This window comes from Triplophysa rosa, linkage group LG1 (assembly GCF_024868665.1).
Source record: "Triplophysa rosa linkage group LG1, Trosa_1v2, whole genome shotgun sequence".
Lineage (NCBI taxonomy): Eukaryota > Metazoa > Chordata > Actinopteri > Cypriniformes > Nemacheilidae > Triplophysa > Triplophysa rosa.
The window spans coordinates 6,639,314-6,707,487 of record NC_079890.1 but is presented as its reverse complement, the minus strand read 5'-3'; the positions used below and the strand labels follow the sequence as shown (position 1 = coordinate 6,707,487).

At 40.7% G+C, this 68,174-nt stretch overlaps 2 protein-coding genes across 4 annotated transcripts; both read left to right on the top strand.

Moving 5' to 3' along the window:
• Nucleotides 1-16,492: 16,492 nt before the first annotated feature.
• On the top strand, nucleotides 16,493-52,775 carry LOC130551410 (protein NLRC3-like). Of its 3 annotated transcripts, none has more exons than XM_057329002.1 (7): nucleotides 16,493-16,646; nucleotides 24,625-24,718; nucleotides 26,133-26,246; nucleotides 27,511-27,624; nucleotides 28,024-28,122; nucleotides 30,655-32,421; nucleotides 34,427-35,016. In XM_057329002.1, the coding sequence occupies exons 2-7, from the start codon at nucleotides 24,669-24,671 to the stop codon at nucleotides 34,575-34,577; spliced, it is 2,295 nt and encodes a 764-aa protein (XP_057184985.1). In that variant the 5' UTR covers nucleotides 16,493-16,646; nucleotides 24,625-24,668; the 3' UTR covers nucleotides 34,578-35,016. The 3 variants fall into 3 exon arrangements, with proteins under 3 accessions (XP_057184985.1, XP_057185001.1, XP_057184993.1); XM_057329010.1 differs by lacking the exon at nucleotides 34,427-35,016 and adding an exon at nucleotides 51,371-52,775 and having other exon boundaries at nucleotides 16,499-16,646; XM_057329018.1 differs by lacking the exon at nucleotides 26,133-26,246 and having other exon boundaries at nucleotides 34,427-35,017.
• Nucleotides 20,059-21,892, top strand: LOC130565724 (uncharacterized). The gene is made up of 2 exons (XM_057353153.1): nucleotides 20,059-20,145; nucleotides 20,438-21,892. Exon 2 carries the CDS (start codon nucleotides 21,017-21,019, stop codon nucleotides 21,890-21,892), a length of 876 nt encoding a protein of 291 aa, XP_057209136.1. The 5' UTR covers nucleotides 20,059-20,145; nucleotides 20,438-21,016.
• Nucleotides 52,776-68,174: the final 15,399 nt, after the last annotated feature.

Below are 68,174 nucleotides of genomic sequence, written 5' to 3'. Positions count from 1 at the left end.
ATAAGTTGTTTTGTATTAGGCTATATAACAGGCCATTCTGGGTTATGAAAACAACACTTGCCCAGAAGCATTTACTATTTCTGTTCAGTTCTAAATATTCTATGCAATGTATTTTGTTCTAAGCTTTGTGTAGTGTTGAAAAATGAAACAAGTGCTTCAATTATTTGACAGATAGCAGTTATGCTTACTATAGATCTTTAGTTGGTGGCCTCATAAACATTGAGTTTTAGTTTGAATAGAATGAGTTTATGGGGGAGTAAAACAACTGTTAAAAATGTACTCCCCCCTTTATCTCAGATTAGTATTTGGCTGTAGCTTCAATACGGCGGGTTTACTGAAGGGAATATAATATTCAAACATACCTGGTTAAAATGTACTCCCCCCTTTATCTCAGATTAATATGGTCACAGGTACATCACATATAGGATAATGACATATCTTAATATAGAGGTTGTGCCCTTAAAAGCATTTGGCTGTAGCTTCAATACGGTGGGTTTACTGAGGGGAGTATAATATTCACAATGACAACAAACATACCTGTTAAAAATGTACTCCAGCCTTTATCTCAGATTAATATGGTCACAGGTACATCACATATAGGATAATGACATATCTTAATATAGAGGTTGTGCCCTTAAAATCATTTGGCTGTAGCTTCAATACGGTGGGTTTACTGAGAGGAGTATAATATTCACAATGACAACAAACATCCCTGTTAAAAATGTACTCCCCCTTTATCTCAGATTAATATGGTCGCAGGTACATCACATATAGGATAATGACGTATCTTAATATAGAGGTTGTGCTCTTAAAAGCATTTGGCTGTAGCTTCAATACGGTGGGTTTACTGAGAGGAGTATAATATTCACAATGACAACAAACATACCTGTTAAAAATGTACTCCCCCTTTATCTCAGATTAATATGGTCACAGGTACATCACATATAGGATAATGACATAGATTAATGATTCCTCCTACTCACAGAAAATGGTGTCCATCACTATTAGGACATTTTATGGAATGAAGAAAAGTAAGTGCTTAATCTTTTTAATTGAGCAAATTTGGTCTTGAAATGTTGTTGTTATATTTTATATGAATCTCTGAGAAATACGTGAATACTTTAAATAATACACTTTTTTACATAATGTATCAATGTTTTACCATGAGGTATTACCTCCATTTTTTCAAAAGAATCTTTTTAACTTTTTTTTTTCTCACATGATAGTGAAAGCTAATTTTCTCTCGTCTTCCCATATGCGTTTCTTAAAATTAAACCCCCAACTGGATAATCCTCCCATTGAGAGCAATTATGTCCCCCCCCCACACCAAAACTGGACCCAAATGAATTATTTTTAACAGTACATCTGTGATAGATATGGCCAGAGAATGAGCAGGGGCAACAGGATTTGCAAATGTGTCATCAATTTAATCATGGTAAGCTCAGGGTCAAACAGTTTCCGCGAAAAACTGAGCCAAACAATAAAAAATTAATTGTACACCATAATAAATGATGAAGAAAAACAATTCAAAAACTTAACAAAATCCAGATACAGACTTGAACCCCCAGCACACTACATGACTCTCCCACACATTTATCCAAGCACACTTATATACTGGCGAGCCAGCACCAATAAATAATCATAGGGAAACACAATAAACACATAATGGCCATTACGCAAAGACAACACAAAATACCCCACACATACTCATCTACTACTTATTTTAGACATAATATTTAAATCCATACTACCACCAATAAATCCCAAATTATTCATAATAAAAAAGGAAAACAAAACTCTTTAAACATCCCCCATGACAGGAACAATAATGGAGCTGGCTGCTTCTTCGGCGGTGTTGTGTAATATTCAGTTTCCGTGAAATACTGTTGCAGTGGGCGGGGCTATTGTGAATATTCATAGTTCGTTCTGCGGTGGGCGTGGCCTTTTGAACTGAGCGCAAGCGACTGGAAAGGAGTGTCCTGTCTGCTCTTCCCTAGTTTGGTGAATTATTTCGTTAAGGTAATAAAGGCGAATGCTCATATGCCCCGTTTATATGTACAACTGTTTATGTTATTCACATAATAGGCTAAAATGCTTATTGTTTTGCATGTGCTTTTATAAAAACGCTTTCTCGTGGCCATGTGGCAATGTTTTTGCTGTGTAGCTTACGTGGATGGTACTAAACAATACTAAATCAAATCGAACACATTTCTCTTTTTTTGACGTTTATTTTCAAGCAAAACTGGGTCCTAGTTGCTGTTGTGTTTTTTCTTTTCATAACTTATATTTACTGCAATTAATCTCAGCTGTGGTTCGATGAATGTTCAAATAAAGATTTTTTAAAATGTTCTCCGGTGTTGTTTTGTGTTGACTCTTGTCGGTTTTTTTGTCAAGAGCCTTACAACAATTCAAAAGAACAATGAGCAGGCGATAGGTGTTTATGGGTGTTTTCCTGTGAACTATAAGGCCATTTAGGAGAAGGGAGAACTAACAACAAAATTGACATTTTAAACATATTGCCCATAAAAGGCTTTGCTTCTAGTACTTATACACACACACAGAGCCAACTTTTCCCATTTTATTCATGTATAAACACATGCAACAATACATTCCACATTGTAGCCTATGCGTTAACAAAATGCTTGTTCTCTCTGGATACACAATCACAAGAAATTACAAAGGTAAATAAATAATTATAAATAACACAAATAAAAACTCTGATATCTATCTTTTGTTTAAATACAGATTTTGCAAGAAACAGCTGACACATATCCTCAGTTTATGTTTTATGTGTGTTTAGGAATATGTTTGCACAAATATATAATGTACACAAGTATGTTTAAAGCAAGCATGTTTAAAAAAATGTCAATGGTGGTTATAATAGTGATTAGAACAACAACTGTCCAACAACAAAAAAATATTATAATTTTGTGTTTGGCAATCTGTTCCTTGCCCATCATCCCATCACACTGAAGGAAACATAACATATAAATACATAATTAGGTATTAATTTTCATTGATTAAACGCATGCATCCAACATCCAATGAGCTATGGAATTGAGTTAATTAATTAAATTAAATACTTATAAATATCCGCCTCTGTTTAACAACCCTTCCCATCAACCAAACATTTTGGTAACTGGATTCCAAAAAAATGGAGATATAAAGATACTTTCCACTTGCTGTGTGAATTCAAACAGTCTGGGACATTACCTGATGACTTATCAAGAAACAAAAAATATGTGCTTTTGAGAAAGGCAAAGAAGTACACAGTGAAGGGTGAGTGTGACTATGTGGCATATTTGGTGATAGTATTATGTAGAGTAGACCATGGATGAGTCTTCTGGTGTTAAGATTTTGTATCCTAATAAACAAAATTTACTGCCTATAGACGAAGTTTTGTATTATATAAGAAGACGGGGAGAGGGTGGATTAGCCTAGGTGTTATGCTCCAAAGAAGGGGCCAAACAGGTTTTCCTAGAATTCCACTGCAGTCCAATTGATGCCCACTGTGGCATTATAAAAACAACAGATGCTATCAGTCATCGATTTTACTGGCCCTCCATGACTGTGGATATTAAAATAAAATAAAAAATAATAATAGAAATAGAAAATAACTGTTTCATGTGTATATATACACTAGTACTACTAAATGACTCTCTGTTTAGGTCAGGCACTGTGCTGCCTGCCAGTCAAAGCAAGCTCAAATTAAGAACCAAGCTGATTATACACCCATTGAAGTAAGTTTCTGTGAATGAGATAGTTGTATTATTTTGTACTTCTGATAGCAACCACATTGAACATGTAACGTTATCCTCATGTGGTAGAGCCATGGGACATTGTTGGAATGGATTTAGTGGGAAAGCTCACACCAACTGAGGATGGTTATCAATACATCTGTTTAATGGTTGATTACTTTACAAAGTGGTGTGAGGCTTTCCCACTGAAAACTAAAAGTGCAGAGGAGGTCAAAGGCTGTATTATTAAGCTATTTTACAAATTTGGTGCCCCAAAAAGGTTGTTGACGGACCAAGGCTCAGAATTTGTGAACAAGGTAAGGGTTAGACCTGATGTTATTTTTATTAGTTTCAGGAATTAGAAAAATATAATAATTGTCTATACCTATGTAAATAGATCAATATGGGTGTCTGTCAATTACTTGGGATCAAAAGGAGTCTGTGTGCATCATACCATCCTCAAACAAACGGACTGGTTGAAAAACTCAATGGTTCAATTCAGAGGTATGAAATTGACATTTTGTTATTACAGTAGAATAAAAATTTTGGCTATTGCATAGATGGTTGATGAGCAAGATGTCTCGTTTCTTGTCTCCCACATTCACAGTTAGCATGTGGTTTGTCTAAAATGCCACGTAAATACAGATTGTTTTACTATGACTCCTCTCCTATTCAAAGGTCATTGAGGAAGTTGGTGGGAAAGCAGCCACACAAGTGGGCAGATTATTTGGAGGCCACCATGTTTGGCCTCCGTACAAAAAAGCAAATTACAACTCAGTATTCACCATACTTTCTAATGTTTGGCCGGGAAGCAAGGTATCCATGTGAAGTACCTGAGAAATATGAGGTTAGTATGTTATTTTTAAATGTTACACTATCTTCTGAAGAAGAACATACGGCGCAGGCAGAGAAAGGGAGGCAAACTGGACCCAGATTACATTGGTCCATACACTGTAGTAAATGTTGTGGACAAATCGGTTGACTTGAAGGATGACAAAGGACACTTATTTCCCAAGATTAACAAAGACCATTTAGTTCACTTCATGGAATATCCCCAAAAACCTGACACCTCCCAGCCTCCTGCCTGTGCTGCTCCCACCCAGCCTCCTGCCTGTGCTGCTCCCACCCAGCCTCCTGCCTGTGCTGCTCCCACCCATCCTCCTGCCTGTGCTGCTCCCACCCAGCCTCCTGCCTGTGCTGCTCCCACCCAGCCTCCTGCCTGTGCTGCTCCCACCCATCCTCCTGCCTGTGCTGCTCCCACCCAGCCTCCTGCCTGTGCTTCTCCCACCCAGCCTCCTGCCTGTGCTGCTCCCACCCAGACTCCTGCCTGTGCTTCTCCAACCAAGCACCAGACAAACTGTATGCATCGTTCTGCCTACATATTTTCAAATGAATAACTGTAAAGTTACAATGAAAGAGAACTAGGCCTATCTCACTCACCTACAGTGTTAGAAGAAATATGGGCCAAGAAAAAAGGCGGTATACTTTGCAGCAAAGTCTTCACATGGGATATTGAACGCCTCAGACCTGGAGAAATGCTTGAAAGTGAGGCAGTTGATATAATTCATCAATGTTTATAAATCTCCAAATAGTTTGTGTAATTGCTCTTTTAAAATATTTCAGTTTTATCAACAGTCAACTGTTCTCTAGTTATGAAGAAATGCGCTGAAATGGGTACAGTTGTGTTAACTAATTAATTTTGTTTTAGGTTATCAATGCATACTTGACCTTGCTCATTAAAAACTATGCAGGCAGGGGGTATATTCTTGATTCCTTTCAGGCATCGAACCTCTGGAAGGGAAGTGGCAGATCAATGAAAAGGGTCAAATCAAAAATCCTGATTTGTTTAAATGGATCTTTTGTTATAAGAGAACGAGTGAAATCACCTTGTTATAATATTCCATGAATCTCCACTGTAGGTGGACACAGGGGAATATCATGTTCTGATTGGTTCAATTAATGAGAACAACCACTGGACACTCATGGTCTGTTTCTTTCCATTCTCGTCATTCTATAAATTATATAAAATCAGAGCAAGATTCATTAATAATCATTTAATTTTTAAAGGTTATATATCATCAAGAATTGAGGATTCTGTACTTTAATTCTTTTGGTGAAAATCGAAGAAAAAAAATGGCTTGATGTAAAAAGGCTCTAAAGTCAGAATAAAAACATTCCCTTCATATCTTAATCTATTAATTGTTTTTGATTATTTTGTATGATTATTTTTAACATTTTAAATTCTCTTGAACCCAACAAAGCGAATTTATGGCCACAAAAGGAATTGTTGGGAATTGGAAATGTGGTACTTTACTACACAACTTCCAACATAATGGCAATTCATGTGGGGTTTTTGTATGTAAAGTAAGTGTTTTTAATGGACATTCACAAATTAAGTGTTAAAGTATGTAAGGTGTCATGAGTACAATTTGTAGTTTGCAGAAGCAATTCTAACAGGTGACACTTTGATGTTTGGAAGCACAGCAGCCAATATTGATATGTATCGCAAAGAAATGGGCCTGTGTCTGCTACAAGAGAGTGGTATGTGGGCTACACACACACATAACATAATATGAAAAAAGTTCAACAAACACATTTGTTTCATCAATATTAATTACATAATGTTGATACTTTTATTTCCATAGATGACCTGTCAGACTTATGCTTGACATGTGGAGACCAATATCCTACTACACAAGATTCAAAAGACTCTTGGGTCTGTTAATCAGCAATTGCTCTTTGAATGTTCTTTGAGTGTTGCTTTAAAACATGGTGTAATGTCATTGTCTTGTTTAGATTCAGTGCGACTGCTGTAATGGTTGGTTTCACTGGGAATGTGTCTCACAGAATCAGTGGAGAGATGATGCCATCCCTTTGACTGATGGATGCACTCGTTCTGGCTGTGCTGCGAATGTACTCCATCTAAATTCTTTCATAGTTTTTTTTTATGTAAAGCTGCTTTAAAACTTAAAAAATAGAATAAAATTGATTTTTGTAATGAATGGATTCTGGTAACGCCTAATGTGTTTATGCATGAATAAAATGGGAAAAGTTGACTCTGTGTGTGTGTATAAGTACTAGAAGCAAAGCCTTTTATGGGCAATATGTTTAAAATGTCAATTTTGTTGTTAGTTCTCCCTTCTCCTAAATGGCCTTTTAGTTCACAGGAAAACACACATAAACACCTATCGCCTGCACATTGTTCTTTTGAATTGTTGTAAGGCTCTTGACAAAAAAAAAAATGACAAGAGTCAACACAAAACCACACTGGAGAACATTTATATTCATCGAACCACATCTGAGATTAATTGCAGTAAATAGAAGTTATGAAAAGAAAAAACACAACAGCAATAGGACCCAGTTTTGCTTGAAAATAAACGCCAAAAAAAGAGAAATGTGTTCGATTTGATTTAGTCCCAGCCAACATTGGTATGTGGGCCCCATGTGGGTTATATCTGGGCGACATGGGCTCCACATGGGCATGGGATAAAAATATATGGGCCCCATGTGGGATACCAATATGGGTCCCACACAGGGCTCTAGAGTGTGACTAATTTGGTCGCATATGCGACCTAATTTCTCAATGGTGCGACTAAAAAAAATCTGAGGTCGCACCGGTGCGACCAGCCGTTGGAGGGAAAAAAAAGTCTCTGCGACAGTCTCCCTGTGGTTCAACAACAGACACATTAGGCCCATATCGTGGTCTAAACCAATCAGAGATAGTGAAGGGCGGACCCCCCTCTGATTGGCCGTGGTCCAGATATTCCTGTACATGTGTGTACGTTTGAAAATGCTGTTCAAATTATTTTATTAATTATTTAAAAAAAATCCCATTCATATATTTTTGCTGTTAAAATACCTAATACCTCAAATATAATATACCTAAAATACATTGCTAAACTTTCCCTTTGATAAACATGAAACTGTTGATTAGTTCTTTGTGATAACTGGGGTAATATGAGGCTGACATTCTGGCTAATATAAAGTAATACGGATAAATTACGACAGAAATAATCTAAACATGAACTAAAATCTGGGACATCATGTATCTCTTTCCATGCCAATGTTTGTTGTTACGTATTTTTGGGGTTGGTTTTGCTGCAGCCAGGTGTACGTATACCTATCAGTTTTTCTACTGGCATAAAGTTGACGTTGGACGTTCGATATTCGTGAATTTACAGACCGTCTCTAAAGTTACATACACATTAAAAATGACTTACAGTCAGAAAACTAACTGTCTAGTGTTCATGTGTGTGTGTCAGCTATAATGCACACCCTTTACTGTACAGTACAGTTCGTTTTGTGGCTGTATGTCATTCCCTCTTAATGACATTGAGCTTTAAAAAATATTTTTGTATATGACCCTATACAGAAGTGAAGCACATAGGAATATTTGCATTTGATTTGACAGTTTATTATAAATATAAAAAATCTAAAAGGTGTGCATTATAGTTGACTTTTTGTATTTGTATAAAGTTTGTATTTTAATGTGTGTGTAACTTTAGAGACGGTCCCTAAATTCACGAATATCGAACGTCCAACGTCAATCCAACTTTATTCTATTGCTTCAAGTCAGTAATTAATCAATAGTCAATAATTAGTGTCAGTGGAGGATGAGTTAAACCCTATGCCTCTCATGTGTGTACCCTAATCACTGAAACAAATACATACATAATATATGGGTGTAATATAACCATTTAGTTTGTGCATTAATTGTGCATTCACACTGCCAGCAACTTTGATTTGTGTCGTTTCTTTCTTTGATGTTGTTAGAAGGTGATAGTTCTGGTTGTCTTAGTAAGAACTAAGTTAAGAACATCACTGTAGTTTCATGTCATTTCATATTGACCTTGAATCAGTTTTATATCATTTAAATGTCTTATACAAATTACACTAGTTCATAATAAGCTATGACAAATATGTATGGATGACATGAGCTCCACTGACTTTACTGTTACGGTCTCTGTTGGTTGTGTAATTGCAGGACCACTCTCTTGTATATGCCACTCTTAATTACAAAATTTTTTCATTAAACATAGGCAATATGAATGTACTAGTATTAAATTATTACTATTTTATCTAGCAAGTTTAGCCTCCAATCTAAGAATGTTTTGCTTTCACACTTTCGGGTTTAGAGAGGGATTACTTAAAATTGGGTCTCTTATTTTTGGGCATTTGAGTGTGTATTAACTTTACCTAATATTTACAGGGGACATAATAGTGTTTTCTATATTGTATATTAAACAATTTAAAGCCAAAAACAGTTTGTTTTGGTGATTGTCAAGAAAATATAAAATACTGTAAGGATTTTTTTTTCTCACAATTTTTTTTAGAGACGAGGAATCACCTTTACTGAGTTCTGGAGTCAGACGGAGGGTTTGCATTGCCCTTGGAAAACAACTACATGAAATTTCAAAAGACTCAGAACCAACTAAAGCCCACAAAGTTTACACATTTTCCATCACCAATGACACACAAAGCAGCAATGATGGTTTACGTAAGCACTTTGAGTGTTTTGGAACTGAGGAGGCCAACAGCTGTATTAACATCCATTCTTCAAACTAGTAAATCCATCAGGGTCATAGTATTGACAGGGACAGTAGAGATGCCCAGACCTCTAGCTGCAGTTTTCTGTATAGGATTTTAGCTGCCCAACAGTTTGTGGCCTTGTTGGTCATTCTTTGTTTCATAATTCTTTTAAATATACAGTACTGGTTCAAATTTTGCAAACGCTCATGTTTTTTCACCCTTTATAGTAATAGTAAACTCATTAAAACCATGGAATTACACATTTGTAACTATGTTGTGACTAAAAGCATCTAAAATAAATCAACACTACCTTATATTTTAGCATCTTCAGTGTGGCCACCCTTTGATTAAAATCTATGTGTGTATATAAATACAATTTTTGTTTTCTAATGAAAGAAATTGACATGTTTGCACAATTATATTTTTATCTGGAAAAGTTATTTCAAACATTTTTTAAGATTTTTAAAATCATTTCAGTCATGTGTTTCAAAACTTTCGACTGGTACTTTATATTGAAAGTTCTGATTGTTAAAAGATTGTTCTGAGAACTGTTTTTGAAGTACACAAGAGTTTTTTTGTCTCTGTCCCATATTTTTTAATTAAGTTCATTAAGTTTAAAATCCTATATACTGTAGAGTTGTGGTCAAAAGTTTACACACCCCTTGCAGAGAAAATGTTGAAAATTTAAGAAAAATAAGAAAAGTAAGTTCGTTTTTGAATTATTACTGCCCTGAACAAGTTATTTCACGTAACAGACATTTTCATAACGTTTTTAACACATAATTATCTACATTTATAAAAGTAAGCCAGTTCAAGACTTAACATACCTGCACGACTGGTTCCTAATACTGTACGACATTACCTGAACAATCAGTGACATTTTTTATGTTTTGTAATAGTTGTTGATCAAACTGTTGTCTGAAGGATGTTTATGAAGACCTGTGGACAGTTTAATGGTGTCAATCCTTCACAATCTTTGCTTTTTCAGCATCTTCTGCATTATTGACCCTTGTTCATCAGTGACTGAATGATGAGATTCATCTTTTTATGCTAAGGAGAATTGAGAGACTCATAACAACTATTACAAAATATACAAACATTCCATGATACTCAAGAAGTCAACACTACATTCAAAAGTCAAGTGCGTGTAAACCTTTAGGTTGGGTGACCAGTTTCAATAGTTATTATTTGTTGAAATAATACAAATATATATATATATTTAGTAACGCCTTCCAAAAGCTAAAAAAATATATATACATGTTTCCGCAAGGACAAAATTCATTTCACAAAAAAAGTTTGACACAAATTATAATTTTCAGAGATTTACACCCACCTAACTTTAAATATATTGTGTTGACTTCGTGAGCGTCAGGGAATGGGATTTGAATAGTTTGCAAGTCATTGCATTTGTTTTTTATTTACAGTTTGAACGGCAAGATTTTTGTAAATGGTACTGTAAATATTGTTTTATTAGAATGAAATATACTGACAATTAACATTGAAACATTGACAAAACAGTTTCCAAATTTTCTCATTGTAAGCTTAGTAAATAGTAAGACATGAGTGTTAAACTTATTTGACTTTTTGTGCAGAAACTGTCCAAATGAAAGATAAGATGGACAATGCCACTGTTTTCTGTATTGTTTTGTGTATTAATGTAATTGTTTAAATATGCTAAATAAATGAAAGAAGGGTCAACAGACATAGCCCTTGAATAAATCAATTTACTGTAATGTGCAATTTTATTATGAATGTACGTTTACATTGAAGTAGTGGATAACACTGAATTATGATGTGGTGTTATACTGTGAATATTTTTAAGTACAATAATTTTCTAAACAATTCATAAGTTCTGGGGCAGTTGTGTAAAACGGACATGGGCCGGTGTCTTTTGACACAACGGGCCAATAGCGGACCGGATCTGTTTTTCTCATCTGAACCAGCACTGGGCCAGCTCCAGACCACCTCTGTAACTGTTCCACATCTGGACCAGATCTGTCCCCCAATTGGACCGAAATACTATAGAAAAATCAGAGCTGTTCCAGAGTTGGCCCAGTGCTGGCCCAGATGAGGAAAACTGATCTGTGCCGCTATTGGCCCGTTGTGCTAAAAGACACCGGCCCAGGTCCGTTTTACACAACTGGCCCAGAACTTATGAAGGGTCTGGGCCAGATGATATTTGCTATCTGGGAAGCTACTATTAATTAAATTCATGTACTGTATTGAAGTATTGCACGCAGTGTGGTAACTTTGGTTTGAAAAGTGGTGGGGACCAGGGTAGGGTTGCACCAGCCATTCGTAAGTTCTTTCTTAAATGAGAACGTAAAGTCCACACTAGAGGCTTAGAACTACTAGCTAGTTTGTAACTAACTCTGTACGTTATTTGGTTGCACCATTTGGTCGCAGGACGTAGCTAGTTCGTAAGCTCTCCGTAAAGTAATGCGTAGTCGCATAATATGACGTTTACCTTCAGTAGTTCAATAGCAGCCATAGAATGAGGAAAATTTGTGTTGAAATGTTGTGAATTTCAAAACGTTTTTGATTTAAACTTATTTTACATAACATAATAACGGTGAAAATAAGTTTTGATTAAATGGAATACTACCTAATCATAAATAACATAATAGGTATTAAATATTTCAAATTAAACAAGATTAATAAACAAATGCTAATTAAAATCAATACAGCGTCATAAAATCATAATAAATTACATGTTATACGTGATTTCATTTTACTGCCAACGGTAAATGCAGACGGATTTTATTTTGACATGCACAACACAGGCAGATGGATACACACACGGAGGCGCCATTTTATTCCCACGGTTACTCCTGACGGGAGGCTTCCGTAAATATTTAGTTTATACGGAACGTTACGCTTCAAGTAAGTTGAATGGTGCAACTCAAAATTATTTAGTAGTGCGTAAATTGTAACTTAGTGCCCGTTTAAGTCAAAACTAGGCTAAGTTGTAACTTACGTTGAGAGAGTCGCGACAACGGAAGTAAAAAAAACCGGGCTCTCCTGTTTTTGCCAAGTGGTTGATATCCTTACGACAACATCATGTTGATCCTGGGACAACATTTAAATCAACCAATCAGATTTCAGAAATAAGTTTACAGTTTATTTTAAATTTAATCTCCAACCAGGATTAGGTGCTTAAAAGACCATTGTTTTTCACTATCATTTCCCAGAAATCACGTGTCACGTAATTCATGGAGCCTTCAGATATAGTTCCAAGTTATGTTCTCTCTTTAACTGCTTTTATTTCTAAAAAAAATAATTAAATGACGTCTTTAAATGAGTTAAAAGTTTACCTAATTTGGTCTGTTCAGCCGCAGCTCAATACGTTACTAGTAACTTCCGGGAACTATTGGCTCCATGAAATTGCTGTGAAAAAACTGTTCCATTGGAGTCAACGGAGTTGGCGCAACTCTCTCGCTCTCAATGGCTCTGGTAGGGATAAAGTCCGACTCCTCCCCCGGGGTCTGTCAAATCAATGGAAAACAAAACATTAATAACGTAAATATTTATATAATAACTCTGTGGTAATATAGCATGGAGCGAGCACATGCCCTTACTTACTAACATCTTGTTAAACAGATGAATTCAATAATAACTGTACAAAAACTTTTATCTTATTTTTAATCTACTGTAGCCTGCGTGTGTCATGTCTTCAGTGTTTGGCCCTTTCCTGCTTCATTTTATTCTGATATGGATCTTGTGAACAGGTGTGAGAATGTTTTTTGTGTTACAGCTGAATGTCAGTCTGATCTTCTTCTGTTGAATAAACGGATGTATACAGAGACGGCAGTCAACACAATCAACAGACTTGAAGATACTTTGATCACACAAAAGACAACAGATATAAGATATAATCATACTATGACAGTGATGTATACATCATTTAAGAATAAATCAGATGTGACATTAAATCTGTGTATCATCTGTTGTTTAGGACAGGATCCTTATATTTTGAGGGAACTGCATAGTGTTTGTGAGGTTATTTTAAAGAAAGTGACAATGCTTTTTAATGATTTTTAGAAGAATATGTAAATACAATACTTTTAAATGTATATTATCTTCTATTAAAGTGTAGGGTTGACAAAAAAAAACAGGAATTTATTGCTGTGCTACAACCTCATCTTTCTTCTCAAAAGGACCATTTGCTCTTCTGAAGATCACAGGGGTGCTGAGATAGTGATCAACCACTATTGCCGAGATGTTTGTTTATTGTGGGTCCATTACAGTGGGGGTTAAAGGTGGCCCTGATCGGTCAATTTGAATGTATCTGTTAGTTTAGTCACATGGTCAAGGAAAGGATAAAAAGGACATGTAAGATGGCTTTCTCTCTTTTCTCCTCGCTGGAAGCTTCTCTACGGGAGCTCTGGCTCTTCTTCTATACTTTCTCTTTCTATCCAATCTCTCAGGTAATATCACATACATTTGGAAACTGTTAGTTTTATACCATCTTGCTGTTAACATTTAGTCATTTCCGTATCCATATAGCCTGAACCACTATAGCGGAACCACCCTTACAAAAGTTTTTAAGATTTTAGTTATTTTACGGATTTATTGTTTTTGCCATCTACAAATGTGACGGGGAACTTCAAAATGGGCGAGAGCTTAAAATCAGGATGATGCCGAACGTGTTTAAAATGAGTCCGCTCATAAGTTTAGCTCCAGAAATTTTCATTTTTAGGTGGCAGAAATATTAACGAAAAATTAATATCATATAACATTAAAACATATTCTGCAGATATTGCAGAATATAGGCCTACTGTTACCAAACTACAGTTTTCAATGCTTATTTGAAAAAAATATTTAGTTTTCACTGGCATGCAGTTAATCTTGGGTTCGGATAAATTGTGATCTGATCTAGGAAATAAAATAAACGACAAGGAATTACAGTAAAGACATTTGGGGTTTTATTTGTGAATGGTGTGCTTTTATTAGGTCTCGCTTTTTTGACCCGTTTGATTTTATTTCAGAAAAAATACAGAATATAAAGTAACTAAAAACATTGAATGGTCAAGATCCTCATTGTTTAGAAGATTTCATCCTTAACGTTATAGATCCATCTGTCATATACATGTGTTTTCTGCATCTATTATGCATATAGTCTAACATTTTTTTTTACAATTTTGTCTATCTTAACTTAAGGAGTAGACAATATACCAGGCCTATATACTATTTAACTTAATTCTAAGAGTAAGAGTGATGCTTCAACAGAGTGAGGATCCCTCTGCAGTTTATTAAAGAACAATAGTCAGACAGCCAAGGACATACAAGGCAAAGGCAAACTCAGAGTGATCACACAGGCACAATCGATGATAAAGGCAGTCCCAGATCAAACACTAAATGAAAATAAACAGGGTAAACGCTCAGAAATGATACCCAGGGCAAATCAAGACTTCGCAATGACTGTTCTGTGAAGTGGGTATAGAGTGGGAAACGACAACCAGGTGGTAGCGTAATCAGTGCCAGGTATAAGGGCTCATGGGAAATGGAGTCCGAATCATAAAGTCAATATTCCGGGGGTGCTCCCTCTGGTGGCGATTAGGGAGATGAGCGGGAGCCTCACTCGTGACAAAGAGTAAATATGCCACGTTTGTGTCTGTCTATATATTTCATATATTTTTTATATTTATCTATATATAATATATATCTTATATTATATAGTATATTGTCTGCGACTTCAAATTCAAAACACAGGTGTGTGATAATCCACCAGTGTTTCAGATTTTTAATTTTCACTCAGGACTGTCAAGTACAAATATTTATTGTTACCTACAAGTTCTCAGATTCTAAATTACAAGCCCTCAGTTTTTCTTCTCTTCATGTTTTCATGATCCTTTACTCATCTGTCTTATGAGGAAATGTGGGGAAAATAGACTTAATGTATTTTTAAGTGTACTTCACATTGGAATTAATTTATTGGGCGTTTAAAGGTCCAGTCAGTGAAGTGTGACCAACCGCTCACTCCCCCTGCCCCTCCCTTTCAAAACATTACACAGCTGACAGAACATGGCGAATTATATGCAAGGGGACATGTAGATAGAAATAGCTTATTCTAAGGTGATAAAAACATAACGCTTCAATGTGTGAGCTCTTTATACACCTCTGAAGGCATGGCTATGTATATTATATTGCATTTCTATTAATAGATCGTCCCAAAAATTACACACTGGACCTTTAAGGTTGTGCGATCTGGGTACTGATGTAAACGTTTGCAGTGTTTCACCAGCAGAGAGCGACATAGACCGTGTATTGATTTTGCGAGTCCGTAGTGTGACGTCATCAAACCGCGGTCTTCCTCTCGCCTCAGTGTTTACAGTTAAATTTGCAACAGATCAGAATGTTGTAAGTGTGTATTTGTGTTTGTACTGTGAATTTTAATTTAAGGGAGTAAATATGACACGTTTGTGTCTGTCTATGTATTTTTGTGAGTGGCAAGATTGTCAGATTATTTGACCGAGACTTTAAATTCAGAACACAGGTTTGTGATTATTGTCCACGAGTGTTTTCACAAGTTTACGCAGGGGTTGTAAATGTGAACAGTACAATGTTTTGTACAATTCTCAAATTATACTCATACTTTTTCTAATTTATTTATTTTCATAAGAACATCCAACATGTCTTTGCTCCTATGTTTTATAATTTAATGTAACGTTAGGGGTTTGGTTTGTTTTAGTTTAGTTTATAGCATAATACTTCACTCAGACTTGAGCGTTTAAACTTTGAGGTTGTGTGTGATGTGATCCGTCTTTGTAAACTCGTGTAAACGTTTGCGGTATTTCACCAGAGGGCGACATATAGACCGTGTAATAATGTGAGAGTGTTTACTTAAAGCATTTATTTACAGAAAATTATGTTTTGAAGTATTGCACTGTATGAGTTTTAAACTGAAAATGTAAACATACGTCTTGTTGATAAAATCCATTCACTCGGAATGCAGAAACTATCAGCTATTACTGTTTTAATAGTCGATATGTATGTTTTATGTTATAACCTACAGGATATTACTTCAGTATTTACGGTCGCTTCAATTGCTTCATCGATGAATCTCACCATGTGAGTTTCTGATGCTTTTTCATGTTTCAGAACATATATATAATAGATATAGATATATAATAATGTAAAAATCGGCCAACTACGAGAGTTTCACAAAATAATTGTTTTGTCTCATCACATTGTGTTTTTGCTTTTAGAGTTTGCAGGGTTATTATTCAGACTTTACACTCTTGCTGGAGACACCCCGCTGGAAATAGGAAATGGTTTGTTCCAAATTCGTCAGTTGAACTCGAAACTGAAAGCATATTTAAGGAGTCAGCCATCTGCTATTACAGTCCGAAAGTGCGTCACATTTTACAAAGAGACGAAGTAAGTATAAAAAGTCACCATTTATTATCTTAAACAACATGCGCAAAGTTTTTATTTAATAAACAAACAGCATTCGTCTTGAAAGTCTTTTTTAGCTGCTTTCACGTTTGTTTATCGACATATAACGTCAGCCTTGTTAGTAAGTAAGATAGGCCACTCGTCAAAAAAAACGGCCTCTGCGTATATATTTTTTATAGTTTCAATATGTTTGTTTTACTTTTAGCATATTTAATGTGTTGTTGATAGATTCTAAATGCTTTTGCGCCTTTCTAATGCTATTTTTGGTTTTATCAGTTATCACTTTATGTTGTAGTTATTTTGACACCGCGCCCTGTTTACATGAGAAATTGGCACTGGGTTCATTTCTATTCAAGACCACAACCCTGAAATGACATTACTAGGGCTGCAGCTATCGATTATTTTAGTAATCGAGTATTCTACTGATTTTCCATCGATTAATCGGGTATTCGGATAATAAGTACATTAAGAGCATAAAGAGCAATACTAAATATACAAGAGAAAATAAGACAGGTCTCTTAAAATGAACAACTAATTTGTTTACTTTTTAGAAAAATTAACATATTTATTGCTGAAATTGCATACATTCATATCTGTGAAAACTAAACCCATTTAGTACATTCCATTGCCATATTACATTCAAAATGCAATATAGGCCTAATACAAATGTATACATATGAAACATTAATAAAATAGAAAGAATAATTTCAAAGCTAAACAACTAACTTCAGCTTATGCATGATGCATTTAGTTTATCTAAATTAGTTTTAGTTTCTTTTTTTAATATTAAATAGTAATATATTTGTCCACATAAAAATACCGAGTTACCCGGACTTTTATTTTGGCAGGTCGTCGGAAGACGCTTATTTTTTAGTGCGTTAGCTTCACTCAGTAAAATTTTCTGAAATAAACTCTCAGAGCAACTCTGGAGATGAAGTTCATGTCCTCATAAAGTGCAGACGCAGACAAATTCACGAGCATCACGCGTGTAGCACGTTAAACTGTGCAGTTCATTCACTCAGACACGCAGAACAGACAGATGACATGTGTAAATAACAGGATTCGGCGTCCACAAGTCCGCATCTAGTTTGATGGACTCAATGCAGCCGGAAAACAAGTTTAACTCGCAAACTAGACTAAAACCAAGTAAAATAGCAGTTCACCATTTCAATAAGCTATCAGTTATTTATCAGCATGAGAAATAAGTGTGAGCGTGTGAACAGACTAAAATGCGTGTGTCTCACGGTGAATGCGTGAGACTTGAGAGCCCTGTAACATGAATAGAGTTTAGCGGGCTGTGCGTCAGTAATAACGGTCCGTGGGGAAACGCAGTGCTACATGTGTACTGTAGTTAAATGGATTAAACGAGGCTTCGAGGCAACAAAAATTGCCTCGATGATTTTTTGTATTCGAATAACTCGAGTTACTCGAGGAATCGTTTCAGCCCTAGACATTACCAAAGATTTTTTATGTAATGATGTTTCTGAGTGTTTTTATTTGTACCTATTTCTTTTACTATATACATTTTGCTACTTTTAAATATATGTTTATGTTTTTTTTCTATTTTATTGTTGTGTCTATTTTTTTCTTTTTCAGGAAGTTACTTTAAAGGGATAGTTCACGTAAAAATTATTTTATCGTTGTTTATTCTCCCTTGTCTTTCTAAACATGTATGACTTTTCAGTAAGCAAGCAGTAATTATTTTTAGTGTTCACTTACTGTGAAAAAAATGATGTGGTATTGAAGTGCGCATACCCAGTTGCCATAGCTGTATCCCTTCTAGCCATAACCAACTCGCCCTCTCAGACAAAAATACTGTAGTGACCTATTGTATTTGCTATTGAAAAATGTAGTGCCCTTGTAGTAAATTGATAAACACTGTATACTATAATGAAGTTCAAAAACACTAGTCAATACTGTAGTATACTACAGTAATTCATATGGACAAATATACCACTATTGTATAGTAAAAAAAAAGAAAAACAGGACTTACCTATCCTAAACAAATTTAGGTAAACTAAAAATATGGCCCTAATTTATCCATCTGTATGTAACATTAATGTAAATTGTTAGTTACCTGCCTATTCATGATAAACTGCACTTGCATATTTTTTTGAATGATGACAACAGACGATTAATACTTGTGCTCCTACTGTTTGGCCTGTGCTACCAAACTTTAAACCTCTGTAGCAGCAGTGCTATGTGCAAAAAAAGTTAACTTACGCCTTAACACTAAAAATAATTACTGCTTGCTTACTGTTTTATAGCAGTCGTGGAGATTAGGCCTATAACCAAATTCAGGCGGCTAAAGCGGACATTAGTTAAAATGCTTAGAAGTGGGGGTGGGCGATATAGAAAAAATTTCAAATCACGATTTTTTCTGGATACATCACGATTCACGATTTTATCCCGGTTCTTTTTCAAGTTGGTTTTAAGACTATTTTGCAAATTGCAGAGCTACAATACAGCCAAACTAATTTCCCCATATAAAAACATACTCTTTACCATTTATATTTTCAAGAATATTTTAATCAAGTTAAGATTTAATGCAAAGTGCAATTCTGAAAGTATGAACATTCAACAAGACTTGCATTACAATTAACATCACAAAATGAACAGTTGTATCAGTCAGATAGCTTATTAGACATAGATCCCAGCAAACAGGTTCAAAAATGTAAATAGCTTATTTTTACAAAGTTAAAAAATGTTTAAATAAAAAAAATGTACTCGGTCTAGTTAAATAAATGCAAGTGCACAGACTTTAGCATAACTCCCAAAAAATAAACATTGGCTTCCAAAGGTAAAAACAAAAACACACATACAAAATGTAAAAATGTAAACTACCTTTCGTAATCTGTTTAGTATATTTTTCAAAGTGCAACGCGTTTCAGAACCAAAACAATAAAGGTACAAAAATATTTCCTGACCTGAGTCCTGAGTCTTGTAAACTTAGCAGCTTTGGAACATATCAATTTCTAAAAGAACACACAGTATAACTAATCACAGTCACAAATTTTTAGAAAGGAAAACCAGCTGATTCACTTTATCTGGCTTGAGAGTTGCCCTTTGGCAGGTGACAATATTGCCACCAGTACTGAAGGCTCTTTCTGAGGGAGCACTTGTGGCTGGAATGCATAAATACTTTCTAGCAAGTTGACTAACTCTTGGAAAGTTTGCCTCATGGACTTTCCACCATCCCAGTGGATCCACCTCACTTTCTGCATTTGGTGTGGACAAGTATCCCTTCAATTCTCCTTCTATTGCCTCTTTTAGAGATGAGGAAGCTGATGTTGTGGCTGCAGATGCACTTACAACACCTGAGGCTTTTAAAAAGCTGGCAAGTGATTGTTTTGCTTTCTTGGGTGGTGTCTGACCCTCATCAGGGCTCTGTGATGTGGAGGTTGAGGTACTAGATGTAGGCTGCTGATCTGATGTTGGATACTGTATGGTCAGCAAAGACTCCAGCTCAGACAAAGCTCTGGTTTGTATTCCCTCTATCTTGTCTTTTTCTATGTATTGTGTTTTGAACCTGGGATCGACAAGCGAAGCCATGTCCAGCAGGTCATCAGTGGTGGGGTCCTGATATTTGTCAGTGAGGTATGCGAGAATGCTTGTCTTCATTGTTTTTGTTAGTTCAGTGTCTTCATCATTCAGGCTCAACATGTTGACTTTCAACAGGTGAAGCACTGGCTTTACATAAGATATACTCACATAGTCCTCACCTGAGAGTGCATCAGTAAAGTCTTTCAGTGGACTCAATGCCTTTTTCACAGACTCCATTACGTCAACATCTTGCCATGACAGGACCAAATGCCTAGTCTTCTCGTCTGCCTTCAGGACCTGAGAAATGGCCTTTTCCTGGTCAAGCACTCTCTCGATCATGTTGAGTCTCGAACCCCATCGTGTTGGGGACTCGGTGATGAGCTTCTGTTGAGGTAGCTTTAGCTCAGTTTGAGCATTACTTAAGTCCCACTTTTTGTTCCAGCTGAAGGAGAATGTACTGACGACTTTCTTGCAGACCGATGTTACGCGTTCAACACGAGGGTCTTTGTGTCACAATCCACCGTCTGCCCTCACTTACAACTGGACTACACTTCCCATAATCCTTTTCACCATCTCACCTGATCCCCATCATTGAACATTATTAGTTTATCCACGTCACCTGTTTATGTCTCATTATCTGTGTTATATAAGTTCTCTTCTTTGGTTGTTTCAGTGTCCAGTATTGTATGTTTTGGTGTTGTGCTTCCCCTGTGTTCGTTTTGGATTAAAGAAATCTTTCTGATTACCTGCTCGTTTGGTCTGTTCCCTGTGCAAACCGTGACAGAATACTTGACCTAAATAAATTCAAGATGCCAACACTTCCACCAGGACTAGCCGATGTCCTCAAGGCAGACATGGCAATACGGGAGATGCAACAGGCTGGACGATCTCTTGAAAGGTACTCGGAGGAATTTGTGGAGTTGAGCTATCGGGTGAGTTGGAGCGATCCTTTTTTGAATAATATATTTCTGACTGGTCTGGATGATGATCTGCTCGCCCTTCTCGTGATCCCCTTCGCGGAAGATTCCTCGCTGGAGGACATCATTAACCAGGTCCTCCAAGTGATGGGCTCAAACTTCCGCGTTGGGGATGCCGAGCAGGACTTGAGCGGTCGTCATCCAGAACCAGTGGAGAGAGGGGGATCAGCTCCGACTCGCTCGAAATCCGCTCCGCACTCCGCCGCAAAACCTCATCGTCGTAGAAAACGGCGAGGACGCCACCACGCCTCTCCAGCCAGTTCCGAGCCGATCCAGCCCGACTTCGAAGCCTGTTCCGAGCCGTTCCCGCTCAGCTTCCAAGCCCGTTCCGAGCTGGACCCGTCGGGACTGCCAGAGATCCGCGAGCCGGTCCCGCCCGGACTTCCAGAGATCCTCGAACCAGCCCCTTCCGGTCTTCCAGAGATCCGCGAGCCGGTCCTGTCCGGCCTGCCAGAGATCCTTGAGCCGGTCCCGCCCAGCCTTCAAGAGCCGCCAGAGCCCGCTAAAGAGGAGAATCTACTGGACTCGTGGGTAGATTGGGAAGAACCTTGCTTACTGCCTCTGGGCTCTGAACTGCCTGTTTGCCCTGCTACCTCTACGGAGGTAGCTCCTCTACCCCTGGCGCTTCCGCTTCTGGAAGTCACGTTATGGTGTGTCTGGGCCGCACACATGTCCCTAGAAGACCCTGCAGACGAGTCCAGCTGTTGAGCTCCAATGCCTTCACCATATTGGCCCCGCTATCTGTCGTCATACAGGTCATGTTTGCTTCTTTCAGTCCCCAACATTCAAGCGCGTCCCTAAGGCCTTGCGCTATGAGCTCGCCCGTGTGATCTTGTGGGAAATATGTTGTTTCTAGACACGCACTGCACAACTTCCAGTCATGAATAAAGTGAATCGTCAGACTTAAATAAGGCTCTGAAGTACGGCTAGACCACAAATCAGCTGTTGTAGCAAAAAACTTTACATTTTGAATTTTGTTTTGCATCTTGCTGCAGCACTCGGAATAAAGCTGTGGAATGGCCGTGGAAGAAAAATATTTGCGGCTGGGTATTTCATAACGTGGATCTACGACTTTGAGCAGTCTTTTAAAGCCCTCATTTTCCACAGTCTTTATGGGAATCATGTCTTTGGCCAGGTAAAATGTCACCGCATCAGTTACATCTTTCCAGCGCTTGCTCGTTCTGTCATACGGAGTTCCTTTCTCAAATGCGTCTTTCGTTAAAGTCGTTTGTTTAAGCCTTGTAGTTTCTGGCTGCTTGGTTGTACCTGATGTTCTCGCGTGCGGTCCCTTTATAATTTGACTGTCGGCATACTCTTTCGGGTGCTTTCTTTTGAGGTGGTTAAAAAGGTTTGTTGTGTTGCCATCCGACGTGCGAATCTTATCATTGCAATATTTGCAAATAACTGCTGTTTGCGCTGTGTCTGTTGGGGAAAAACCAAACCATTTCCATATTACAGATGTTGAATTTTTTTTAGGGACCAACTCCTCCGCGTTTCCCTCCATCGTCACTGACTGCGTCGCTTAATCTCACTAAATTTACGAGCAACGTACACGAGTTTGTTAACTTGGCGCCATCTATCGCACGGATGTTGACGAAATCAATAGAACAGCAACGGATATAACGTGTCATGCACTATATAGGACGATGTAACGATTTTTCCGAAAAAGTGGATCGTGCTGTCATTTTAATCATTCGCGATCAAATATCGTCATATCGCACACCCCTGCTTAGAAGCAAATTTGACCAATCTTAATCCGAAAGAATTATATTGAGAATTCAAATGAAATATATTTTTTTATCTTTGGACAATTCATTTTTGTTACTCGGACAAGTGAATGACAAATGCACTTGTCCGAAAGACAACCAGGCAGCCATTTGTTATCGCAGAAAGAAGCCCCGACAGTGTGATCAGGACCCGACGCGAAGCGGAGGGGCTTCTTTCGCGATAACAGCCGGCTGCTTGTACATTATCCCGCTTATTACACGGCTACTTGCCACATGAGAAATAAACTGGACATGAAATGTGAATTTGAAATATTTTATTAGCTCATTTTTACCTCTCAAAATGATTTGCAGTATCCGGGTTACAGGGTGTTGTTAGTTTTGAGCGGTTGTTATTTGAAAAGAACAACCCTTGGAATGTCGCGACTGGCCAATCAGAATCAAGCATTCAAATGAGCCGTATAATAAATATATATAATCTGGTGGATTTATACCCCAAGAAAAGAGACAATCCATGCAAAATGGAATGCGTCACAATAATTGTTTACCTCGATTATTTTTAGGGATGTAACGATTCACCGTGAGCCGGTTGAAAATCGGTTATAATGAGTGACGATTCAAATCGGTTGAGGTGTGAACTGAATCGCAATACATTTTTTGAACAGCAGGGGCCGCTATTTTCAAAAAAATCCAAGAAAAGCTCAGACAGTATTAGTTTGTTTATATTGAAGAGACTTTTTCTATTATTAATTTGTTATAAAATTGCAGTTTAGTTTTGTTATTTGAAATAAAACATTATTTTATTATACAAAGAAACGTGAAGCATTTAAGAAATAATGCAAGGGAAGTTGTTCATTTCTAATTTGTTTCAACTCATTTTGTAAAAATAAATCGTGAGTAAATCGTGAATAAATCGCATCGTGAGATCAGAAGCGTGACTCGCATCGCTGAGTGAATCGTTACATCCCTAATTATTTTATTTTTGTAATTGTTGAAGGCCAATGTTGACGATTACAATTAATTTTTGATTAATTGCACAGCCCTACTCTGATTTAGTCATTATAAGCAAAAGATCTAATTAAACTTTTTATCTGATTAATCAAATAAAAATCATTCAACTAATCGATTATCAAAATAATCGTTAGTTGCAGCCCTAAAGTATATATATATATATATATATATATATATTCTCCTTCACAACTCCTTCCTGGTGGAACATTCTTCATAACTCAGTCCGGTCAACCACATCTCTCACACAACATTCAAAAGACTACTTAAAACCCATCTCTTCTGTGAATACTTGACAGCAAAACGGGAAAAAAACACTAACCCTCTCTCTCTTTCTCTCAACTGGTAGTGGTCTAGCTTTTGTTGAAACTAGTAACTTGGTATTAGCACCTATTGTATTATTGCTCCTGTATGACATATCGCTTTGCTCCCTTACCTCTCTGTAAGTCGCTTTGGATAAAAGCGTCTGCTAAATGACTAAATGCAAATGTATATATGAAACATTAATCATACAACATCTTCATAATGAAAATATACAAACCTAAAGTATAAGATCTTTACTCTACAGTATCTCCCATAATTAATATTATTTAATTTTATTAGTTGTCATGAAGTTGTTTAATGCTGAAGGCAGTGTGATAACTGTAATTTTGTGTTTGTGACGTTTTATGTGAATTTGTCTGAATCAGTTTCTCTGTCAATATGCAGAATCAGTGGATGTGATTTGTCAGATCTGCATATGAAGCTCCATTATGAGCAACGCACAGACATCTACAGATGGAGACTCTTCTCCACAGTCCAGGTAATTATGCTAAAATCTTTGAAAATAATATATATATATATACAGTATATATATATATTTTCTCAACAAAAAAAACTCACCATCAGGTTTCTTTGAGTTAGAAAAATCACTTGTTACAGTCCCCTGACCAGTCTCTCCAGGATTTATACATATATGCAAGTCAATCCACGAAAAATTCACTTCATAATTTTGCATCAAAAGCTGAAAATGAACTTCTGCTTTAAAATAGTCATCTTCTCTGATGATGATGTCAGTTTGACAACTTAGGCACAACATCTGTTGAAAGAAAGTTTCAGTGTTCTAGATTCAGTCATTTCATAGTGGAAAAGAATAAGCCACACCCACTATTTTTATCTTTCGGTATTCTTTATTAATGAGAAATACACATCACAATGAGGAATTAAAGTCGATTGTGACTATACTAAAACAATGGTATATTTTCTTAGGTAAAGAAATAATACTTATATAGTATATGTTCCAATGGATACAGCCATTCTTCACTATAAAGCCATTCATTGCTGGAGCTGTGATCTTTCTTAATGTACCGGGCGTCTGAAAGTCTTTAAAGTGGTTTCTGCTGCTATGAGGAAAAATCCAAAATCCCACGTCTGCGGGTTTCTTGATCACTGAGGCTGAATGACCCGAAGTGGATGTTAGCGACACTGTTTGATGGTGGTGCTGAGTGCTCTTCAAATGGAAATGGATGTTATTTGTGAAATACAGTAATTAAAATACAGTAAAACAGCAATCTGTTACAGATCAAACTTTCTTGGAGTGGTATATTTAGTAAAACATTTTTATTAAAATCAATATCTTCATATACAGTGATGCAGATTAATTTATGAAATATTATCAGTTCACACACAGATACATTTGCAATAGTAAAGCGTAATTGAAATACATTTGTTGTAAATGTCTCAAGACATGTTATAATGATAATTGTTTATTACATGAATACATGTTTGTTAAATTCATGCAGATTAAAAATGTGGTTAAATGTAATGTTTCAAGAGAGTTGTTGATTATAAATAGTCTAAACTGTGTTTAAAAAGTAATCTTTTTTTGTGTGTAATGTTCCTTTAATGCAACGTAATGCGTCACGTGACTCAGACGAGAGCAGGACTGTGGAACTGTGGGTCAGAGCAATATGGACGCGAACAGGTTGTAAGACATGCGGCTTCTTTAAAAACGTATAAACTCTGCATATGGTCCAAGAGGCGCACACGTTTTTATGGTGTCTTAGACCGTGGCATCTTCGGAAACCACAGAGAGAGAGCGAGAGAGAGCAAATAAAACATCTAAAAGACATCTGTATGATTCGTCGCCGTTATTTATTGGATCAGTGCAGCTACATTTGTATTAGCAATGTAGAAGTTGAAAGAGCATTTTAACAGTAATCTGTTGTGTGTTATAGTTTATTTCATCAGATGAGATCAGATCCAGAGTTCAGCTGTGTGTCTATGAAGAGTGACCGCTCTATGAATCCACCAGTAGTATTTAAGAATGATGACACAGCACATGATCTCAGGTATAAAATTTCTTACAAATGACATGATTATAATTAAATATTTTATACTGGAATGCATTTTGTTAAAACAATGGCATTTTTCTTGTGAATTCTTTGTATGATTTTTGTCTTTACATGTAATGCAGTTCAACAAAGAGACACATCTATGAAACATTACCAGCTCACACACAGACATATTTGTAAAAGCATTAAGAACAATATACAACTTTTGTATTAGCATTTTATAAATTAAAAGAGCATTTAACTGTAATCTGTTTTGTTTTATAGTTTATTTCATCAGATGAGATCAGATCCAGAGTTCAGCTGTGTGTCTATGAAGAGTGACCGCTCTATGAGTCCACCAGTTGTTTTTAAGAATCATAATATATCGTCTGCTGTCATGTATATCATTTTATAAATTATTAGATTATAATTGAGCATTTTATACTGGGATGCATTTGTAAAAATGTTATGTGACATTTTTCTTGTGAATTTTTGTCTTTACATTTAAACAGTTTGTTCAAACCGAGAGACACACTCAGCGTTTCTGCTATATTTATTTAAAAAATCCTCCACACCACGGCTGCAGATTTTCGGCAACACACTGTTTCCCATTAATTTCTAATTTGTCTCACCAGTGTTGCTAAATTAGCAACTCTTTCACTAGTTTTAGCGAATTCTACGACCCCTTTAGCGTCTTTTGTTCAGTAGAGGTGCGTACAGACAAACTTGGCATCAATTTTGATTAACCTTAGCTTTCATTCAGTGAGAAAATGTCTTCAGTACTGCCCCGCGAGCACAAGGTCTTGATTTCCCGATGCAGGGATCACCTTTTTCGGCGTCTACTGCTCTGCGCAGGGAGAAGCAGCACATTCAGTTCACCGTACGGCAGCTGACTCATGAATGAATGAGTACTGTCGCTCAGTGTTTCCAAAAATGTGACACTATTACTGACTGTTTGATAAATAAATATGAAACGGAAAATATGTACTGTGTGTGAGAATGGCTTTATTAGAAATTATGCAGTATTAAAACGGAATGTTAAAATAGAAGCAATACGGGTCTGAATTGCAACACACAAAACTACACGCTGACGTCACAAATATGTTAAAATCACGTCATTCAGCACCACAGTTCCACAAAATCCTTGCGCAAACACTGCACACCTATGAAATATTACCAGTTCACACACAGACACATTTGTAAAAGCACTCTAAACAATAAATGTTTTAGCATTTTACAAATTAAAAGAGCATTTTTAACAGTAATCTGTTGTGTGTTACAGTTCATTTCATCAGAAGAGATCAGATCCAGAGTTCAGCAGTGTGTCTTTGAAGAGTAACCGCTCCATGAATCCACCAGTGGTTTTTAAGAATGATAATAAATCGCCTGTTCACAGGTATATAATTTTATAAATTTTTAGATTATATTCGAAAATTTTATACTGGGATGGAATTGTAAAAATATAATGTGACATTTTTCTTGTGAGTTGTTATATGATTTTTTTTTGTCTACATTAAATAGTTTGTTCAAACCTGAGAGACACATGTATGAAATATTATCAGTTCACACACAGATACATTTGCAATAGTAAAGCGTAATTGAAATACATTTGTATTAGCAATGTAGAAGTTGAAAGAGCATTTTAACAGTAATCTGTTGTGCACCTGATCTCGGGTATAACATTTCTTATAAATGACATGATTATAATTAAATATTTTATACTGGGATGTATTTGTAAAAATAGCATTTTGAAAACTAAAGGACCATTTTAACTGTAATCTGTTGTGTGTTATAGTTCATTTCCTCAGAAGAGATCACATCCAGACACGAAGGGTGACATGTCTATGAATCCTCCAAAAACATTTAAGAGTGACGATGCATCGCCTGCTGTCTGGTATAACATTTATATAAATTATATAATTATAATTTAACTTTTCATTCTAGAGTGCATTTGTAAAAACAATGACATGTCTCTTGAAAATTCATGAAATCTTTGTAATAATTTTTATGTTTATATTTAAACGCTTAAATTTATACATTCAGACAACAATATAAGTGAACCATTGTCATTTTACTGGTTTTCTGCTTAAATTGCTCATGAAATGTGATCAGATCTTCACCAAAGTCACAAATATCAACAAACACAATATGTCTAAGCTGATAAAACACAAACAGTCATGATCTTCTTTCATGTCTTTATGGAGCACACCCATTAAACATACAAAGTGATGGTGGAAAAATTAACTGAACCGGTGCTTTAATCACTGCTTGAATCACCTTTGGCAGCAATTACCTGAAGCAAGCACTTCCTGTAGACCTGCAGAAAGGTCCAGGAGTCATTTTGGACCATTCGTCTTAACAGAAGTGCTTCAGCTCACCCATATTCTTAGGATGTTTGGTTTTATGTCTCTGAAACCATTCTGTAGTAGATTTTGCATCAATGTTTAGGGTCATTATCCTGCTTCATCAACCAGCTTCTTCTGAGCTTCAGGTTGCGGGACAGCCACCTTGAGATGATCTTGTAGGATTTTCTTATAAACTTGGGAATTCATTTTCTCCTCCACAATGGCAAGTGGTCCAAGTCCAGATGCAGCCAAGCAGCCCAAATCACGATGCTACCTCCACCATACTTCACTGTTGGGATGATGTATTCATGTTGGTACGCTGTTTTTATAACGCCATACATAGTGCTGCTGGTATTCTAGTTTTGTTTCATCTGTCCACAAGACATTTTCCCGGTAGTCTTGTGGAGTGTCAGGGTGGTCTTTGGCAATCTTTAGGCGTGCTGCTATGTTTTGTTTGGAGAGCAATGACTTTATGGATATTATGTTTGTTGATATTTGTGACTTTGGTGAAGATCAGATCACATTTCATGACCAATTTAAGCAGAAAACCAGGAAAATGACGATGGTTCACTTACTTTTTCTTGTATGCACAGTTGTGCTCAAACTTATTAATACCCTTGGTAAATATGACCAAAGAAGGCTGTGAAAATAAATCTGCATCATTAAGCCTTTTATTTTTAACTGAACAGATATAAAGCAGAATTTATTGTATTACTGTTGTGCAGATAATCTAGATTAAATCAATGTTTATTTAAAGGGATACTTTAAATTCTATCATCATTTACTCACCTTCTAGTTGTTCCAAATCTGTATAAATGTCTTTGTTCTGATGAACACAGAAAGATATTTGGAAAAATGCTTATAACCAAACAGATTTTGCCCCCCATTGATTACCATAGTAGGAAACATTACTTTATCTTTTTTTTTTGTTCTGTTGAATTCTATTTTGAATAATGTAGGACAGCAAACAGTTCTGGGGCACTTTTGACCACCATTGTATTTTTTCCTACTATGGTAGTCAAGGGGTGGCAAAATCTGTCTGGTTATAAGCATTCTTCCAAATATCTTTGTGTTCAGCAGAACAAGTACATTTATACAGATTTGGAACAACTCGAATGTGAGTAAATGATTGTAAAAGATGATGAATGACAGAATTTTCATTTTTGGGTGAAGTATCCCTTTAATAATTCTGTTGCACCAAACTTTCAACCTTGTTTTAAATACAGTATATTCAGGGAGACATTTAAATATTCGAAACCAGGTTTTAATTTGACCTAGATTAACTTTAATTCTGTTACTTTAACTCAGATTTAACTCTCAATTAGGGATTAACTTTAAACTTGCTACTGAGGAGGAATTACTGTAATAAAAACAAATATCTACAACTAAATGTGTATCTAAGTGATCAGAAACAGACATCATAAGCATCACTTGAGAGATGCGTTTATTGTAAATAAAAAGGGAGATTAAATATTATAAGTGTCTTGGTTTGGCAGAAAGTGAGAGAGCACAGCAGCCCAGTAATCTAAGATCTGACTCGCTCTGAAGCTTAAGTCCGGGATGCTCTTCATATCCATATAGGATTTTTTTTGTGAATACAGAGTGAAGGACTGATCTCTTGCAAAGAGGAAAGATGTGCTGACAGATAAAGAGGTTTTAACAGCACCGGTGACTGTAACCAATGTGCTTCTGTCACGAACAGTGATTTAACAGACACAGCAGCGCTCCATGAATGCCTCTTGTTGTTGTTTTTATCACATTGCCCGTCCATCGCAATGAACTCTGCCATATTGCTCTGATAATTAATACAACAGTTTTGTTTTATGGCTTGTGAAATGTGTTAATGATTGATCAGCCCTATATTAACAATCTATATATACTGTAGGGAGCATTTAAAAAGTTAGATTTCCTTTTCCTACACAAGTTAGTTATTTCCTTTTTACATAACAACACACAATAATCAAACACATTTAACTGTAAATAACGGACACATTTAATAAACCTAATAATATGCGTCGGTGATCCAAAAAATATTTTTTCTCTGTACATTTCCTTTTTAATTTTGTATTTTAATTTTACAGCCATGAGTCTGAACTCCTCAAGAGATTCAAATCACATCTGAGGAAGAAGTTTGAGTGTTTGTATGAGGGAACATCACAGCAGAGAAACCCAACACTGCTGAATGAGATCTACACAGAGCTCTACATCACAGAGAGTGAAAGTGGAGAGATCAGTAATGAACATGAGGTGAGACAGATTGAGACACAATCCAGGAGAACAGCAACAGAGGACACACCGATCAAATGCAACGACATCTTTAAAGCTTTACCTGCACAAGACAAACCCATCAGACGTGTGCTGACAAAGGGAGTCGCTGGCATTGGAAAAACAGTCTCTGTGCAGAAGTTCATTCTGGACTGGGCTGAAGGGAAAGAGAATCAGGACGTCCACCTCATATTTCCACTTCCTTTCAGAGAGATCAATCTGATGAAGAACCAAACACTCAATCTTTTACATCTTCTTCATCTTTTCTTCCCAGAGACAAAGGAAATGGAAATCTCCAGCGGTGAATATAAAGTGTTGTTCATCTTTGATGGTTTGGACGAGTGTCGTGTGTCTCTGGATTTCCACAGCAGTGTGAGGTTGTGTGATGTCAGTGAATCAGCCTCAGTGGACGTGATCCTGACAAACCTCATGGCGGGGAATCTGCTTCCCTCCGCTCTCATCTGGATCACCTCCAGACCAGCAGCAGCTGATCTCATCCCCTCTGAGTGTGTTGATCGAGTCACAGAGGTACGAGGCTTCACTGACAAACAGAAGGAGGAATACTTCAGCAAGAGAATCAGTGATGAGAGTCTGAACCACAGAATCATCTCACACCTGAAGTCATCCAGGAGCCTGTACATCATGTGTCACATCCCAGTGTTCTGCTGGATTTCAGCCACTGTTCTAGAGAGAATGTTGAGTGAAGCAGAGAGTGAAGGAGAGATCCCCAAGACTCTCACTCAAATGTACACACACTTCCTGATCATTCAGACACACATCAAACATCAGAAGGACTATGAGAAGAAAGAGCAGAATGATGAAGACATGATCTTCAAACTGGGCAAACTGGCCTTTGAGCAGCTTGTGAAAGGCAATGTGATCTTCTATGATGAGGACCTGAGAGAGTGTGGCATTGATGTAGCAGAAGCATCAGTGTACTCAGGATTGTGCACTCAGATCTTCAGAGAGGAGTTTGGCTGGTATCAGGGGAAAGTTTACTGCTTTCTTCATCTGAGCATTCAGGAGCATCTCGCAGCTCTTTATGCTCACATCTCCTTCATAAATGATAAAACACAGCTGTTCTTTGGCACCTTTTTGCAGACTCCTTTGTCTGACCTGCATCAGAGAGCTGTGGATGGAGCTCTGCAGAGTAAAAATGGACACTTTGACCTTTTTCTTCGCTTTCTTATGGGTTTTTCACTGGAGTCTAATCAGAATCTTCTCAGAGGTTTTATGACACAGACAGTAAGAAGCTCTCAAAGCAATGAGAAAACAGTCGAGTATATCAAGAAGAAGATCAAGAAGAATCATTCTTCAGAGAAATCCATCAATCTGTTTCACTGCCTGAATGAACTGGGTGATGATTCACTAGTTAAGGAAATCCAGCATCATGTGAAATCTGGAACATTAAGTGAAGTCAAACTCTCTTCATCTCAGTGGTCAGCTGTAGTTTTTGTGTTGTTGACATCAGAACAGAAGCTGGATAAATTTAATCTGGATGATTTTGTTGGAGAAAACACAGATGAAAGACTCGAAGTTTTTCAGAAGATGCTGCCTGTAATTCGTGAATCCAGATCAGTTCAGTAAGTGTGAACAGTGACTTCACTCTTTAAACATTATACATAAAGAACATGAAGAATTATACAAAAACTAATTGTACAAAAGAAAACAACGATTAGCACAGGTAATCAACACTATACTCAGATGTTTATATAACACATGCTGGTGTATATCAGAGCCCTTTAGTACCAGAGTCGCATCATCTTCATTCACTCCAATGGAACAGTTTTTTCACTAGTTTCAATAGTTCCCGGAAGTTACCAGTAACGCATGGAGCTGCGACTAAACAGACCAACTGAGGTAAACTTCTAACCCATTTAAAGACGAAAGCCATTTGATGAATAAAAAAATGAAAGAAATAAAGCATTTAAAGAGAAAACATAACTTCCTGGAACTATCTGAAGGCTCTATGAATCACGTGACACGGGCTCTCAATAGTTCCCGAAAGTTACTAGTAACGCATTGAGCTGCGACTAAACAGACCAACTGAGGTAAACTTCTAACCCATTTTGTTGTGTAGTGGGGACATGCAGACCTGCCAACCTGTACGCTTTTTGCGTAGCAGGTACGCATTTTGACCTCAAAGTACGCTGGTACGATTTGTCACTCTAAACTACGCAAAAACCTGATGACGCCTCTGCTGCGCGCAGTACTCAAAACAAGCAACAGAAAAAAGAAGAATATGTCCAATCATAGTGAAAGTGACCTATTAGTCAGATATGGTGACCCATACCCGAAATGTGACCTCTGCATTTAAACCATCCAGTGAACACACGCACAGCAAGTCATGAACACACATACACCCGGAGCAGTGGGCAGCTATCACTGCACCGCCCGGGGAGCAAGTAGGGGTAAGGTGCCTTGCTCAAGGGCACCTCAGTCGTTACCCACCGGCCCTGAGGATCGAACCGGCAACCTTCTGGTCACGAGTCCGACACTCTAACCATTAGGCCACGACTGCCCCCAGGCGGTGTGAGTTCTTCCCCCAGGCGGTGTGAGTTCTTACCCCAAATAGAAAGCGGCGATGATTGACACGTCCTATGGCCTATCAATCAATAACAAGAGTCAGCAAATCGGCAGAACCACAAAATCCCGCGTGATCCCCTTCCACCCACACGTTCTGACGCATTGTTTTAAACTAAAAGTCGAGACTTCTTCTGAGCTCTAAGGTAAATGGATCGGGTGGATGTGGAAAGTTGAAATATTGAATTTGCTTAATCCTATGCAGTCGATGATCTCGCGGGCTCATTTGATAACGTGCACTTGCCCGCAAGATGCGCTAACATTATTTCTGATTTATAAATGAGCGCTAACGAAAAGTTACCATGATTTTACCAAGTACCATAGGCGCCGATTGCGCTGGCGGATTCTCACACTCAATAACGTGCACTTATATCTGCGAGAGAGCATCGTTTTGGTCACATAAAAACGGTTTTCAGTAAAGCGAATCTGCCTGACAGTGGAGCGGATTGAATGCGCTCTGCAAAATCGACCTCTCGATAATTGTCAATAAAATAAAACGTCATATGCAAACTTTTAAGATTACTTATTTATTCACGTTTATAATTATGAAAGTAGATTATGGCAGGCTGGCAAAAAATGTAAGTGCATGTGTGCAGCATAGAAAGTTACTAAGAGGTGTTTGTTTGTGCGTGCACGCGTGCGTGTGGCTGGAATGGGGACTAACTGCCACATGGAAAACTTTACTGATGTTCTGCTCAGAAAGGCCAAATCAGCGACCTATGAAACAAAGCAGTCAAGAGCAAGTGCCACTGCAAGTAAATGTGATTGATGTACATCAAGGGTGTCTCACTGAAGATTATTTACACACACGCACACACACACACACACACACACACACACTATACACAAATGTTTCCTAAATTTAAATACATGTGTTCAATAAGAAAAGTTCTTTTCAAAAATGTGACTGCGATGCTTTTTTCACAACCAATATGTTATATGTTAAAAACCTGTGTTCTGTCTCTTCGGCTGATGGTACTCAAAAAAATATTCCAACGTTGGCAGGTCTGGACATGTCAGGTCGCTGCCTATCTCTTTCAGCTCCGCCATCTGGACTGGTTACGGACCTCGGAACAGTGAGAAAAGACAACTGAGATCAGAATACCGTTCTACAAGTGCATCAGTTGTTATAGGAAATGATCCTGGTTCCGGTTGATCTAAATCAGCGGTTTTTAATCCTGGTCCTCGCGACCCCCCGCTCTGCATATTTTGTGTCTCTCTCTTGTTTAACACACCTGATTTAAATCGCCAGCTCGTTAGAAGAGAACTCAATGAATGAACCGCGTTCTGATTGTCGTGCTCCCTGAACAGTGTTCATTGCTCTCTACTCCCTGTACACAGGAAATCGGCTGAAGTTAATTTAAGAACACAAATTTGCGCAACACGACTGCCTGCAGCATCCTCACACAGACAAAACCTACTACGGAAGTTTGAAGGGTTATTTAACCGTAATCTTGAGATTTGCGTCACGCTTCATGCCCTTTTGGTAGAACATATACGCCCATTTCGAACTGGAATTATGGCAGAATATCTAGTGATGTTTACTTTGCAGGGCTCTTACGGGCGTATTGAACAAACCTCCGAAGCGGTAGGAGAAGCACACAAAATATGCAGAGCAGGGGGTCGCGAGGACCAGGATTAAGAACCGCTGATCTAAATAATGCAGCCTAATAATCCCTTAGAGCAGGGGTCTTCAACGTTTTTCTGGGCAAGGACCCCTTAGATGAGAGATGCATGGAGCAGGGACCCCCTTATACTAAATGTGTAAACAGAGCTATTTAAATAGAAACAACCCTATTGTTGCAGCAATATTATGTCAAGACATTACATTGGAACTATAATGTTATTGTTGCACATAGGCTAAATACTTTTCTGTGTATTATTTTTATTTTTAATATAGATTGCTTGATTATTTTAAGGGATTTGCAGCATCAAACATTTTCATTTTACGGTGAGATGGACAATTAAACATTTAATTGAACCTTAGTTTATATTAAGGCTTCAATGAGATGACTGACCCTGGTTAATGGCACAAAGACTATTCGGAGGTAGAGGTTGTCTCTGGATGCAAAAGAAATTAGTGCAGATTTTATGCATTCTGTTGTAAAATCAGGCCGTTCTTTTTTTTCTTCTGCTTCTCTGTGTGTTGCAGAACACACAGCTATTTTATTATTCTGAGCTCTGTTGTCTTTCTCGTGGATCAGCATTGTCGCGGCTGTTACACGAAAATTAGTTCGAGTTTTCTTTCTGCAGAGCATCATATCAGACTAATGAGAGCAACATGCAACAAGTCCGCGTTATTTTCGGGGCAACTTGTTTGATGTGCACCATCAGTACACGGTGCGCGTTTCATTTATTTTAAACACGTACGATAGTTCTGTCCGAGTTTACAATGCAGAAGCGGTGTGGTGTCATTTGGCTGTCAAATTAGCGCTTTACAGCTTTAACAAATTTGAACAGAAGTTCAGAAACATACGAGAATGCACTTTATTTGCACGCAACTCCTTTCATCCGTACTTTTATCGAAAGGGAGACAGAGAATGCACTGATTCTAACCCTACCGGATGCAGATGTAACTTTTCCTCCATTGCTTGCTTCTGCTGCCTGAATGGATGTTTTTGTCCGCATGCAGGTTAAAATTGCAATGCGCGGGAGCTTTAATGAGGCCGTGCACGTGCGCAGCTTAAAGACAACATTGGTTGTAATACTTCTGTACCCATGCTTTACATTTTTAACAAAAAGTTGCCTGTGAGTAATTAGCGGACCCCCTGCAGTTCTACCGCAGACCCCCTATGGGCCGCGGACCCCTGGTTGAAGACCCCTGCCTTAGAGGATTTGTATTATAGAAGTGTTGTGCATGCAAGGTTGAAGAGATGTGTCTTTAACTTAGATTTTCCCACCGGTTAATCGATGTGTAAAAACACTGGTATAACCGATCTCAGCGGGGTTGCGTCTCTGGGATTTCGGGGCAGCTGAAAATGCGGTCTTGCACGCGTCTCGATTTACTTTCACTTAAATTAGCGGCAATTCAGCGACATTTGCTTGAATTCATGATGAGTTCATTATTTTTCTTAATAAAAATACACAAAACAGTACGCTTATATTACTCACACCTCTATTGCAAAACGAATAATCACTGCACACACACCATGCAAAAATAACAGTTAAGAATTTTTTTCAAAAACATTCACGTTGAATAAAGTGCCTTTATCAACATAACGAATAACCACTGCACACATCGTGCAACCATCAAACAACAAACGAATATTAAAAAAACATTCACGACACGTTAAATAAGGTCACTTTATCAACAAGACGAATTATCACTGCACATCGTGCAACAAACAAATAAAAAACCTAATATAAAAACTCCACTTTAAGCTGTCTTTTTTTTAACAAAAAGAGGTATAGTTAATATGTCTAAAATGTTTTATCCACAATGTACATGTAAGTGGTTTAGACTTCAACTCTCATTATGGGGAAAAAAAACGTACACACACACACACATAGGAAATCCCATATGGGGAAAAAATAATAACTCTTTTGGGATGATCATCCTCATGTTTTGCCACATTTCCCAAACGCACCACTTATCGATGGCCGTATTTGTCTGTCAGGCTTTTGCAGTCGATTTTTTTGCCCTGGACCCATTTTGTCCGCCTCATTTTTTTGGTGCACTTAAAGGTGTGCAAGTAAATTCGAAGTGTTACCTCCGGATGCTGCCACCTTCATCAGGCAAAGTTTACAGGTTGCCTCATTAACGTTTTCAGGTTCCCTGTTGGCATCAAGTTTAAATCCAAAATATTTCCAAATAGGTGCTTTTGCATTTCGCTTTGAAAGCAAATCTTCCACCATCGTTTTGTCCGTTAGCTTGCCTCACTCTCCTCACTAATAAATGAAATCTGACACCTGCTGCTGATCTTTACAGCGACACTTGGTTCTGCTTACGCTAAATTGAGAAGACGCGGTCTGTTGTGTTATTGTAGTCACTAACTGAATTAAGTGCTTTATTGCTGCAAAACTTAAAAACGATGGTCGTGACGGTGTTGCGGTGGGCAAGTGATGTAACCGGTAGGCGGGTTAAACACTGTGTATCACCGGTAACACCGACTATCGCAATAAGCCTAGTAGTCAGTAAGATTTTAAAGTTAATACGTTGTTAATAGGTAACCAGTGCAACGTTGACAGGACCGGGCTAATATGCTCATACTTTTTTGTTTGTGTAAGAACTCTAGCTGCCGCGTTTGGAACTAGCTCAAGTTTTTGTAATAAACCTACAGGGCAACCGCCTAACAGTGCATTAGTGCATTAGGAACTTAAAAAAAATTACATTTTTCCAGGTGTTGGCAACATGGTTTTCAAAAGACTATCGAATAAAATGCCCAGATTCCTAGCTGACAACGAGGGTTTTATTGAGCATCCGTCAATAGCTAAGCAGTATTCTTGGTGGTTATGTATGGCGGTTTTCGTTCCAATAAGTAACACTTCTGTTTTGTCCAAGTTCAGCAATAAAAAGTTGCTACTCATGCAGTTTTTTATATCAACTATGCATACATTATTCTGGCGAACTGCAGTGTTTTGTGAGGCCTCGAGGAAATGTAGAGTTGAGTATCATCATCAAAGCAGTGAAAACTTACTCGGTGTCTCTTAATTATACCTGCATGCACATGTACAGTGCAAAGAGCAGAGGCCCTAAGACTGAGCCCTGTGGCACGCCGTACTGGACTAATGATTTGTGTGACACCTCATTGTTTATTGTTACAAACTGAAAACTGTTAGATAGGACCTTTTTCAAGTACTTTAGAAATGAAAGGTATATTTGATATAGGTCTATATCAGCCAAGTCCCTAGGGTCAAGTTTAGTTTTTTTTGACAAGGGGCATAATAGCAGCCACCTTATATGCTTTAGGGACATATCCTAGTGACAGAGATGAGTTAATAAAACTAAACAGAGGATCTATAATTTCAGGGAGCATTTCAATAAACTAGTAGGTATCCAAGCTAACCATAATACGTTATATCTGGAAAAGTGAAATTCCTGGATTCGTTGCCACAACAAAACTTTGTGACGCTGTCAGTAAGTAACCACAACATTGTACCCATTAGGACATAGTCACAACGTCACAGATAACGTAGTCCTTTTACATCTAACAGAAGATGGTAATGTTGTTGTAAACCCTTTTTTAAAAGTTAAATGTTTATAAATGTTATATGAACTTATTAAACAGAGCCCTTTTAAAAATATATATATTCTCTAAAAGTCATTTTTTTCTGTTTTAATTCTTATAGATGTTTTCTGGAATACAATTGTATGTAGTATAATGTTTATACTATACTATACCATCACTATGATATACTACTGTAAACTAATAGTAACCAATGCAGATTATGCTACAAGTGTACTACTGTGTTTTTTATGTGTGGGTCATCATTTTTTCAAATTAACTGTACTTTTATTTTGGCGAGCCGCTGCACAGACCTTTGAGTTTCAGTGGGAGTAGTCTCAGCCTCAGACGTCATGCCCACAGACCATTGGCTAAACATCTGATGCATAAGGCACACTTTTCTGGAAACACTTCAGCACGTTTAAAGTCATCATATGACACTGCACAAAACGTGATTGGTTGCTTTACCTGTCAGTCATATGGCCTCTTGGGCGGGCCTTGGCCAAAGAAAGCGTTGAGACTACAGTGCGAGTAGCTTTTCTCAAAGGAAACAGTGAAATGCGTGTGAAGTAAACTCTCAGAGCAGCTGGGAAATGCTCATGTGTTAATGTATTTACTGTATATAGTTAGACGCAGACACTGACAACTCCATGAGCATCACGCATGTAGTTACACATCCGCATTATGTTTTACCCCTGGATAGTGCGAATCTGTCTCCGTTCCACATCGCGGAAAAAAGCTCTAGATTTTAAGGAATGTCTTGATAGACTGGGATACAGCAATTCTCTGAGTTCCTTTCTCCTTTTATGACATTTCTGATCTTTGCTGCGACATTTTCAGTCTCTCATTCTTCTGCTCTATAACTTCATCAAAGCATACTTCAGCTGAGCTGCCTGAGGGCCCCTAGAATTGTCACCAACTTTCACCCCACTAGCGACGGCCCTATGCAGGAGGCGCACACTGTTAATATTCCCATACAACACATAGCAGCCTGTATAGTGTGTTAAATCTCATTGGCTTATTTAAGTGACAGATGTTCCAACTAAAGACTTTTTAAACACATAATACTTGACATGGAAATCGTCAATCATAAGCATTACTTAAATGCTAATGAAATGATGTGCGTGCAACGTTGCAGTTACGTTACCAGCAGATAATGTGTTTATATCAAAATATTACCAATATATTACATAACTGGACCGTTCTTGGTTATCCTGCTATGTTAGGAGAGACGGTAAATGTGACGTTATGAATTGGTCATTTAACGGTAATGAAATTACATGTCTGGGACGTGCCCGTTACGTTACCCATAGGTCATGTGATCACCAAAATAGTACGATCATATTATGTAACTGGACCGTTCTTGGTTATCTTGCATTGTTGGGAGACTGTAACGGCAACGTTATGAATTAGCAATTTAATGGTAATGAAATAACATGCCTGAGACGTGCCAGTTACGTTGACAGCTGGTAAGTCATGAAATTACCAAAAAGTACCAATATGTAACTGGTATGTCATGTGTCCACTTTGCGTACTTTTCCATCTTGACTTGGGAACGTGTTGACAGTGAGTGCCACAGGCCATTCATTTCTGTGTACTTGACTATCTTTGAGTAATACAACATCTCCAGCCTTAATGTTTGGCTTGTCATCTGGCCACTTCCTGCGAGTCTGTAATGTGGACAAATACTCTCCCCGCCATCGTTTCCAGAAGGTATCAGCCAAACACTTGACTTGCTTCCATTGCTTTCCATATAAACTAGAAGCATCAAAGTGTCCAGAAGGAGATGACAAGGAACTCATCTTTTGTGTCAAAAGCATTGCTGGGGAAAGGACTGTTGGATTTTCAGGATCGGTCGACACTGGCACTAAAGGTCTTGCATTTGTGAAAGCCATTACTTATGCCATCAAGGTACTTAACACCTCGTGGGTTAGTCGACTGGGTCCGTTCTTCAACAACATGGCATCCAGAATCGGCCTGCTTACTCCCATTAGTCTCTCCCATGTGCCCCCCATATGTGATGAATGTGGGGGATTGAACAACCGTGTGCATCCCTTGTCCTTAAGGTAGCTTTGTAGTGCTGGATCATTGGTGTCCATGTTTAACTCCTTACATGCACACACAAAAGTAGTTCCTCTGTCAGAACGTAGAAGTTTGGCTGGACCTCGGATGGAAAATAATCTCAATGCGTTTATGAAGCTGGATGTGGACATAGATTCAATGAGCTCTATGTGCACAACTCTGGTAGACATGCACGTAAGGATCACTGCCCACCGTTTGCTTTCAGCACTTCCTCCTCTTTGTGCGTCGTGTGACAATTGTCCAAGGACCGAAGAGGTGAAGTCCTACATTTGTGAACGGCAGTTCTTGAACAAGTCTGTCAGCAGGTAGATCTGCCATTTTTTGACACTCCAAACGTCCCCTGAGCTTACGACACACTACACATTTGTGAATGATTGCCGACACTACACGTTTGCTTCCAACAATCCAAAACCCTGCAGTTGGGATGGCTCCTTCTGTAATATGATGCCCTTGATGTGCTACTTGTTCGTGGTAATATCTGACAATGAGGGTAGACATGTGGTGTGTACGCGGAAGAATAAGAGCATGTTTTTCTTCCGTGGATACATCTGAAGAGGATATATGGCCTCCAATCCTAAGTAACCCGTTTTCATCCACAACTGGGTTCAGTTTTCTGAAGGGGCTCTGCTTTGAGATTGGTTGTCCCTTTTCGATGCACCTATATTCTTCTTTGAATACTTCACGCTGAAGTGAGCCAATAATTTGATTTTTGGCTTTATCAAGCCCTGCAACACTACATGGTTCTCCCTACTGTTGCCATCTTTTGTGACCTGACTGGTGGATTCCTTGAAAAGATGCTGCAACATGAATGAGCTTAGCAAAGGTGCGAGTGAGGGTCTGCTATCTTGAAAATCGCATGAAGTGGTGACAACCCAGTTGTGTCTCCAAACTTTTGGTGACCATGGTTACAACATCTGGGCGGATTTCTTCATCTGTCTCAGGATTCACAAGAGAGAATGTGTTCCCAGGACACTCTTCTGCTGGAACATGTGTCAGAAAAGATGGTCCTGAAAACCAGTTTGTGTGTGGCAACATGGTTGCTGGAGTAGGTCTTGTTGCATGATCTGCAGGATTTTGCTCAGTGCATATGTAAAACGTCTCGGTTACGGATGTAACCTCAGCTCCCTGATGGAGGGAACGAGACGTTGTGTCGAACCGACAGATGGGGTTCGTCCTTGAGAACCAATCACTTCCGACTTCTTAGAAAAGGCCAATGAAAATTGGCGAATGAAATTTGCATGCCGGACTCCGCCCCCGGATATCCGGGTATAAAAGGGAGACGGCGTGCCTCATTCATTCACCTTAGTTCTGAGGAGCCTGAGACCTCTCACGACTGCTGCAGTGGACAGCACGTGTTGTGGCAAGAGGACACAACGTCTCGTTCCCTCCATCAGGGAACCGAGGTTACAAACGTAACCGAGACGTTCCCTTTCTGTCGGTCTCTCGACGTTGTGTCGAACCGACAGATGGGGTTCCTATGGAAAACGCCATAACACTGTGCCCTGTCACAATCTCTAGCGAAGCGACGGTGACTGGCCTGGGCGTGTCAGCCGTGAGCGCTACCGCGAAATTGTAACCTACCAGTGGGTAGGTAGGGGGTCCCAGAGCTTTCTTGAAAGGTGGGAAGGCCCCTGCCTTCGGCCTCACAGGCGGCGGCCTTGTTTCTCTAACAGCAAGAAGCCGCCCGGTACCGTAAGGCCACTGGATAAGCGCTACTTCCTCAAGTGGGGGATGCGCTACAGAGACCATTTCCTACCGCAGGGAGGAGTTTAGTGGAGATACCAACATGGTCTCACCGTTAGGGGAGAGCTCATGGGAAGAAAGTGCAGACTGAAGGAGTTAACCGCGAGGTGGAGGTCCACCTAGGGAAGGTCATGGGTTACCAAGGTGGGAACCAGCATGAGGATACATCAGACGGAACCGCCCTGCTGAGGGGTTGCAGCGTCTGGTAGCACTAGGTCCGGTTAGAGCTATGTTGCGAATAACTCAGGTGATACCCGGCCTAAGGGGCAGGGCTGCTCTGCCCTGCCCAGCCCGCCCTCAGGAGGTGCTTGCTTAGTGATGGATGGAGTGCCTGTTCTTCACCCAGTGGGGGACGAAGGGAGGCTAGTTTAGTACACCGACCCCCCTAGAAGAAAGGGGGGGAAGTTACTGTCAGAGGCGTACACCCTACCGGCCGCCGGTCTTGCCTGATGCCCTGCAAGACTCGAACTGATACCGGTTTTACGCGGAGGCTGTAGGACCTCGCGAAGGTGATGGGTGTAGCCCAACCCGCAGCTCTTCAGATGTCTGCCAGAGAGGCGCCTCGAGCCAGTGCCCACGAGGAGGCTACACTCCGTGTGGAGAGAGCTCTCACCCAGTGGGATCTTAGGACAGGTACGCCGTAGTGACGGCGTCCATGATCCAGTGCGCCAATCTCTGTTTGAGACAGCCCTCCCTGCTGATCTCCAAAACAGACAAAGAGCTGCTCAGAGCTCTTGCGGCTCTGCGTGCGGTCCAAGCAGAGGCGCAATGCGCGTACTGGACACAACACGGATGGGGTTGGGTCTTCCTCCCCGGTGGGGAGCGCCTGTAAGTTCACCACCTGGTGTCTCGGGGGAGTGGTGGGAACTTTGGGCACGTAGCCGGGCTGGGGTCTCAAGATAGCGTGAGAATGACCGGGCCCGAGTTCTAGGCAATCTGTGGACACGGAGAATGCTTCTAGGTCCGCTATCCTCTTGAGCGCCCTCCCGAGAGCCGTCTTCATCGTGAAGTGAGAAAGAGCGGCATCTCCGAGGGGCTCCAGGACCGCATCAAGGTCGTAAGAGGGTACGGAGCGTGGGTGAGGTGGTAGCCTTCCCGCGCCCCTTAGGAACCAAATGATCAGGTTGTGCTGTCCTAGAGACTATCAGCAACTGGGTCGTGATGAGCGGCAATAGCGGCTACATACACATTCAGTGTGGAAGGGGAGAGATTACTCTCGAGTCTCTGAAAGGAAAGCACGTTCCCGATCGAGCAACTCCGCAGGTCTTCTCTTCAAGAAGAGCACCAGGATGAGAAGAGGCACCACTTATAGGCGTATAGTCGCCTAGTGGCCAGGGCCCTAGCCTGAGTGGTGGTCTTAACCGCCGCAGGGGGTAGGCCAATCAGGATCTCCTCGTCCCGTCCAGGGGCCAGACATGGGGGTTCCAGAGGTCTGGCCTGGGATGCCATAACGTGCCCTTCCCCTGGGAAAGCAGGTCCTTCGTCAGGGGCCTCGGACGGGGAAGCTTTAGCGGGCAATGGGTGGTGTCCAGGGAGGCGAAGGGGTCTACCTGAGCCCCCCCGAACTGTACCCAATGAGCTGGACTGTGCTGGTGGTGGAGTTGCCACTCTCCGCGAGGCGTCAACTGACGAGAGAGCACATCGGCTGTCTGGTTCAGGTCGCCTGGGATATGTGTGGCTCGCAGGGAACTGATCACCTGCGGACTCCACAGGAGGAGGCATCGGGCGAGTCGTGTTAGCTGCCGTGAGCGAACACCACCCTGGCGGTTGATACGCTATGGCAGTTGTGCTGTCCGACCGGGCCAGCACGTGCTTGTCCTGCACGAGAGGTTGTAGCCCCTCCAGTGCAGGTAGCACATCCAACAACTCTAGGCAATGCCCGCCCAGGCGGGGGCCCGTCCATCCCCGGCACTGCGTGCCCATTGCAAACGGCACCCCAACCCTGCAGGGAGGCGTCTGTCGTCACCACGACACGCCTCGTGACCTGCTCGAGAGAGACCCCCGTCCGTAGAAAGGTCATAGAAGACCAAGGGGTTAGGGTGCGTTGGCAGAGGGGCGTAATCACCATCCGCCTGCTGCCGGTGTGCCACGCTCTCCAGGGAACTCGACTCTGTAGCCAGTGTTGGAGCGGTCTCATGTGCATCAACTCAAGGGGTATCACCACCGTCGAGGATGCCATGTGCCCAGGAGCCTCTGAAACAGTTTCAGGGGGACCGCTGACTGCTTGAATTGTTCCAGGCAATTCAACACTGACTGAGCGCGCTCTGAGTCAGTCACGCTGTAATGGAGACAGAGTTGAGTTCCATACCAAGAAAGAGGTTGTTCTGCACAGGGGAGAGCTTGCTCTTTTCTCGGTTGACCTGTAGTCCCAATCGATCTAGGTGCCAAAGCACTAGGTCCCTGTGTGTGTACATAACAGGTCTCACGAGTGTGTCAAATGAGCCAGTCGTCGAGATAGTTTAGTACCCGCACACCTCTCTCCCTGAGGGGAGTGAGGGCGGCTTCCATGATCTTCGTGAAGACTCATGGGAACAGGGACAGACAGAAAGGGAGGACTGTACTAATATGCCCGACCCTCGAAAGCGAACCGTAGGAACGGGCGATGACGAGGGAGAAACGAGACATGAAAGTTAGCGTCCTTCAGGTTGACTGCCATGAACCAATCTTGACATCTGATAGATGCCAGGATGCGCTTCTGCGTGAGCATCCTGAACGGCAGCTTGAGTAGGTGCCTGTTCAAGGTACGCAGATCTAGCAACCCCCTTTCTGGGGACGATGAAGTACGGGCTGTAAAACCCATTGAACATCTTGGCTAGAGGGACGAGCACGATCACTTCCTCTCCAGAGGGGTGGCGACCTCGTCTCGAAGCACGGGAGCATCCTTGCCTCTGACTTAGGTTGAAAGGATGCCCCGAAACTTGGGCGGGCATCTGGGGAGTGACCGCGTAGCCGAGACGGATCGTGTCCCGTAGTCACCGTGACGGTTTGGGAAGCTCTTGTCAGGCTCCCAGGGACCGAGACAGGTAGGCTAGGGGTATGTTCTGCTTCATTGACCTCCCGCGGGGTGGTTCGATGGCTGGCAGTGTGGATCCCTCACCATGGGGGGGGCCCCCGGAGAGGAGATCGGCTCTGCAGTTTTTACCTGCCTGGCGATGATGTAGCACAACGCACCGTCGATTGAGAGTGCTTAGGCTGATAATTATCCTCGACATTGGGTCTCGCCGCAACGTTGAGTTGCCGAACACCGTCATGTAGAGGGTGAGAGCTGCTGTGATAATATCCAGACGATGATGTAGCACAACGCACCGTCGATTGAGAGTGCTTAGGCTGCTGATTATACTCGACATTGGGTCTTGCCATGACGCAACGTCGAGTTGCCGAACATCATCGTGTAGAGGGTGAGAGCGGCTTGATAAACACCCAGAGAGAGAGAAAAACCTTTAGAAGTGAGTTGTTGGGACGGGGCAGGAACAGTCCCTGATCGACCAACCAGCAATGGAATGGCTGGGGTCGGGCCCAAAAGGTGTTCTCAATCTCCCTGGGGTCTTCCCATTAGGGCCGCTATGGCTTCCGCCGCGGCTGCCAATCGGGGTGGTGGTCTTTAGATGGAGGACCAGGGCTGCTGGGAAGCAGAGGGTGCACGGGATCTCGATGGCCAGAGGCGGCCGAGTCGCGGTGGGGGAGGATATGCTTGATATCCTCTGTCTGCTTCTTTTACTGTTGAGAACTGTGGCTCGGCAGTATCACCAAACAGCACCGGCTTGCGAGATGGGTGCGTCGAGAAAGCGGACTTTCTCACATTACCCATCTGTGCAAGGTTCGGCCAGAGGTGTCTCTCCTGGACCACACGTGTGGACATCGCCCGACCCAGGGCCCGCGCGGTCACGTTGGTCGAGAGCGAGGTCGGTGACGGCCAATGCCGGCGGCCCGGGAAAGCATGGCTGACATTTCGACGTCCGCTTCTTCCTGGGCTCGACCCCCCGAGGGAGGGAGCTCCGAGGTATCGTCGGCGTCAGATGCCAGTAAGTCACCCTCCGATGCTGCAACGGACCTCTCATCATCACGCACCGTTTCCGAATACGTGGTTGAGGAGCGAGACTGTGGGACCGTCTCATGGGGAATGGTCAGACGAGCAAGGCGAGGTGCGAACGGTCCGCGAGCCGGTGGCTGACGGATTAGCGCTCACAGTAATCCTTGTATCACCCTCGCTGCTCGGCGTAGCGGGCGGCAGGGCCGTAGTCCGGGCAGGACGTATCCACAAGGGCTGCGCCAGCGTACTGGAAGCAGACCTCGTGTCCGTCCCCCTCCTCGATGAGTGTGTTGGACCCACGAGAACAGCGGGACATGCCACGCTGGAGAAATTTGCTCTTTTAGAATGCAGACAGTGTGGCACCGTTTGCTGGCTCGAACACCTCTGGAACCGCGAGATGCCCAGGGGAAGTCGCCGCAGGAAGGGACAGTCCGCTGCACCACGTCGTAGAACCGGCAATCTGGAGTTGCTAAGTAGTAGCGAGAGAATAAGCGACGGCTCCGAAGAACAAAAGGTGAATGAATGAAGCACGCCGTCTCCCTTTTATACCCGGATATCCGGGGGCGGAGTCCGGCATGCAAATTTCATTCGGCAATTTTCATTGGCCTTTTCTAAGTAGTCGGAAGCGATTGGTTCTCAGGGACGAACCCCATCTGTCGGTTCGACACAACGTCGAGAGACCGACAGAAAGGGAACCACTGATCAGGTTGAGTAGATTTCCTGATATGAAACACTAGGTTGGATACGTACACATAAAACCTCCTTCTAGTATTGTGAATGTATCCTAGCACTATTTTGCTGTCTGTAAAGAATTTGACGGTATCCCAAAGAATGTCCATCTCATCCTTAAGGAGATCATACAATTCAACAGCCAACACTGCTGCACACAGCTCTAACCGCGGAATTGTATGGGCAGGTCTTGGTGCCAACTTGGATTTTCCCATGATAAACCCCACATGACATTGCCCGTCCATCTCGTTGGCTCTTAGGTAAGCGACAGCCCCGATCGCTGTTGTTGAGGCATCTGAAAAGATACTGAGTTATTTTCTCTTTGTTGTGGTCAGTGAAACTGGGATATAACACCTTTGGATCCGGATAGGTTCAATGGCATCTAATGATTCTTTCCACTTGCTCCATTCTGCCTGTTTTTCTGATGGAAGTGGCGTGACAAACTCATGGTGTTCAAGTGTGAGTTCTCTGACAATAGCTTTACCATGCATTGTTATAGGCGTTACAAATCCTAAAGGGTCATAGACGCTGTTCACCATAGAGAGAATGCCTCTTCTTGTGTAAGGCTTTTCGTCATGGGAAACCTGGAACGTGAAGCTGTCAGTTTCCAAATTCCATGACAGTCCTAAGCTTCGTTGCACAGGAAGGGAATCTGAACTGAGGTCGAGATTTTTTATACTTTTTGCACGATCTTCCACTGGGAAAGCTTCCATCACTTGTTTGTTGTTAGAAGACACTTCATGTAGTAGCAGATTATATTCTGAAAGCACTTCCCTAGTTCTGGTGAGGATGTCAATTGCCTTTTCAGGAGTTTCCACTGAAGCAAGGCAGTCATCTACATAAAACTGTCTCTCTACTAACCTTTTGGCATCTAAACCATGCTCACTCTCTCCCTCCTGAGCCGCTTTCCTCATGCAGTAAATGGCCACTGCAGGTGATGGACCATTGCCAAAGACGTGCACTTTCATCCTGTAGTCTATCACATTCTTTTCCATGTTATTGTCTGCATACCACAGAAACCTGAGGTAATCTCTGTGTTCTTTCTGGACGAAAAAAGAGTAGGACATTTGTTGCACATCTGCTGAGAATGCTATAGGCTCTCTCCTAAATCGCAGAAGGACACCCAAAAGAGTATTATACAGGACATGACACCCCTTCATATTCGGCACTTGAGTCAAACACAACTCTAATCTGCTCTGGCTTTTGAGGATGATATACTCCAAATGTTGGGAGATACCAGTGTTCTTTGCCGTCCTCTAAGGGTGGTGCTACTTCTGCATGATCATTATCCAGCATTTTTTGCATGAACTCTGTAAAGTGTTTTTTCATGTCTGGATTCTTTCCTAGTGTTTTCTGCAGAATGGTGAAGCGTTTCTTGGCTTGTTCTTTGTTGCTTGGTAGGCGACGTCTTGGTGATCGAAAAGGCAGTGGTCCCACCAAGCTGTTCCCTTCATCTTGGTACACTGTTTGTTTCATTATATCAAAGAACCATTTGCCATCAACAGACAATGCTTGTTTATTGTCATCCTTGGAGGTTTGAAACACTGTACAGCCTAAACTGTCCGCATTCACAGAAAGACATGCATCGTCCATGCAGGATGAAGTTTGTGGATCTTGTTGCAGTGGTGTGGAACTGAATTTTTCTTTCACTAGGATGCTATTTGGACAAGGGCTACAAATGGATGCACGACCATTCAGCAGCGTATTTGCTTTAAAAACATTCACGAAAGCTGGTTTGTGGACAGTTCCCAAACAGACTTCACCCACAATGACCCAGCCTAAGTCGAGACATTAAGTGAAGGGAGTGTTGTGAGGTCCATTTATTTGCCCACGTACCTCGTGTACTCTATGTATGTGAAGTGAAAGTGACCTATTAGTCAGATAGGACTAAGTGACCCATTCCCAAAATGTGACCTCTGCATTTAACCCATCCAGAGAGTAGTGAACACACGTACACCCGGAGCAGTGGGCAGCTATCACTGCAGTGCCCGGGGAGCAAGGTGCTTTGCTCAAGGGCACCTCAGTCGTTACCTGCCGGCCCTGAGACTAGAACCGGCAACCTTCTGGTCACAAGTCCAACTCTCTAACCATTAGGCCACGACTGCCCCTGTATGTCTCATCCTAACGGCAGTAAGGTGGGTGCTTTGGGATCCACAAATGGGTGGGATTTTATCTGCCACTGGTTGCAGGTCAGGATGGTGCTGTACTACTTCAGGAGAGGGAATTTCTGACCCATCATCAGGTATCATGTCACATTCTATGAGAGTAGGAAGATGTAATTGGAGTGTTCCATCGTTAGGCTCAATTATGACGTTGGTAGCTCTTCTACCTGATGTCTCTGTAGTCCCTGAACATGTTTTCAATGTGTTAGGGCTAGGATCAGACTTAATGCCAAAGATAACTGTCTGGTTATGGCTCAGCTACCAAATCTGATCTCAGAAGACTACGGAGGGTAGTCCGGACTGCTGAGCGTATCATTGGTACAACCATCCCCACTCTCCAAGAACTGTACTCATCCAGAATGAGCAAAAGGGCTGGTAAAATCACTCTGGACCCCTCACACCCAGCACGCTCCCTTTTTGAACTGTTACCGTCTGGTCGACGCTACAGAGCTCTGATCACCAGAACGACCAGACACAGGAACAGTTTCTTCCCTCAGGCAATCCATCTCATGAACACTTGACATTAAACGCGGAACACACAACTTTATTTTACATTATTTATTCACCAAATTTGCACATATCAGACCTGTACATACATAATTGTCAATATTGTATATTGTGTTTTTGCTGTTTTGTACATTGCCTATTTCTATATTATTCTTTTATCATCTGTGTTCTGTGCTGTTGCTGTCTTTCTGTTGTACTGTGGAGCTTCTGTCACTATAACAAATTCCTCGTATGTGGAAACATACTTGGCCAATAAAGCTCATTCTATTCTATTATATGTTGTAAAACTCAGCCTTAGCAAGAGAACGGTTGCTTTGTTCATCAAGAACTGCGTACATTGTTATTGCTTCCTCCCTCTTACCAGCTGGATAGACTTTGACCAAACAGATTTTTGAACATGAGTGTGGACTGCAAGTGTCAGCCCTACCACAGATTTCTGTACATTTTGATGTGACTGGGAGAGCCATGTCCTCATCAAGATTTTTATCATCCTCCTTCTCTGCTGTGTCCGTTGCTGGAGGGGGACCTGGATGCATGGCTGCAATGTGTTTTTCACTTTTACACTCAAAGCACTTCATTGTCATTTTGAAGTCTTTTGCTATATGCAGTCTTGAACCACAACACTTTAAACACTTGTTGTCTTTGAGGAAGATTTTTCTGTCATCTAAATACTTGTTTCTAAAGCTCTTGCACTTTCGTAGTGGGTGGGGCTTTTTGTGTATGGGACAATGTCGTTCAGGGCTTTCAGTTCTCTCTGAGGAAGTGTATGTCGATGGCGCAGTAAGATCTGTTGGAACATCTGTTTTATGCACATAAACAGGGAATTTCTGTCTCACAGCCTTTTCTGTCTTAGTGGATTGAGTTGTAGGTGTAGGAAAGAAAAGGCTCGGATCATTTCTGATTTTTGCCTGCTCTCTCACAAATCTGGAAAAGATGATAAATGGTGGGAAGTGTACCTTGTACTCTTCCTTGTATCTAAATCCTTTAGTTATCCATATCTCCTGCAGGCTGTATGGAAGTTTTTCCACTATGGGTTTTAATCCACGAGCTGTATCCAAATATACAAGTCCAGGAAGGTATTCCTCTGTCTTTGCACATTCTAGCTCCTGTAAGACATCTCCCAGTTCCCTGAGTTTGTGACCATCTTTGTGGTTTAGCTTTGGAAAATCTTCTAGTTTTTTCAACAATGCATACTCTACCACCTTTGGTGCTCCATAGCTTTCATCAAGTCTTTGCCACAACATGTGAAGGCCTGCTTCAGGATGAAGTATATGTACAGAGCAAATTCTTTTTGCCTGTTCTGACGACTCGGGTCCCAACCATTTTGTCAACAAATTAAGTTCCTCTTGGGCTGTTAAGTTAAGGTCTTTAGTTGCCCTCTTGAAAGAAGCTTTCCATGACCAGTAATTTTCAGGATGGTCATCAAACTTCAGCAGACTTGAACTCACCATTTCTTTATGAATGAGATGCCTTGCAAGGTCAGACTAAGTTTGTGGGTCCAGCGGTTGAAGTTGTTTTTCTGTCTTTACAGGATATTGTGGCTCTATTTGCCATTGGTTGCCAGCCGTTGGCCAGTTGTGCTGAAGATTCATTTTAGGTATTTCTGAATACTCTTTTTTTTTCCTGAAAAGATCAGGAGATTCAACTTTGGTTGTAAAATCTTCCAGATGTACGTGTGAAAGCTTTTGCACATAGTAACTAGTGCGTTCCGCTGGACTAAGGGGTTGTTCGAGAACTTGGGGTTCCTCCACCAGTTCTCCACTGTAAATTGCCTCTTCATAAGCTGCAGCCTCCGCTAGTGCAACAGCCACTGCCTTTTGGCTTTTGAGAAGATGTAAGCTTGCCTCTAAATCTGCTTTTTTTCATTATTACCTCTGCTTCCTGTTCTGCAAAGGCAGTATTTGCAGAACAGGTAAGGTAAAGGTAGTATCTTCCACAGATTCGCTTTCTTGCTGCCCAGCTTCATTTGTTTGAATGCTTTTTAGCTGATACTGTTTCCCTGAACGTAGACTCATAGTTGATGCGCAAAGTTCTCTTGTGGTTGACTTGCTTTCCGATCGTCCTTTTACTATACTGTCCTCACAATGAGTAGCTTACAAAGTTAGACAGCGAGCTAACATCAGGCATAGAACTCCAATAAATGTCATACTTTTCTTGATTTTAATTTGAAGGAAGCAGTGGTGTAGTCTAGTCTTTTGTAGTGAGTATACTCTTGATTTCCCCCCAGCCTACTCACCCGTCAGGTCGACAACCCATTTATAAGCACCACCACACTCACGAATGCATAGAGTATGCCTCTATATGTAATCAAGAGCATTCTGAAAAATGTATTGGAAGCAAGATTTCAATGACAGCTGGGGTGACTTGCTGGTGTCTCTCAGCCAGTTAAGAGTTACATTTAGCCTAAGATGGTATATGTATACAAACCCCAAAGCACAGGTTTTATCAGCTGGCGATTTTCAATGCACATTTGTGATCCATGTGAAAACCCAGCTATAAAGTCATTTATTTGTGATTAAATACTATTTCTACTTAAACCCACCCTGCTAAAAGATACTATTACATAAATTCTATTGGTTTACTTTCACTATTAAGAACCACAAATTTTTCTTTTACAAAATTAAAAAAATGTCTTTGGAATTTGTCAGGATCTGGGACTATTGTTTCTTGTTTTTTTGCCACTAGAGGTCACTGTTTCACCTGTTGTTCACATTAGCGTCATTGTCTTCAACTCAACTCAACTTTATTTATATAGCGCTTTTACAATTTTCATTGTTACAAAGCAGCTGCACATGAGACACATTGACTACAAGCAAAACAATCAAAGTTGTACCTGCAAAAACAAGAAAAGGTTGAAAACACAGAAGACAGACACACCCACACACACACAAAACACTCCACACACACAACACGCACACGCACCAACACACGCAGACACAGAGCACACACACACACGGATGCGCACGCACAGCACACACAACACAGCAACACACACACACACGGAGCAACACACACACACACACACACGTACGTACACAGACAAGTACGCACACACAGACACGCTCAGTGAGAGCACACATTTAAGATAAAGGAGAGAGAAGCACAGGTCAAATATAACAGATAATAAATTCCTATATGCAATATTAATTAAGTAAAACTTTAAAACTTCTAAAGCAGCCCCCCCGGTCAGGCAAATAGTGCAAAAACAGTATGCAAACGGTGGCGAGGAACCCAAAACTCTAATCGAGAAAAAAAACCTCAGGAGAACCCAGGCCCAACCAGGGGATTCCAGTTCCCCTCTGGCAAAAGCTGCTGCCTCTGCACAAGCTCCAGAGATCTTGCACAACAAGGCTAAATAAAATAAATAAACTTACTAATAAAATAAATTATAGTTTAAGATTATCATTAATAATCTAATAGCATTTGAAATTTTGTGGTGAAGACATGTCAAGAGACCGCGTCCTTCTTTATCCAGCTCTATCATCTCAGCTCTTGTCAGGTCCCCACTTCCCATTCTCCGCTCTACCATCAGGTCAGGCCATGAACTGCATCCTGCTCGCTGTGGTAACCTTGGAACAATGAGACAAGACTGGCTGAGAGTAGAGTACTGTTCTGTACTCTCTGATGCAACAAGTACATCAGTTGTGTTTTTGGTTCCGGTTGATCTAACTAATGCAGCCTAAACCCTCTGAAGATTTATATTATGGAAGAGTAGTGTATGCAAGATTAAAAAGATGCGTCTTTAGTCTAGATTTAAACTGACAGAGTGTGTCTGCCTCCCGGACAGTGCAGGGAAGACTATTCCAAAGTTTAGGCGCTAGATAGGAAAAGGATCTACCACCTGCACTTGATTTTGAAATTCTAGGTATTACCAACTGACAGGACGCCTGAGAGCGTAATGCACGTGAAGGACTGTAATACAAAAGGAGTTCATTCAAGTACTGAGGAGCTAAACCAGTAAGGCTTTATAGGTAATAAGCAAGATTTTAAAGTTAACGCGATGCTTTATAGGTAACCAGTGCAAGGTTGACAGAACCGGGCTAATATGTTCATACTTTTTTGTACGTGTAAGAACTCGAGCTGCCGCGTTTTGGACCAATTGGAGTTTTTGTAATAAGCCTGCAGGGCAACCACCTAACAGTGCATTACAGTAATCTAGTCTTGATGTCATGAATGCATGAATTAACTTCTCTGCATCTGACTTGACAGCATATGACGTAGTTTAGATATATTCTTAAAATGGAAAAAACGCAATTTTACAGGTGTTGGCGACGTGGCTCTCAAATGACAGATTACTATCGAATAGAACGCCAAGATTCTTTGCTGACGACGAGGGTTTTATGGAACATCCGTCAATAGTTAAACAGTATTCTTGGTTGTTACTTATAGCAGTTTTCGGTCCAATAAGTAACACTTCCGTTTTGTCCGAGTTCAGTAATAAAAAGTTGTTACTCATCCAGTTTTTTATATCGACTATGCATTCCATTATTCGATGGAACTGCTGTGTTTCATGAGGCTTCGAGGAAATATAAAGTTGAGTATCATCAGCATAACAGTGAAAGCTAACTCCGTGTCGCTTTATTATATCTCCTAGAGGTAGCATGTATAATGCGAAGAGCAGAGGCCCTAAGACTGAGCCCTGTGGTACACCGTACTGGACTTGCGATTTGCGTGACACCTCATTGTTTATTGCTACAAATTGAAAACGGTCGGATAAATAAGATTTAAACCATTTCAAAGCTATTCCCTTAATGCCGACATAATTTTCGAGTCTATGTAGGAGTGTGCTGTGGTCAATGGTATCGAATGCAGCACTAAGGTCTAGCAGCACCAATAACGAGATACAACCTCGGTCAGACGCCAATAGCAGATCATTTGTAACTCTGATCAAAGCAGTCTCTGTACTGTGACATGCTCTAAATCCAGACTGGAATTCTTCATTGATGTCATTCCTTTGGAGGAAGGAGCATAATTGAGTTGAAACTACTTTTTCCAGAATTTTAGATATGAAAGGTAGATTCGATATAGGCCTGTAGTTCCTTAGTTCTCTAGGGTCGAGTTGGGGTTTTTTGACAAGGGGCCTTATAACAGCCACCTTATATGCTTTAGGCACATGTCCTAATGTCAGAGATGAGTTAATAATACCAAGAAGAGGATCTATAATTTCTGGGAGCATCTCTTTCAGTAGATTTGTAGGTATAGGGTCTAGTATGCATGTTGTTGATTTAGATGATCTAATAATTTTAGACAGCTCATCTTGATCTACGGTATAAAATAATTGCATTTTCTCCTTAAGGGCGCTGTAGTTAGTTTGTTCAGCGGGTTTCACTTCTGATTGCATTGTTATAATTTTTTTCTCTAATATCTTGGATTTTATATGTGAAGTAGTTCATAAATTCATCACTGTTATGCTGATATACAGGATCAGAAGTCACTGACGATTTATTTTTTGTTAATTTAGCCACCGTGTTAAATAAAAACCTAGGATTGTGCTGGGTTTCTTCTATTAGTGATGAAAAGTAGGCGGATCTAGAAGTTATTAGGGCTTTCCTGTATTTTCGAATACTATCCTTCCATGCTGTACGAAATACCTCTAATTTAGTTTTCTTAAAGATGCGCTCCATTTTTCAGGCCGCTTTCTTTAGAGCCTGAGTGTGTTCATTATACCACGGTGTGGGGCTGCCATTTTTAATCTTCTTTAAACGTAGTGGAGCAACTTTGTCTAGAGTTACAGAGAAGGTGGAATTAAAATTTTCAGTGGTAATGTCAAGATCTTCAACGTTATTTCTCATGATTTGAGACAATTCGGGCAGATTATCGAGAAACGCATCTTTGGTAGTTGAAGTTATTGTTCTACCATATTTGTAACAATGAGTTTTATTTGCAGCCGTAGGCCAGTGAAGCAAACATAATACCAGATAATGATCCGAAATGTCTTCACTCTGCTGAAGGATTTTAACGTCGTCCACATTTATACCGTAAGACAGTATTAAATCTAAAGTATGATTACGAAGGTGAGTGGGTCCTGACACATGTTGACTAATGCCCATGGAGTTAAGAGTGTCTTTGAAAGCCATTCCTAAGGCATCTGTAACGTTATCTACGTGGATGTTAAAGTCACCAACGACAAGGAGTCTATCTGCGGCCAGTACTAGTTCTGATAAGAACCCACCAAATTCTTTAATAAAATCTGTGTGGTGCCCTGGAGGCCTATATACAATAGCTAGAATCAATTTAAAAAGTGTTTTATCTTTAGTATTAGGTGTTGAAACATGAAGAACCATGACTTCAAAAGAATTATATTTAGAGTTCGACTTCTGGGAAATGCTAAGAGAGTTATTGTAAAGTGCTGCGACACCTCCCCCTCTGCCTTTTAGACGAGGCTCGTGTTTATAATAATAATCTTGGGGGACAGATTCATTTAAAGCAATATAATCACTGTTCATTTATTCCATGGTGCAGGTCAGGATGGTGCTGTACTACTTCAGGAGAGGGAATTTCTGACCCATCATCAGGTATCATGTCACATTCTATGAGAGTAGGAAGATGTAATTGGAGTGTTCCATCGTTAGGCTCAATTATGACGTTGGTAGCTCTTCTACCTGATGTCTCTGTAGTCCCTGAACATGTTTTCAATGTGTTAGGGCTAGGATCAGACTTAATGCCAAAGATAACTGTCTGGTTATGGCTCAGCTACCAAATCTGATCTCAGAAGACTACGGAGGGTAGTCCGGACTGCTGAGCGTATCATTGGTACAACCATCCCCACTCTCCAAGAACTGTACTCATCCAGAATGAGCAAAAGGGCTGGTAAAATCACTCTGGACCCCTCACACCCAGCACGCTCCCTTTTTGAACTGTTACCGTCTGGTCGACGCTACAGAGCTCTGATCACCAGAACGACCAGACACAGGAACAGTTTCTTCCCTCAGGCAATCCATCTCATGAACACTTGACATTAAACGCGGAACACACAACTTTATTTTACATTATTTATTCACCAAATTTGCACATATCAGACCTGTACATACATAATTGTCAATATTGTATATTGTGTTTTTGCTGTTTTGTACATTGCCTATTTCTATATTATTCTTTTATCATCTGTGTTCTGTGCTGTTGCTGTCTTTCTGTTGTACTGTGGAGCTTCTGTCACTATAACAAATTCCTCGTATGTGGAAACATACTTGGCCAATAAAGCTCATTCTATTCTATTATATGTTGTAAAACTCAGCCTTAGCAAGAGAACGGTTGCTTTGTTCATCAAGAACTGCGTACATTGTTATTGCTTCCTCCCTCTTACCAGCTGGATAGACTTTGACCAAACAGATTTTTGAACATGAGTGTGGACTGCAAGTGTCAGCCCTACCACAGATTTCTGTACATTTTGATGTGACTGGGAGAGCCATGTCGCGCCGGTAATATCGGTGTACTATTAGCATGTGTATCTGATGATCTTTGAACAATGTCCGTGTGTGCTGTGCCTGAGACACAAGCTGAATGAGGGCACCTTGAGAGCATCCAGAAGCAGGACTATATCCATATTTCATGATCGCTGCCTAAACCACACCATTCCATCATCCCCACTGACCTGGTGAAGAAAGAAAGGCATCAGGTGTGGAAGCTGAAAAAATGTTCAAGGTCTCCGTGAAGAAACCACAGTCCAGTGTCACTGACCTATGATGATATTTTTCTGGAAAAGCTTGTGGAAGATTGGAAAGCTTTGTGCCTACCAGTTCCAAACAAAGGTAGANAATTTACGATTAGCCTTAGCCAGCACATTTAAATTTGACTTGATGTCAGGCGCTCTGGCTCCCGGTAAACATTTGACTATGGTGCTGGTGCCTCTATGTTAACGTTCCGAACAATAGAATCACCGATAACTAGGGCACTTTCAGCAGGTTTCTCAGTCGGTGCGTCACTGAGCGGGGCAAACCTGTTCGAGACTGTAATCGGAACGGTCGAGTGATGTTTTGTCCTGCGACTACGCCGTCTCACAGTCACGAAGTTTCCCAGCTGCGGAGGGATTTCAACCGGAACCGAGCTGTGTGCGCTAATGTTGCTCGCATCCAAAGTGTTTTCTATCGTCGTTAAACTCTTACTATCCTCAGATAAGGATTGGATGCGAGACTCTAATTCTAAGATCTTCTCTGTCAGCCTAACTATTTCCCTGCATTTATCGCATATAAAGCCCTCGCAGCTGACAGAGAAGGCTAAGTAACTCATTTGTGCCGACGTGAATGACAATCTTACTGAATTTACGATTAGCCTTAGCCAGCACATTTAAATTTGACTTGATGTCAGGCGCTCTGGCTCCCGGTAAACATTGGACTATGGTGGCTGGTGCCTCTATGTTAACGTTCCGAACAATAGAATCACCGATAACTAGGGCACTTTCAGCAGGTTTCTCAGTCGGTGCGTCACTGAGCGGGGCAAACCTGTTCGAGACTGTAATCGGAACGGTCGAGTGATGTTTTGTCCTGCGACTACGCCGTCTCACAGTCACGAAGTTTCCCAGCTGCGGGGGATTTTCAACCGGAACCGAGCTGTGTGCGCTAATGTTGCTCGCATCCAAAGTGTTTTCTATCGTCGTTAAACTCTTACTATCCTCAGATAAAGATTGGATGCGAGACTCTAATTCTAAGATCTTCTCTGTCAGCCTAACTATTTCCCTGCATTTATCGCATATAAAGCCCTCGCAGCTGACAGAGAAGGCTAAGCTAAACATATGACATGAGGTGCAAGTAACAATAATAGGAATAGAAGCCATAACTCACCGGATTTGAAGTGCAATTCCAACTTACCAAGGTTGCTCGATGGATCGTAGTATACTCGCTTAAAAAGAGAAACAGTTAGCACACAAGACAAACCAGAGGCAAGATGATATTCCACAGTGTGAACAGAAAGCAAGCTAACACGCTATTGCTATGCTAACGGCGTTAAGTTAACTATCACTTTTGGTTTAGACTCTTCCAAGTAAATAACAGGAACAGGGTTATTGAGATATCAGGATAAGTTAGCAACGACAATAATAATTAACGATAATAAAATACACTAATATTAGAGCGAAGTGGGAAGCGCACTGATACAAACAAGCTGCCGACAGCGATGCAGGAAACAGGAAACAGCGATGCAGGAAACAGGAAGGTGAACTCTGGAGGTGAAGTTCATGTCGACAGTGAATTACAATAATCTATTCGTGAAGTCATGAATGCAAGAATAAGTTTCTCTGCGTCTAAAGCACAAAGCATTGGCCGCAGTTTAGAGATGTTTCTAAGATGGAAGAATGCTGTACAACACACATTTGCGGTGTGACTATGAAACTACAGATTGCTATGTAGCAACACACCCAGGTTCTTAACTATGGAGGACAACACAACCAAACAACCATCAAAGGAAATGTTGCACTCTACTTTTTTATATTTACTGGCATTTGGAGTAATAATTAATACATTTGTCTTTTTAGAATTTAGCATAAGATGTTGGCCATCCAGCATAATAATGGAAATGTACTTTGTTACCTGTTAATGTCTCCTAAAGGAAGCATATAAAGTCAAAAAAAAGATGGGCCCTAAAACTGGTCCCTGTGGCACTCCGAATTTAACCCGGGATTTGTGTGACATTTCATCATTTGCATAAACAAAGTGGTAACGATTGGAAAAATAGGACCTAAACCAGGCTAATGCCTGACCACCAATGCCACTATAATTGTCTAGTCTATCTATTAGACTGGCGTGATCTATAGTATCAAAAGCGGCACTCAGGTCCAGTAGGACTAAAAGAGAGATTGCTCCGCATTCAGATGCTACGAGAAGATCATTTGTCATTGTGAACACTGCTGCCTCTCTACCAGATGGGTTAAAATCATTTTACGCTTGTTTCGAAGCGCACAACTACCACTACACAGAGAGCACACCCGCTGCTGATACAAATGAGGTCAATAACGTTACACTCTCCGTCTCTGTAGCGGATGTAACCCGATCCTTCCGACGGGTGAACATTCGCAAAGCCCATGGCATCCCAGGCCGTGTACTAAGAGAGTGTGCTGACGAGTTAGCTGGAGTTTTACGGGCATTTTAATCTCTCTCTGTCTGTGGTGCCCTAATGTTTTAAAACGTCCACCATTGTGCCCATCCCAAAGCAGGCTAAAATCGCATGCTTGAATGACTAGCGCCCTGTAGCTTTAACACCTACCTTCAGCAAGTGTTTTGAGCAGCTGATCAGAGACTACATCTGCTCTGTGCTGCCTGCCTCATTAGACCCTCTACAGTTTGCATATAGCAGCAACCACTCTACCGATGATGCCATCGCCTTCACCCTGCACACTGCTCTCTCCCACCTTGACAACAAGAACGCGAGAATGCTGTTTGTAGACTACAGCTCAGCATTCAATACCATAGTGCCGACCAAACTTGGTTTGAAGCTCCAGGCTCTGGGTTTAAACAGATCCCTGTGTGACTGGATTCTGGACTTCCTGTCAGGCAGATGTCAAGTTGTCAGAAAAGGAAACAATACTTCCTCCCCACTGACTCTCAACACTGGTGCTCCCCAGGGATGCGTCCTAAGCCCACTCCTCTACTCCCTATACAGTATATACACGACTGCATTGCCACACACAGCTCTAACGTCATTGTGAAATTCGCAGATGACACGTTAGTGATAGGCCTGATCACCAACAATGACGAGTCGGCCTACAGAGTGGAGGTATGCAGTCTGACACACTGGTGTAAAGAGAACCATCTCTTGGTCAACACCAACAAAACAGGAGCTGGTGGTGGATTTCAGGAGGCAGGACAAGGAACACAGCCCCATCAACATCGATGGGACACCTGTGGAGCGGGTAAACAGCTTCAAGTTCCTTGGAGTTAACATCACTGACAATCTCACATGGACTGTTCACACTGATGCAGCGTTAAAGTTTGCACACCAGCGCCTATTTTTCTCCGGCGCCTGAGGAAGTTTGGGATGAGCCAAAAAATCCTCAGAACCTTCTATACCTGCACAGTTGAGAGCATTCTAACTGGCTGCATTACTGCCTGGTATGGAAACAGCACCGCCAGCAACCGCAAAGCACTGCAGAGAGTTGTGTGAACTGCCCGTCGTGTTATGGGAGATAAGCTTCCCTCTCTCCAGGACATCTACACCATGTGGTGTATGAGGAAAGCCAGGAAGATCATCAGTGATTCCAGCCACCCGAATCACAGGCTGCTCTCCTTGCTGCCTTTGGGCAGACAATACCGGAGCATCCGGTCCCGCACAAACCGGCTGAGGACAGCTTTTTCCCTCAGGCTATTAGACTGCTCAACATCAAAAACTGATACACTCAACACACTCACGCTTCTTCTTACAATGCACTACAGTTTCATGGACTATAATGCATCATGTATCGCACCTAATGCAATAACCATCCATTACCAAGCTTACATACCTATATCTGTACTATGTGCACTATATGGTTGATCCATTATACATACATGTTCATGTGTTCACCTGCATATTTAATGTGTATGTTCAACATCTTATGTGTATATCTTGTGTATATTGTGTATATACTGTCCATATCGTTGCTGTCGGGCGGAAACCTCCTATGTCCAAATTTGGTCAATTTCATATTTTTTCACAAATCGATGCTATTGGTCAGTCCCCATGTGGGTCTGTTATTTTTACAAATTATTTACCAATCTAAAGTGTTGAAAATAGCTTGAGAGCAAATCTCTTAACTCGATTGGACACTTCAACTGTCTGAGTAGTCTCGTAAACTCCACTCCAAATACTGTAGTTAGGTTAGATACATTTGAGTAGGCCTGTGTGACGAGGGAGGCGTGACGAGAGCCGTGGGACGAGGAAGCGAGGCCGGGACGTGATTGATAATGAATGTCAGCTGGGCGTCACACCGGCCTCATATCTCTCACGGAGGAGCTCGGAAGCATGAAAGGACGAACGGCAGGAGAATACGGCGAGAGAGGACCGGGCCCGGACATACGTTAAGTTTTGTTTATGTTCGTGTGGCCGGCAGTTGTCCGTGAGGGGCCGCAGGCCTGTTTTGTTGCTGGTTTATTTATTTTTGATTAAAGTGTTTTGAATGTTCGCCGGTTCCCGCCTGTATGATGTATATTGTCTTTTTTGTACAGTCTGTCTATTTATACTTTGCACTGTTCGTCTGCACTACATACTGTCACTTAAGTCTGTAAAGTCATACAGTTGTTTGTCATACAGTTGTCTGTACAACTGCATTCTACTTTGTATCGAGTAGGCACCCAAGACTTTCACTCACCACACGTGGTGATGTGACAATAAAAGTGAGTTGAGTTATTCTTACATTATGTGCTGAAATTGCAGCCATAAATTGCTGAAATTCCGTCCCTTCAGAGGCCAAACACACCCTTCCAGGCCCAAACAGGAAGGGCACCATCATCCGCTTAGAGGGGCCATGCACAATGTGCAGACATGAGATAGCTTTTCCATGATCTATCAGAAATTCTGTAGGCCGAGCGAAAGCACTCTGACCTTTACTGTATTAACAAATCTTGTTACCAGACAATTTTCCGAAGATAAGATATTATGCACACAAAGCGATCAGTGATTGTATATAGATACTACATACTCTAATTATACAGTATATTGATATATATGAGCATGTATGCCTGTATATATGTAACATCCTTTTACTAATACACATATACGACTGTACACCATCAACTTAGTCTGCATGCAACCAGCAATGTCACTATTATGCTATGCAAGCACTAGTGGAAAATAAACTTGATAAAAACAAATAAAAACACATAAATAGAGAGCAATCACTCTTAATGTGGTCTTGACAACAGCTGTGAGATATTACAAATCTGTCAGAGCCACAGAGCGAAAACTTTCTACGTAACTAAGAGGGTAACTTTGTTCAGACTGTCACCCAAAACAGATTTTTGTGCATATCCGATTGGAATGTAATTTAAATGATGATTGTTCACACTGTGTAAAGCAACTGTTCAGATCCAATTTGAGTGTCTGACGTGTTTACATTTCAACGTGGTGCTTCACATGGCGCGAGAACATAACGTAAGCACTCCATGCAGTAAACCAGAGAAAATTCGAAGTGCAGATCCATGGATACTCAAACGGCTGATATTTCCCATAACTCATCGCGATTAGGCTAAATTTAGTGAAGCATCATTGATTAAAAAAATGTATACACTAAATATTACATAAGAAATACTGATTAAATACATACTTAAATGCAAAGTAGGGATGTATTTTTTATTATTGAGACTGTTAACAATCACAGTGTCATCTAGGGAATAGCAGCCACTTACGTCTTGTGTTAGCATGTCCTAGTGTGTGCATATTGTTTTGCTGCACACTAAAATGTATATGCTTTTCCATAACAAAAACAGTACATACAGTACATACAGACTAGGTGTCACGTTGAAGTGCCCTGCAAATCCACCAGAGAGCACTCCTCCCAGGACGATTGTCATTCAGTGCGTACCATCCATATGCACTCTTTTATTGGTGTGGGTGAAGTAATTAAGTAAACAGAAGGATCTGGGACCACAAGTCCCCCTGTGGTTTATAATTTTATCCCTTAAAACAAACTGTTACCCATCAAAATAAATATTTAAACGTTTTTCCAGTGAAAATAAAATTTTCTGCCTTAAAATATCTTGAATGTAACTCTACACCTCAGCTTTATTGAGTATATGCAGATACATGAATATGCAAATTAGCCCCGCCTCCAATTAATCGCATCTGAAAGAATGAGGAATTTATAGAGCGCTTTATTAGGGTTCGAGCGCGTTTGATCAGAATCAAACCAATGCAGATGACTTTGGAGTGTAAATGTAAATAATTATTGAAAAAAAGTTGAAATTTCCTTTCACGTTTGCTTAGGGGCACCAAAATGTAAAATGGGCGGAGCCTATTACATTAAAATGGCCATAACTCGAGAACGGCTAAACATATCATCATGGGGCTTGGATCATATGTGTAGACCATCACTCGAAGGTTACATACAAAATAGCTCGATGTTTGAAAACAGTCAATATAACGCTATAACGGTGCTATAACAGTAAAAATGGCTAAATTGACACGTCTTTTGGTTGCTTAAACAATTGTGTATCACGTGGCATTTGACATTTACTATTGATATCATATGAAAGCTCTCCTAATTCCGAACAACATTGCCTCTTGAACCATTGATGTCGATCAAACGGTTCGCGAGCTATCTGTGATGATGTTAAAAACCTACTTTCGAGAACTAGTCCTAGGTTTTTCAAGCAATTTCAAAATTTCAACCACAGTACAATTCTATGCACTCACTAGATCATTAATTATCAAAAATATGTTGAACTTTTTCATTTGCGTGACCATAACAGGGTCCTTTATTATATTCACGTGAAAAGTGTACCTGGAAGCTCGCTACTCTTTAACAAATAATCCAACTGACTTGCCATTAAGTGCTATTATACATCTTATGACACAAAACAAGCATGCAAAATGTGATGCTCATCGGAAGAGGAATGCCTTCATAACAATCAAAAAGGTGAAATATCATTCATTTAAATGGCTGTTTTCATACACGTCTATTATAACCACAAAATGGCAGTAGAGGACCATTCATTTATTTGTATGAAGCCCTTAAAATACCATTATGTGACAAAAAGCACTGCATAGTTGGGATATGTGAAAGAATTGATTATGTCTGTCTCTGCCTCATTGGCAGCCAAAGCCTGAATGTTCTATGCATGTGTGTGTGTCTGTTTTCTGTGCGCAATTGTTTTTGTTGACTGAGTGTGTGTTGTGTGCCTGTGATTCGTTCATATGCGCTGTGTGACTGTAAGCTTGTGCATGTCTCTGTGTGTGTGTGTTGTGTGCATGTATGTCCCTCTGCATCATGTGAGTGTTTGTGCACTGTATACTTTTGTATGTCATGTGTGAATGAGAGTGTGCATGTGTGTTTGTCTGTGTTTCATGCTATATGCACAGACAGAAAAAAAAATGTGTTTCAAAGGACCACAGTGATAAACGTGTTAAACATTAAACATTGCTCCATATTTACTAGGGATGCAACGGTATTGTAAATATCGAAGAATTGAGATAACATTTTTTTCTATATTATCGTGGTCGCATGACGATAGATCTTCCAGGCAAAGCATAGTTTTTTCAGCCGAATAGAGCGAGTTGAGGGAAGCGGGAACTACAATTCCCATCAACCCATGCGTGCCCATCATCCTCTGCGCTCTGCTGCTGCCCGCTACAGATCAAGTTGAGCGAAAATGGCGGATGCCGCTAGTGGCATAGAAACGGATTTACAAATTGTTGAAGCTAAAGCAAATTATAAATCGTATGTGTGGAAGCATTTCGGTTTTCCCGTGACAAGAAACGAGAAAGGAGAAAAGGTGACGGACAGACAAAAAACAATATGCAGACACTGCCAGACTGCGGTGAAGTACACTTCGGGGAATACTACTAATATGAAGAGCCATTTGTTACATCATCACCCCGAAAAGTTTCATGAAGTTACGAGGAGCAAAAAAAATAGCAGTGAGTGAAGCAGTGAATGAGGTGAGTGTGTGAGTGAAGCAGTGAATGAGGTGAGTAAAGCTGTGAATGAGGTGAGTGTGTCAGTAAAGCAGTGAATGAGGTGAGTGTGTGAGTGAAGCAGTGAATGAGGTGAGTGTGTGAGTGAAGCAGTCAATGAGGTGAGTGTGTGAGTGAAGCAGTGAATGAGGTGAGTGAAGCAGTGAATGAGGTGAGTGTGTGAGTGAAGCAGTGAATGAGGGAATTGTGTGAGTGAAGCAGTGAATGAGGTGAGTGTGTGAGTGAAGCAGTGAATGAGGTGAGTGTGTGAGTGAAGCAGTGAATGAGGTGAGTGNAGCTGTGAATGAGGTGAGTGTGTGAGTAAAGCAGTGAATGAGGTGAGTGTCTGAGAGAAGCAGTGAATGAGGTGAGTGTGTGAGTGAAGCAGTGAATGAGGTGAGTGAATCAGTGAATGAGGTGAGTGTGTGAGTGAAGCAGTGAATGAGGTGAGTACCTGACTGGTTGTGAGTTGTTAAAAGTTGACAAACAACTCAAACTTTTTTCATGTTTCATGTTCTCAAAATGTTTATGCTATTAATGTTTATGTTATTGTGGAGACACCACATGCTTTGGACGGGAGTCTAGGTCAAGCCCCCTTCATCGACGTATCCTCTAGCTGTCTCAACCTCATGGGAAGAGAGGGTGACAGAACTTTGTTTGATGTGAAACGTGCCGGAAAGGGGGCGTTTCCAGGTCTTACTAAGTTCCTCATGCACTTCCGGTAAACACGGCACTGGGGGCGGGCGCGACTTGGAGCTGTGCTCAGACCCAAGTCGCCATGTAGCCAGCCGCGAGCGCTGGGAGAGGCAGTGCGTGCACTGCAACCCAACACTCACGGTGGCCCGGGAAAGCATGGCTGACATTTCGACGCCCGCTTCTTCCTGGGCTCGACCCCCCGAGGGAGGGAGCCCAAGGAATCGTCGGAGTCGGATGGCAGTACGTCACCCCCCGATGCTGCAAGACCTCATTCTTCACGCGTCATGTCCGAATACGTGATTGAGGAGTAAGACGGTGGGACCGTCTCCTGGGGGACGATCAGACGAGCGAGACGAGGTGCGAACGGTCCGTGAGCCAGCGGCTGGCGGATTATCGCTCACAGTAATCCTCATATCACCCTCGCTGCTAGCCGTAGCGGACGGCAGGGCCGTAGTCCTGCCGCCACGGAACGGGGAGCAAACGAGGTGGTGGCTGAGTCCTGTGGGAACACAGCCACCCGTGACGCAACATCTGAATCGTCACCGCCCGCAGTGCGGGCAGGACGCATCCACAACGTCTGCCCCAGCGTACTGAAAGCAGGCATCATGTCCGTCCCCTTCCTCGATGAGTGTGTTGCACCCATGAGAACAGCGGGACAAGCCACGCTGGAGAAATTTGCTCTTTTAGAAAAGGAAATTTGCTCGAACACCTCCGGAACTGCCGAGATGCCCAGGGGAGAGTCACTGCAGGAAGGGACCGTCCGCTGCACCACGTTGTAGATTCCAGCAGAATATTGATCACTGAAGATCGCTGTGTCGCTCATCAGATGCACAGGCTCTGAAGAACAAACGGTGAATGAATGAGCACGCCGGCTTCCCTCTTATACCCAGACATCCGGGGAGGAGTCCGGCATGCAAATTTCATTCGCCAATTTTTATTGGCCTTTTCAAAATACTCAGAAGATGATAGGTTCTCAAGACGAACCCCGACACAACGTCGAGAGACAGACAAAAAGGGAACTACATGTCCTGCATTCTCTCAAAGGTGAAAAGGAAGGGAGCCTGGATTTTGTCCTGATCCATGCCACCATCATAGAAAATGGTGTCAATAAATAGGTCCCGCATTGTTATAGCCAACAAGGCATAATTTACATTTACATTTGCATTTATTCATTTGGCAGACGCTTTTATCCAAAGCGACTTACAAGTAGGAGAGCATACAGTATAAACATTTTGTCAACACGCTAAACCGTTAGTTTACAAGGCCATTCTACTAGGATTAAAGCTGGAGTAAGCAAAGGAGAGAATGAACAACAAGATATTATTTATTTTTTTAGACATAAAGACAGACAGACAGACAGACAGTTATTGGTCAATGATCATCCTCGTTCATTCTTGTGACTTGTGGAAGGTGAACTTTCCCAGCAAAGTGGGTTCGGTACTCCTTCAAACAGTCACAGTGAGCAGAATCTGTTTCATCACAGCCGAATCATTTGTGCAAAAAGATAATAATATAATAAAATAAATAAAGATAATGATGAATAATAATGTCAAGTTTTGCTCAAACATTTATGAAACAGGAAAGGTAATTGCATAAACAAGTCAAACAATACATAAACATTCCCTGTACATACATGGATTCTCATACCTGGGGTGATCTTCATGACGTCTGGCACAGATGGGGTGACCTCCATAACGTTTAGATCCAGTTGGATCATTGGTTTGGTGACAGACTGTTGACTTTATAGAAAAGGTGTATAGAAATAAACTCCACCCATTTGCTCTGCAGCAAGTAGCCTCTCAAGAAATGGGATATATTATGTGAGGTGTGTGTACCAAATAAGCATCATTTAAATGGCACGGCCTTCTAGAATAATATTGCAGACAATGTCAATCTCCTACTGACCACAGATTACCCATCTTCTGATGGCTACTTCCAGCAACCATCAATGTGAATCAATGTATCTATTTAAGGTGGTCCTAGATTTTTTTTATTCAACATTAATTCTTCAGAACACAAAAGAGGCTATTTTGAAGAATGTGCATTGTATTTACAAAAAATAC

Bases quoted from the DNA above. Each gene is read 5' to 3' on its own strand.
- LOC130565724 (XM_057353153.1), top strand. From the start codon at position 21,017: ATGCCAACACTTCCACCAGGACTAGCCGATGTCCTCAAGGCAGACATG.
- LOC130551410 (XM_057329002.1), top strand. From the start codon at position 24,669: ATGAGCAACGCACAGACATCTACAGATGGAGACTCTTCTCCACAGTCC. The intron at 24,719-26,132 runs GTAATTATGCTA...TGTGTGTTATAG, and splicing joins GACTCTTCTCCACAGTCCAG to TTTATTTCATCAGATGAGAT. The intron at 26,247-27,510 runs GTATAAAATTTC...TGTGTGTTACAG, and splicing joins GACACAGCACATGATCTCAG to TTCATTTCATCAGAAGAGAT.